Here is a 72,089-nt window from a genome sequence, read left to right on the forward strand (position 1 = left end):
TGAAGTCAGCAACCTAGAGGTGCCTTAAAAAAAGCAAAACAAAATTAAAAAGGAAATACCATAGAAGTTACAGCATGTAGCCTAAGATCTCTAAAACTCAGTCTAAAATTATCTTGGTTACTGTGGCTTACTGGTCACATAGACCCAGAGTTCCTCTTTTATTTTGTCCACCGTATTTTGGGTTTAAGACGGGACCAAGTCACCAAGACTCCAATGGAGACAAATTGGCAACACTGCTAACGCAGATAAAAATCTCTCTTCACTGCTGGAATCCAGGGAATCCTCCTGTAGATTTGAAGCAGAGTGTGTTTTGGAGTCAGACAAATCTGCTTTCAAATCCCCACTCTGCTGCTTATTAGCAGTCTGACTTGGGTCAGTTACTTAGGCCTCCCAGACAAAGTAGAGTGAATTTAGCTAGTAGCTGTAATTTAGCTAGTGGTCAGGTTCTGTCTTAAGACTTGTGTTGTAGTTCTGCCTCCGTCACTTACAAGCAGGAGAACTCCAAAGCTTCAGCCCCAAGAGCACAGGACCCTTTCTGGGCCCAATGGGACAGCATGGTCAGCACACACACTGCCCAGGGATGTGGTAGGAGCTCTGAAGGTGTTAGCTCTGATTATGCATCAATAACACAGCTTGCCTATAAGAAGTATTCATGAAACTTAGTACCTTCTTCTGTCTCCTGTGCATGCTCTACCCCAGTGTGACCAACACCGGTGGTTCTGGGTCAAACTGGAGTGCCTTTTTGTACTGAGTCGTCTTCCTATTTTCTCACTCCCCAACTCAGGCCTGGCCCAAGAATTATATACCTGAAAGAAAAGGACATCAGCCGTGATCTTCAAGGATGAAGGAACCCAAACTCTGAGAACAAACAATGCATCTAGAGCTGATACTGCTGCGTCGGGGGCTGCGTCCAGGTTTAGTCAGCAACTCCTTCCTTCTGGCTGGGAAATATGAAGGAATTGTGTCATGCTACTGTTGTTAAAACAAACTCCAAACCAAGGGGAGGGAAAAAAAAAAAAAAAGAAAGAAAAAGCTTGTTCTGGAGTCTAAGGAGAAATAGTTGGAATCATTTATTTATTATAAAATAACTAGCCCCACATGCTATGAATTACTTTTAAGATTCTGAAATTAGGCAAGACTTAGTAATAGATCTCCTTCATTATCAACATCAATGGAAGGTTTATTATTTTAAATTGAGTTTTGTTTTGCTTTGAAAGTACTGTCTAGCATGCTCAGAATATTTACACCAGGAAACCCTGTGTTTCTCTCCATGACGGAGAGAGTTTATGTTAACGTCTTTGGGAACCAGCATCTACACTGGTGGGTGAGACCAGAGTGAACAGGAACTGAATGACCTGCTCACCAGTTGTTTTGAAGGGCTTCTCGCCTGGATGGAACTCAGCTTTTTGGGTAATTCTCTGGACTGAAAAATATCGTGATCTTGATCTCAGAGGGTTGTCAGTGACCTCCAAGGCAGCCACCACCATTCCTAGAAATTGGGTCCTTCGTGTCCTGTCTGACACACTCTCAGAACATGCTCATGACATTTAACTACTCAGAACTGGATCGTTCTCTCTGGAGCTAGCTGCTTGGCAGAGCCAAGATGACTAAAATTCTGAGCCAGCGAGTTGCAGGCACAGTACTCTTGTCTCCTTCTCTCCTTAGGGATCTCAAGGAGGTGCCCTGTGTGGGATGTTGCAAAGTTCTGGTATCAAAGGTTAGTACTTAATTTTCCCAAATGAGAAGCATATATGCTCATGATAAAATATTCAGACAGAGGGAAAGCAATTTTTCAAAACTGTCTAATGTTTTACTTGAATCCTGTGATAAACTTTGAAGCACTGCCTGGAATGTCTTTGCTGTTGTTTTGACTGTTACCTCTTTCGGTTGTTTCTAGATTTTTTTAAAATAAATAATGATGTGATTGATGAACATCCTTGTAGATATATACATTCCTGTAATTTTTTCCAGGTCAAAGGGCAACACAATTAAGCTTTACATATATTCCAAATTACCCTCTGGAATGGCTCTAGAAATTGCTACTGTCACCAACAATTCGTGGGAATCACAATCATAGAATTTTTTCCACTAATTATGTTATAAAAGGGTGAAAGGAGCAGGCAATACCCACCAACAGAGAGATGAAGTTTACCTCCAGGCTTAATTCTTCATTTGAATCTTCCTTAAATCCTTCTTCCAACTTAGAAATCTGGCACGACATGGTGGAATCAAGATAAAAAGAATTATCATAACATGAACAATGAAAGCATAACTCCTCACCATAGATGGAAAGAAATTGGAAAACAGTATCAGGGTGTAAAAAACAAAAGAAAGAGAAATATGCCAACAGAAAGCAATGAGAGAGATTACATATAAGTAAAAAGCTCTTTTGCCTTGTTTTGTTTTAAAATTATTCTCTGAAGGCAGGAACTTCATTAAAGCACTAACACTGATAGGTTTAATTATCATTTTAAATGCCATATCTTGTAGGGTCTGGATGATACGATAATAATCAAGTTAGCTTTCCATCATACAATTATCTAATATATGATACATATTTAGCCTTGTGAACAATACCAGAAAATTCCTTTGGGAGTCTTAACAATGATCAGAAAAAAATAAGATTCTAGAAATAGAAGGGTTTAGTAGATGGACGAGAAGACTAATAATGAAGTAGTTGGTTCATTTTTTTAAATGTGCACAAGAAGTTTTTGATAAGAGTCATAAAAATGATACCTGAGATGTGGGTACTGTTTTAATTTTCCAAACCGTCTTCACATGATTCAAGAAAAATATGGAAGGACAGTACCCTTGGGTGTCTCCTGACATTTAGATAGGAAGAAAAATGCCATCTGTGTGATAAAGAGCTTGGGACCGCCTTTTAGGGACAAAGCTGCTGGACCTTGTGGGATCTTTCAGAGCCTAAGTGAATCCAGTGATAGCAGCGATGCCTTTGTGTCCTTTGAAAGTGTCACGAGGAGAGTGCAGAGGTGTTTTCCCACTGAGGAAAGCTTCTTCAGAGCTCGAGGGAGGACTCCAGCGTGAGGCACTCCTTACTCCTGGAATGTAGACACTCCTTGGGCTTAATTCCCTGGATACTAACACCTGTGTGATAAACCCCTGATGTATCCGGGTAGGTTCATGAAGATGATAATCTGTGCCCGCAAGATAGAAATTTCAGAGAAATTCCAACGTACATTCTGACCTTATCAGCATAGGCTAAGTGCAAGTTGGAGGCCATTTCAGAGTGTTCATAGACTCTTCCTCTGCGCCTCCACCTCTGCTTTCCTTTGCAATACTTGAGGCCGACCTATGAATCAGAGTCACCTCTATTTTTAGATTCAGGTCACCTGGTGCCAGACACCCACTATTCCATCACATATTCTCCTTGATCCCTTCACCTCAAAATCCATTTTTCGCCCTTTTGCTTCATATTCCTAGAAGCAAATTCCAGAGCAAGTTCATTTGCACGCCCATGTCAATAAATATTTATTAAATTCTCACTACTTGCTAGGCATGGTGCAGAGCTCTAGGGACAGTCTCTTCTCTAAAGACAATCTAGTCAGTGAAACAAGCACATATGCAAATAATTATAATTATAAGTAGACTTGAGCTGACTGGGCAGGTTTATATCATATGGGTGCCAGCATTCCCAGGGATCATTGGTTCCAACTTTTCCTGATTAGAAATTCTAGCTGTATCTCCCTATAGTACAACTAGCTGAAAAGTTTGAGCTTTATCTTGTAGTGATAGGCAGGTAAATGGCAGGTCAGATTTTAGTCATCCGTCTATCTGGCAATGTGTAATGGATGGGTTTGAGGAGGACCAAAGTGGGTGTAGGAAGGTGTGTTTGGAGTCTATTGTACAAATTCTCTTGGGATATGATATGCATCTAAGCTACGGTGGGTGTGGTCATCAAGAAGGGACCCAGACTTGAGATCTACTTAGGAGCTGAGTCAAAGCTGTTGGCGGCTGGTCAGCCATGTGGGGTGGAAGGAAGAGTAAAGTTTATCTGCAAACAGATACTGCAACCAGAGAATCCAGTGCCAGCTCTTGAGACAGAACATACGAAAGCAGCACAAATCAAGGGGAAGTTTTAGACATGCTGAATCCAGCATGTTAATCAATACTGAAGTAAAAATATCCAGGGCAGTTATATGGATGAGTCTCAAGTTGAGGGAGTAAGATGTGAAAGAAAACTATGAAATTACTCATGCTTTGTGTGATAGTGACCCTCAAAGCTATGAGACGAGATGAGCTTATCCAAGGAGAGTGAAGACCATCCCAGAGAGAGGGATTGGGGAAATAGGCACCCACGGAGGAGGAGGAGGAGGAGGAGGAGGAGGAGGAGGAAAACTGGAGTTCAGAGGTGTTGCACCCAGAAAGGGCCACAGAAAGCATTTTCAGCATCAGGGAGTGGTAGACAGTATCAAATGAGGCTCATTCAGTTGTTGAGAGCCACAGCAGAAGCAGCCCCAGCAAACTTCCAGCTGATTGACTCACCTGCAGTGACGCTCATTGGGCTGTTTCCCCACCCTTTCAGACCACGGAGCTGCTCATTGGGGGACTCTTTTGGCTCCGCCCACGCGACCCAGCCAATCGGCCTCAAGAGCGGGAGGAGTGCCAGTTGAGGTGCTGGCAGGTGGCAGTTGGAGAGCTCGGGTGGTGCTGAGTGCATTCAAAAAATAAAGTTTGTTCCTGTTTGACAAGTGGCTAGTGAATTGTGCCCAGCCAGACTGGGGCATTCAGTAATATGAAGACTCATTAGCATGAGGTTCACCAACGTCCTTAGGAAAAAGAGGAGCCTCTGGGACAGGAGACAGTGAGAAGGTGTGGCCTGAGGAGTGAGTGAAAAATGCACAGAGGGAGACAGACGTGCAGAACTGTGCTTTTGGGAAGTCATCAAGAAAGAACAAGAAGGGCTGGGATTGTGGCTCAGCGGTAGAGCACCCGTCTAGCACGGGCGAGACTCAGTTTCCATCCTCAGCACCACATAAGAGTAAAGGCATTGTGTTGTATCCATCTACACCTAAGAAAATATTTATTAAAAAAGAAAGTCGTGGAACTTATTATTTTCTAGAGAATCATATGGAAACTATTTGAACAAATATATGGACCATGGAGAAACTCAGGGAGGTTGAAAAATGGGAGAGAGAAGGAGAAATGAAGAGGGTTAAACCCATCCAGGAGAGCTGGGTCTAAGATCTGGGGGTTATTCACCTTCGATCAGGAGGAAGCAAACCTCATTTTCTGTTGCTGGAAGTAGGCCATGTGTGGATATGGGTGGCCAGAAGCCAAGGGAGTTCATACCCATAGGCCTCAGTTTCCCCTATGGGGGGCGATGGTCAGGTTGAAAGAAGGCACCAAGAGTGTGTCCTCAGAGTGTGGCACACACATAGGATCTTGACTCAAAGGAAGAGAATTTCAACTCCAGAGAATCTGAGAAGAGTAGATGATTGGGAGTAATTCCTCTGAGCATTGAGGACAGAGCTGAACAGGCACAAATCATGTCCTGGGCCTAGCATGCATTCTGGAAGCTGGAGACCCAGGGTCTTGCTCCAGGCTACTGCCCAGAGCCTCCTCCACAAGTACCACAGGGAGACAGTGGATGTTTCTGCTGCTCCAAGGTTCGGGGCTTGTGGATAGGCATAGAGGGCAAGGAAATTCAGATTCCTTGTGAAGACTGATGTGTAGAGAGAGGGGGGGAACAAAACATGACACTGAGCATCCTTGCCACTAAGGCTCTTGCTTATCATACTGTGGGGTAGAGCAGAAATAATCAGCAAGTCAATGTTTGTTTCTGTTTTGTTCATGCTAGTCAGGGTGAGTTAGAATTCATTCTCATAGAATGTTAAAATCAGAAAAAAAAAAAGAGAGAACCTGCAAATCTTGTCCTCTACCCCTTAAAGATCTGCATTACAGGACATTCCTGGCCCTCCTTTGTAATACATTCCATGGTCTCACAATCCTCCAGGAATTTTCATCCTAATGTCAGGCTTCAAAAGAACAACGTTAAGAAATTATAGAGTTCAAAAAGAAAAAGAGAAAGAGAAGGATTCATTTCTTTCTTTTTTTTTCCCCCGCTGCTTCAAAATTTTCCCTGGGCTTCCAATTGGACATGCTGTTCCCCACTGCCTCGAGGCACGTCAGAAATCCATTAAGCAGTTTTGATGTACCCCGTTTAATGTCGATTATGTTTCTCCCCAGACCCAATTCCTTTCTAGAGGCCAACATACTCAGCCTTCGTGGTATGCATGTCTTTGCACACAAATCCATGTAAATATGTGGTGCGATATGTATATATTCCACATGCTGGCTAACTTTTATCTTTATGAAATTATTTGAAAACTCTTAGAAGATGAATGTCATTAAAATTGAGTTTCCATAAGCAAAGTCAGCGCTGCTAATGATGAGAACAGATATATGAGTCAATGCTAGTGACCACATTTCTGTAATGATAATTGAATTTTGTGATTTCATGGCAGTTACTGTTATTCTCTGCTTAAATCTAGGAAGATGCTGAGAATCGTTTAATCTTCACAGCACTTTCAGTCCCTCTCAACAATGTCATTCTACCCAAGTCAAAATAGTGTGTTTCAGATTTAGGGGGAAAATACAAAGATTTGAGGAGGAGCTTTTTCTTTGGGTGCCTCTGGTGAATCATGTGTTTTGCTTCTGTTTGTTCTGATCAACATGTGAAAAAATATGCATCTTTCCAGAGCTGTGTTATTGGTTATAGTCATTGAACCTCGGCTTCCCTTTTATCCCTGTGATATTAAAACTAAGAATGTGCTTTACTCTGGATAAACATAGAACAAGAGAATAGTTACCTCTATGCACCAGGGATGTGAAAACTGCAGAGAAAGTCGCATCTCCTGCCAATTTGTCCAGGGTCAGGGCATATACCAGTGATTCATACAGTTCCAAAGCCATCTGATGTGTTTAAAGTAGAAATTTCCTACAGTTCACTGTGATTTCTTTAGGCATCTATATTCTGATTTCCATTCCTTATTATTAAAAGAACCAAGTAGGAATCTAGCTAATTGCATTTGAACTCCATCAAACTGGGTAGAATTTTTGGACCTTCAAATAGATAAAATTATTTAATATGAATTTTTTTTTGTACCAGGGATCAAATTCAGGGGCACTCAATCACTGAGCTACATCCCCAGCCCTATTTTGTATTTTTTTTAGAGACAGGGTCTCACTGAAGTTGCTTAGTACCTCACTTTTGCTGAGGCTAGATTTCAACCTGTGATCCTCCTGCCTTAGCCTCCTGTGCTGCTGAGGTTGCAGGCATGCACACACAGCCTGAAATTGTTATTTGCTTGCTTCCCAAAGGTACCAAGGAAGGAGGGCCCAGGATCTTGCTTGTTTGGTCATGTAGAATTCAGTGAGTATAGTTTCTCCTTGTGGCCTCAAGATTGCATAGAAACTTAATCCAGCAACTCAGCCGGGGCACCAGGTCAGCTTCAGCATCAGCCATTTATTCATTTACTCCACAGATCTTGAGCACCTGCTATGCTTGCAAATGAACAAACTCTTCTCCCTTGGCTTCATCTTACCTTTCAACTCTCGAGTTGTTAAGGTTGAAGTTCACATCCCCTTAAATCTACCAAGATGATGGGATTCATTTATCTTCACAACACTCATTTACCAAGAACCAACTTAGTTGATCCCCTTGGGGGCTGCTGTAAGACACTCTAGGCATGCAAAACCCCACCGTGTCGTTAACCCTCAAGGAGCTTACACCGGATGAAGAGCGCCCTCTTTTTCCAGTCATTTTTTTATTTCTTTTCTCTTTAAAAGGGAAATAATTCATCCTCGTCTACTTGGTGGCCAATGTAATTTTTTTCTTTTCGTCTTGACACCTTCTCACCCATCTCTAAAAGTGGAGAAAGTTCTTAAAGGAATTCAATGACTTAGTTTTTTTGATTTGGACTAGCAAGAATACATATTTGATGACTAAAGTTTGGATCTGGGACTAAAACGCTCATTTTGAAGACTGCACTAACATGACTCATTATTAGATTAAGCTGATTCTAATTAGATCAGCCATCTCTTGACATAAAGAAGAAAAATCTATTTTCTTTATAATGTGGCAATTTCTAGGAAACTGGCCCCACCATCCTAAATTAAAAACAGGTTTCCACAAGTTGGATTCATGCCTTCTTGAGCCTTTGGTATTATATTTGGTCTGTTTAGTTAGTTAAATAATGGTAACAAAAGAAGGCAGAATAGATTATATTAAATAAAGGGAAATTTAAGGGAATAATTATGGTATTAGGCTGGGCCAGAGGTGAGGGTTGTAAGTAATAAGAGATCTGATTTTTAAACAAAGTGCTACGTCTTCATTTGGCATGATCCTTCCTGGGTAAGTGGAATATTTTATCCCATTCCCAAAAGCAAGAGAGAGTGAATTCTGCAGAGTGTTGGGTGAGACATTTATAGGTTCTAAAATATCTACTATGAATTTGCTTAACTTCTTGCTTTAAATGAAGGCATTAAAATTCCAATGAAATAGAAGATTACAATAAGGAACCAGGTGTAGGTACATACAAGTTTGGAAATTCACTTCTATGAGCCCAATGCATGACTAGTCCACCTGATTATTCAGTGGACATCTTATATGGAAAAAAAAAAAAAACAATCATGAAAAAGAATCTTCAGGCAAATAAATCCTAGGAAGTTTTTATTTTACTTGAGAGACATGGAAAAAAAATGGAACTCCTTTGGCAATGCTGGCAGGAGCTGCTTCCAATGATGAGTGAAATGATTGCTCATTAGAGAGCTGGTTTCTGCTGGGTGCCGTGGCACATGCCTATAATCCCAGCAATGCAGGAGGCCAAGGCAAGAGGATTGATCCCAAGTTCAAGGCCAGCCTCAGAAACTTAGTGAGACCCTGTCTCAAAATTTTAAAAAAAGACTGAGTGTGTAGCTCAGTGGTAAACTGCTCCTGGATTCAAGCCCAGTACTATATAAACGAACAAACAAAAAACCTAGAGAGCTAGTTTATGACCTAAACTTCTACTCAATGTTTTCTAATTAAGTGGACTTTGATAGCCCATCCCTGCATTTTATCTTTCCTAACCCTTTTCTCCAACTCAAAGACTCAGGCTAATAAGACAGTGATTAGTTTTGTGCTAACTTATTCTATGACCCCCTTGACATCGGATCTCTTCGATCAGCTAAGGAGACATTTGTCAACAGTGATGTATAACCTATCACTGGTTTCCTGATTAGGTGCCAAGATTTATTTATATATAATGTAACTAACTTATTATGAGCTCAAATTGCGTTAGCCTTTATACAAATGTTCTTATTTAATAATTTAAACATGATTCCCATGAAGAATATACTGTTATAATCCCTATTCTTTGGAGATGAGCAAATGGGATTAAAAAGGTTAAATCATGTATCCAAGCTGACACAACAGGTAGGGGGAGAGATTAAGATCAAAGTAGGAATAAACTGATTCCAACAGCCCATACTCACAGCCACTACGAGTGGCTCTAATATCTTCAGGATGTGCCAAATTGGAATTTCAAATGATCTCATTCATCCTTCAGGAGAAAACGGTAACCAAGGGACTAAATGGTCAAATATCCATGAGCCTACACCTAGTTTGAACCAACACTGAGTCTGTCATGCAGACCTCTGAGGGTATCTGATGGTTTGTTTCCTTGGACTATATTTGGCTGGACTGAACTTGTGTACATTCTTGGTTCATACATTGTGATAACACCACTGATTATGAATCAAAGAAGTGTGTTTTTGCCTATAACTTCCTTTGGGCTTCTTTCAGAGCAAATCAAGCCAGTTTTCTTATCCTCTCCTGATTTCTCAGACTGATGAGTTTGTGGACATCTCCATCTGAAATGAATTCTTCTTTCATCTCAAATCCTGTTTTAGTCAGATTTTCACCACTGTGACCCAAACACCTGCCATGAATAATTTAGAGGAGGAAAAGTTTATTTAGATTCACGGTTTCAGAGGTTCAGTAAGAATGGAGTCGGCTGCCTCCCTAACTCTGGAACTGAGGTGGTGCCGAGCGTCATGGCTCAGGACACGGTAAGCAGGAAGTCGAGAGAGGTCTGCTCAACAGGGACAAAATATAAACCCCAAAGTCACATCCCCAATGACCTACTTCCTCCAGCTACACCTCACTTGCCTAAGTTATAACTGAGCTCCTCTACATCAGTGGATTAATGCACTGATTAGGTTACAGCTCTCACAATCTAGTCATTTCACCTCTGAATATTCTTGCCCTATCTCACCCAGGGGCTTTTGGTGGTCAACTGACATCTAAACCAGAAGAATATCCTTGTAGCTAAACTCCTCCCATCCTGCAAGTTCCCTCGCAGGTATCATCTCTTCTATAAAGACGTTCTTGATCTACCTGCCCTCCTCTTTCCGACATTTCCTACCTCAACCAGGTAAAAGAATTTCTATCTTTTCTGGCCTTTTATTATGTCTTTCCTTGTCTTCTTTGTGGGATCTTAGAATTGTTGAAACACATTTTTCTCCCTGGTACTTGGATGGTAAGTTCCCTGAAGGCAGGATCTACATGGCAATCATCATGGAATCCTGGTTCATTCCCTTCTCTCTCTCTCACTAGGGGCAGTCAGTGGTTGATAGGTGAAGCAATGGGTGCCCAGAGTGAAGGAAGATGCACACTCTGAATCTCAATCTCTGTGTTCCGGTGACCATTTCTTCATGACCTTGTACATTAGATGACCTCGATGACTTAAAAAAAAAATAGCTTCCTATAGTCAATAGATGTGCTAGAGGAATCTAACATGTTAGGTTACACATGTGCTATGACTCCTTTGGAACAGAAAATGTTTTTCACTGAGACTTTTCATAGGCTTCACCTGAAGAAATTCATGCTCATTAGTGGAAAGAACATTTTTGTTTACGTAGTCTTATCCTTCAGAAATTAGATATTACCTCAGTGTCCAAAAACTTTCAGCTCTGCTTTTATCAGGATGGTATAGTAATGTTTTGTTTTTGTTTTTTGGTGGGGGAGAGCTTTGTTTCTCACTTAGAATAGAAAATATAATTTCACTTCTTTTACTTGAAAGAAGAAGCTTTGCATTCTTTTCTTATTGGTCAAAAAAACCTTTTTTTTTTTTCCTATAAAACATGAATTCCTTTTGCTTTTTGGGCCCATATACCAAATATCAACCATGCACCTCCCATTTCTATCAATAGATTAGTACATAAATTTCTTGCAGAAGCAGGAAACACTCAATCCAATTGAGCTGACTGGTTTTACCAAAGGGATGTTAGAGCCAACTCCAGTGCTGCACCTCAGGTGAACTTGAACTTGCATTGATCTGGAGTAGTTCCTTCACTTCATGGGCATGGAACTTGCCTCTCTTTGCCATGTGTTTCCCACTGGCATGTGGCTTAGGAGTTTACAAGTGGCTGATTACCATACATACAAAGAAATCGAATAAGGCAACAGAGAGAGAGCAGCCAGGGGATCTTTCCTCTCGGGGAAGTTCAGGTGAAAGCCAACATTCTAACCACTATGGCTGCACAAGGTCCAACAGCATTTTCCACAGCATTGAGGTTTTGAACTCAGTATGTTGGATGAATTATAAATCACCATCAGCATCCTGCCAGTCCACATAACCCCAACTGCTCTAGCAGTTCTCACTTTTCTCCTGGAATTTTTTTTTTTTTTTTTTAGCAACTGCATAGTGTAGTAAGAACAGATTTTTTTTTTTTCCTTTCTCCATTTTGGGGGCAAGTTTTCCAGCCATGTAAATGTTCATTTTTTTTCATTCACCTATTCAGTCAATAAATATCTGCTGAGAGCATAGACTGTGGGAAGTGTTGTAGGTGCTAGGGACACCACAATCTTATCTTTTTGAGGTTTTTATATAAGGAAGAAATTAAATAAATATACAATAAATTATGAATGAATAATAGAAATATTATTAATTTATCATCATAATATATATGACTTAGGAGTGACCTGTGGTGGGGAGATGATTAGTTTGTCATAAAATGTCTCTTAAGGAGATATGTTCAGGATTAAGATCATGTTAAGGTGGGAGGAGCCTTGAGCTCTTGTTGGGAATGGATTTGGAAGGCTGAGAATGGAAGCCACTGGAAGCCATAGGAACAATTAGAAGACTTCTTAATGTGATCAGATGGGAGGGTTTGGTGAAAGAAGAAAAAGTGGAGATGGTGGACAAAGACAAATGTAGAAAGGGTGATTTTTCTTTCTAAAAAAATTTCCAGAAGATATTTCCACAAGGAATTGAGAGGTGCCAAATTTTTAAAATTCCATAATGGATCTTGATCTCCAACACAATATCGAATCTATTACTAATTTTTCAAGTGTGGTACACCACTTTACCGATGTGTAGAAATTTCTCAATTTTATCTTTTAGAAATTCCATTCACAACTTACCAATCTCATGTTTAACTGCAGATCACCTTCTCAGAAGACATTGGAAGGATGAAGAAAAGTAGAGTCTGACTGAACAGATCCAATCTCAAAAGGTCTGGTACTGTTTGACTTTGTTTGTGGAATATTCTCTAAGTGAAACGATTGCAGAAATAGAGATCAGGGGTAGCCAGGGATTAGACAACAAGAGGGGAAGGCATAACTGCAAGGTGACCCTGTGAGTATTCTTTTGCACGATGAAGTGGTTATGTACCTTGACTGTGGTGATAAAATCTGATGTAATCACACACACACACACACGCAGACAGCATGTAAAAATTGGTGGAATCCAAATAAAGTTTTGATGATGAACTATGGTTACAAAAGATAGCATTAGGTGGAAGTATCAGGGAAAAGGACATGGGAACTCTAAGTGTATTTTGTAACTTTGCATGAGCCTAGAATTATCTCCAAAATATTTCAAAATGCAAAAATATAAAATCAAAATGAATAAAAAATAACATAAATGTCTATAAAATGAGTTTGTCTATCATCTTTATTGTCAAAGTTTAGCATAATCATGCTCAATGAATGATGAGCATGCATTCTGAGGAATGCGGTAGTGTGTTAACATCACAGAATGTACTTATGCAAACTAAGGTGACTTTGGTGCAGTAGACAATGCCATCTGAAGGAGCCACCATCAGTCATAGGTGTGCCCAACACTTACTGAACTGCCTTTATGCAGTGCATGAGTATATACAAAAGAGCCATTAATTTAAAAACACTTTGGGGCTACAGTTTTCTTATTTCACAAGAATGCCTAGGTAGACTTTTGGATGGCTGTAAAATGAGAGTCAATTTAAAACTAAAATGATTTATCCAGATAGTTTCAAAAGCAAAGTTATAAAATTCTGCCTTTAACAAAACACAGCAAAACAAGCATTCTTAATCTAGACCAGACAAATTTGTAAAGACAGAAAGTAGATTAGAGAGATTAGAGGTTATCAAGGGCTCAGGGAGGGGAGACCAGAGGAAGTTTTCTTAGTGGAAACAGAATTCCTGTTTGTGGTGATGAAAAATATTTGTAAATAGGGGTGAAGGTTGCCCAACTCTGAATGATATGAAATGCTGCTGACCTGGAGACTTAAAAATGGCTAAAATAGCAAAATTTATATTATATGTATTTTACAAAATAAAAAGAATGACCCCTCCCATTTTAAAAAAAAAAGAACATTTACTTTGATCCATGGATGCTTGTGAATATGATTATCTAGACCTACACAGCTCTAAAAATGGTTTTGGATGTTAAAAAAATGATATTTCAATTTCTGAAAATGGATGAGCTACCTAGGGAGGGACAGAAAGGAGAGAAAGAAAGAAAGCAGATTGAATCCTTTACATCAATGCTTAATTAGAATTTAATAGGGAGAAACCAGCAAAGGAGGGTGGGAAGGAACATCCAGTGAGACAGGAGAAAGACGTGGAGGGCAAGTGGTCCTGGAATCCAGGAGCGTTGCTACGTCTGAGGGCTGAAGGTGGGAAGAACTGAGCACAGAGAGGGATGTGGCAGCACAGAGATCCTCAGTGATGGGACTGGAGTGTCCCACTATGCCCTGTCCCACCTATTTGTGGTGGGACAAACCCAGAGAGCTGTGAGTTGAGGGGGGCACAGAATCAAGGTGGCAAGGCTGGCCATTCTTGGCACACTTTTAGAAATGGGGAGGCAAAGTTGATAAGGAGAAATATAAGGTCAGAGAAGTAGTTGTTTAAGCTGAAAGATAGCAGAGCATGCTTGTGATCCATGGGAATAGTCTAGAAGAGAGGAAAGGGTAGAGAAGTGGATGAGCCACAGTACTTGATATTCACTCAGAGGCACCCATGAATCATCCTGTCATCTGCTCCTCTCCTCCTGGATGCACATCAGCAAGGTTCTGGGCTTCAGATCCTCACAAAAACTCACAACCTTATTGCCGGGTTTCTGTTCTCACGACTAAAAGGCTCAGGGGTCACTCTAGTTAAACTGGGCTAACTGGGCTGCATGAAATAACCACACAAGAGACACAAATACCTTTTTCTTTGGGGTCGCTGTGACGGCTCCTCTGACCTTAAGGGTCTGCAGAAAGAGAGAGAGAGCGAGCACACACGCGCTGACCCCTTTTATTGAGGAGAAACTATTCAAATGAGGCAAGGGGTCAGGTTTCAGGGGGCTGAGTCTATCTTCATGATGTCTACTGTCAGCAGGTTGACTGACACCTGGGTAGGCCACACCCTAGGGCACAGTAACAGGAGGGGACATACACAAAGCACTTCCATGGAAGATTCTATCCTAAACAGGGCAAGGGGTTATATTACAAAGGAACAGGTGAGCATAGCTTCACCCATGGGGCTGTAGCAAGACACACCCATTTCTGTGACTGAGCGCCTCAGCACCCAGCTGGGGAGTGTAACTCAGTCACCCATAAGGTTGGCCTCCCACACCTTATGTCCCCTCCCTGTCCTGGGGATACCAGCTCCTCCAGGAGGGTCAACATTCTTTCCTCTTCAGGCTGTGGCCTCCACTGCCCTCCTTCCAAAGGTCTGGAATCTTTAAAAATAATTTTGTTAACTGACCTCTGCACATGGAAGTCCCCCAACCCTCTTGATCCAAAGCTCTGCCGACTTCCTTGGGATGTGGAGAGAAATGTTCTCTTTCATTCTGTAGCAAAGATCCTGTGGGGGGGGGGCAATAGAAGTCAACAGAATAAATATTCCATCAATTTATTCTCTCCCCTTAATTTTTTAATACCTCTGAAGTCACTTTTTTTGTAACTAATTTTATAACTTACACATTATTAATTAACTACACTATAAACATTTTCCTATGTCACTAAATATTCTTTTGCTCAATGGCCATTCACGGCTGCAGAGTCTTTTATGTTTTGGACATACCATAATTTGTCTCACCATCATATTGCCGGAGAGTTTCCAATAAACTTTCAAATTTTCCACCATGCTAAATGAAATGAAACTGCTCATTAATCTCTTTGTGTATCTCTGACCATACTGTTAAGACCATTTCCTAGAAGCTGAATTTGGAGGATTAGAGGATAAGAACATTTTAAGTATTCATAAAAACATTGTCAATAGAATGTAAATTGTATGCTGGTTAATTTACTTGGGTAACTTCTGTTTTGTCCATCCTGTTATTAAAATCGTTTTCTCTTCCCTGGGGTTTTCAGCCGGGACTTTTGGATTAGGAAAAGGAGCAAAGAATTGGCAAAGTTAAAAACCTGTGGCTTTGACATTCCAGCCAGACTTGAACGTGGTTTAGACTGTGACCATCCTTTCCTCCTGTGGAAGGAAAAGAAAGATTATGAGATTTCTTGCACATATGGATACCATTTCCCTTGAAATACTCAGGGGCTAACAAAACAAAAATAAGGGTACTTGGGAAGGTGTCTGGAGGTTTTGTGGGGATTAAAATGACTGAAGATGATCTTAGAAAGTATCTGCACAGCGGTAAGTAACACATGAAGAACCATCAACACGGATGCATCTCCAGGTCTGGAATCGTAAGTAATATAATGGTGACAGACTGTTGACAAATTCTCAGGACCCTCTTGTGACACATGCTGGGCTACAGCAGGGTGGGTCTATGGGGACAGAGTCACTGGCAGAGAGCTAGATTGAATCACATGGACTTGTTAAAGGGAGGCCAGAGAGCATGTGATGCAAATGATTCAGAATTCAGGCTCAGAGCAGTGCACTTCCTTCAAATGCCGTTGCTTTCTCTTTCCAGTCAATATAATCATGGTGACATTGACCAGAAGGGGTGAAATCTGGTAGAAATCCTAAGCCTTATAATCCAAGCTTTTGTCTATACGAAAGGAAGTTGCATTATGCTTTGTTCCACTTTCCCATTAATCTCTTCTGCCTCCAGCCTTCCCCAGGGAATATCATTTGCCTGAACCTGGTGAATGCACTTCATCAATTATTTCTGTTGGACCTTTACTACTGCATCAACCAGAAAATGTTTCCCGTTGTTAAATACTCTCATAGAGTTGTAAAAGCAAAGCAAAATAGAGCAAAACCAGCTCCTCTTATGCTTCATACATCTATCAATGTTAACTCCAGTGTTCTTCAGAAGCCCCAGGACATTCCAGGCAGCAAGTTTGAAGTGAGATTTCTTGAGTCAGAGTTGTTTTGGGAATTAAACAAGTTAATATATAAGAGGCTTAAAATTATCTTGGTTTATGGCAAGTGTTGGCTTCGATGCAAGCTCCACTAGGGCAGGGGTTGCATTTTGCTGTTGTTCATTGAACAATAGCAGTGACTGGCACATAGTATGTGCTTAATAAGTGAATGTTATCGATTGGATCTAGAATGTCCTCCAAAAAGCTCATGTGTTAGGCAAAGCAGCACTGTTCAGAGATGAAAGGATTGGATCCACTCAACAGTGGATTAATCCATTTGATTGATTAATAATTTGAATTGGCTACTGACTGGTAACTATATACAGGTGGGACATGGCTGGAGAAATAGCCCCTTTTTCTCAGTTTCCTGGCTGGAATGAGCTGAGCAGCTTCTCTCTGCCATGCCCTTCCACCATGGTGTTTCTGAAATGGAGTGTGCAGACCATGGACCGAGACCTCTGAAACTGTGAGTCAAAGTAAATCATCCCTCCTCTAAGTTGTTCTTGTCAAATATTCTTGTCAGATACTTTGGTCACAGTGAGAAAAAGCTGACTAACAGTATTTGTGGCTTAGTTGTACATTACAGCTGTTATTGGTGGGGTTGGAGGAGCATGAATGGTAGTGATATTAACAATGACAAATGTTTATTGAATGCTCCCTATACACAAAGCACCGTGCCTTGAGCTTTGTTTTTTTTTTTTTAACCTTCTTTATTTCTCATAACAACTCTATGAGTTAGTTATTACTGTCAGACCCCTTGAATAAATGTGCAAAATGAGGGCAGGAGAGACTAATTAAGCAACTTGCCCCAATCCACACAACTAGTAAGTTAACCACCTGGATTAAAACTTGGGCAGTCCAGTTTGAGGTCCATATCAGGAAATAAGGTAATATTATTTTCTGTTCTGAAAATCAGTCTGTAAAAGATTAAGATTTTGCAAAAGTCTTATTTTACAGTATCTTAAAGGACTAGCATATAAGCTAGAAAGATATTGGCTAGCTCTTTCTAGGTGGTTGTAGGGATGTGAACCACTTGAACTTTGTAAGGAATGAGGCCACTGTCCTTCCTCATGCATTTGTGAGGGGACTATGTCTGCTGAGATGAGCTCTGTACTTGCATTTAAAAAACACCACAGCATATCTGCTTTTACACCCTCTGACTACATCTCTTTCTCCATAACGTGTGTGTATCTATAGAATTATGTGCACTTTTAGGTATGTGTGTATGTAAGTTTAACCGTTTGAAACTAAGTTGCAGATGTTATGATCTTTCACCCCTAAATACTTCAACACATGTCTCCTAAGAGTAAGGACATTTTTTAATTGACTTTAAAAAATAAATATTTGACAGCGGAATGCATTACAATTTTTATTACACATATACAGCACAATTTTTCATATCTCTGGTTATATATAAAGAATGTTGGTACCAATTTGTGTCTTCATACACGTACTTTGGATAATGATGTCCATCACATTTCACCATCCTTGCTAACCCCCTGCCTCCTCCCTTCCCCTCCCACCCCTCTGCCCTATCTGGTGTTGATCTAATCCTCCCATGTCCCCACTCCCTACTCCACTATTAATCAGCCTCCTTATATCAGAGAAAACATTTGGCATTTGGTTTTGGGGATTGACTAGGACATTTGTATATACAATCACAGTACCGTTATTGCCTCAAGAAATTTAACACTGGATCAATAATATGATCTATCTATAATATACACTTGATATCTTTTCTAAAATTCAAGGCCCAAAGACCACAGATTGTATTTATTTGCCTTGTCTCTTTATTTTCCTTTAATCTAGAAAATTCTCTTGAAATTCTTTTACTTTCGTGACACGAACAAATTTGAAGAATCCAGGTCAGCTGGTTTGTGGAATGACATGTAATTTGGATGTGTCTGACTCTTTCTTCTTTAGTGGAATAGGCTCATGTATGTTGTGAAAAGACATGGGTAATGTTAAATCCCTCTCAGTGTATCAAAACAGAAAGTGAATGAAATGTGTTCCTTTATTAGATTTAAATTTAACCACTTTTCCAACAGACTTATCCATGGCGAAGACCCCTTTCTCCTCTTAAATAATTATTTGGGGATAGCTTTTTGAGACCCTGTGGTTTATATTCTCCCCAACGATTTTCATCAAGTGGTTTTTCTATCCATGGGTCATACTCTCCTGGATTGTTTATTACATTTGTAATTGCATAATACTTCACTTAAGTTTTACTTTTTGAGGAAGGGTCATTTGGGAGTAAAGCTCACATGTGTTCTAGACTAGACCTCTTCTCTCCCTGCCTGAACATCCTTAAATATTGATGGAAAATGGGGCTGAGATCTTTAAAAAAAAAGTCCACTGGAATCTCAAACCATTTTCACAGCAGTTCTGTAAACAAGTGGATAAACTCCATTCAGAAATTCATGTATTTTCAATACAGAAACATATTCTTAGGTACCTATGTTTTAAAAAAAATTAATTGATACAAGAAGGTGCTGGTGGTCAACCACAGAAGACACCTGCTCTAGTGTAAACATACTATTCAAACTTATCTTTGCATTTCATTGAGAATTAAATGTTAGCACCCACAGATAAGGTAAAACCAGGCACAGAATTATATCAGATCATTTGGTAAAATACACTCTCTGTCTTAATTGTGTCATGTTTTAATAAAAACTTGTGATTTCAGATGCAGAATTGCTCTTTAACACTGTTGAATGAGAAAAAAGAAGGTGAAAAATCTACTTATTTATAAGGATATATATATATATATATATATATATATATATATATATATATATATGAGAGAGAGAGAGGAGGAATGTTGGATAATGTAAAACTTTTTGGTTAAAAGAAAAATATAGAAAATATCAATCTTCAGAGAAATTCATTGTTATCCTGCAAGATTAGATTTATCTCAGGGCAGCAGGCATCAATCATTCGGTAAGTTTGAAGTCTGGGGATTTGATTTTCAATTGAGTTCTTTTCAGAATTTTTCTCTTAGCCAAATGATTTTCTTCTGCATCATTCAAAGAAAAATAGTTCAGGTCTAATATTTTAAGAAGAAAATTTCCATTTGGATGTCATTTTCCTCTCCCCAGAGTTCTCAAATTCAGCAATTCCATTCATTTAATTTAATTCAACGTTTTTAATGTGCCTATCTCTCGGTTTGATGTTGTGCATACAAATAGAGTAAGAAAGAAGAGAAAGAATATTCAAGTAAACTTCGTGGCAATGATTTGTGCCTTCTGGGGAATTAGCCTAATCCAAATCTGGAACAGATGGTTCTTGGATTTAGGGCAACTTCTTGAGAAGGCTTGATGAGCTCTCTCGGGTAAGAAGGATAAGCTTCCACACTGGTGACCCACTGATTCTCTGTGTCTGAGTCTAGAGCTGCCTCCAGCCAAAGCAGCTGCCACTGGGAGATGTGTTTGGAACAATAGCAGCTACGGCCCTGTGAGTCTTATTGCTCATAGATTTCCAGCTTTCTCTGTCATCCCCATGAGAAGCCACTTGAATGTCAAGGATTAGCAGAGATTATTGGTTTCTCCATATTCTTCTTAATGAGAAGATAAAATCGTAGCAGGTCTTACACTGGGCTGAAGGTTGAGAAGCCCTAGATAACTTAATGGTTTCAATCATACCACAGAGCCGCTGGGTACTGGAAAGAAGAAATTGTCCCAGGCTTTTCTGACTCAGAGTGACTTTGCCACTGTAGCTGTCAGAGAAAGTGACAATAAGACTCAAGACTTTTTGGAATAGGGACTTTCTCAAACATCAGAATCTACAGCTATTAATTTCAGAGAAACTGATAAATATATACATCATAAGAAATTAATCAATGTATACATAGAAACATACATAAAACATACATATATGCATATATTATGCAAATGTTACATACTACACTTAAATACACATCTACATGTGTAATGCTATGAACAAAATGTTTAAAAATTCTCAGTGAAGGGAAATTGCATGTAAATGGAAGGAAACCCTCAGGGGTATACAAAATTACATACAAGAGGAAGTGAGGGGAAAGGAGGGAAAATATAAGGGGGAGAAATGAATTACAGTAGAGGGGGTAGAGAGAGAAGAGGGGAGGGGAGGGGGGAGGGGGGATAGTAGAGGATAGGAAAGGCACAGAATACAACAGACTCCAGAATGGCAATATGTAAATCAATGGTTGTGCAACTGAAGTGATTCTGCAATCTGTATATGGGGTAAAAATGGGAGCTCATATCCCACTTGAATCAAAGTGTGAAATATGATATATCAAAAACTATGTAATGTTTTGAACAACCTACAATAAAAATTAAAAAAAAAATAAAAATAAAGTTAATAGATGACAAAAAAAATAAAAAATAAATAAAATAAAAATTCTCAGTGAATATTATTTTAAATTCAATGTATATTCATTTCTTTATACATTTTTTACTCCTTAGGAGCAATAGTCATAATATTGCACATAGAAGCTAGACAAGTTTGCAACTAACATGAGCTCTAAGCTAGAACTCCACAATAGGATCTTGGGAAAGGGAATAAAGAAGCAGGATGGAAATTGAAGTAGTTCAAATATGCTACTCAAAGGGAACTGTCAGCAATTAGTGGAAGCAAGAATATGGTCTGACAATTAAATGCATCATTCACTTAAAAATCACTTTTGGAATACTCTGTCTGCACAAAGTGCTCTATTAGGAGTGGATTACAAAGCTAAGACATAATTGTTGCCTTCAAAGGTCTCCCAGTGTAGTTGAGGAAGAGATATAGGAACACACTATTTAGCACTGTGTAACGAGGGGCAAGGCAAAAGCTGGGTGAGGAATTATGACAATACCAAAAGGAAGACTCTAACCCAAGCAGAGTAGAGAGAGAGCAGGGCAGAGAAGACTCTGTGGAAGCCCAAAGAAGAAGTTATGGGTCAGAGTTCTTCAGAGAAATAGAACCCATAGAATAGATAGATGGATCAAAAGAGAGATAAATATACATTAGAAATAGATTAATCTAGATACAGGTGCACATATATCTTTGTATCTAGATAAAGATAAGAAATTGGCTGAAGCAATTATGGAGGCCAACAAGTTCCAAGTTCTACAGTTGGTAGATTGGAGATGAGGAGAGCCAATGGTGTAGTTCTACTTCAAGTCCAAAGAGAATCATGAGAGCTAATGACGTAATCGCAGCCCAAATGCTAGCTTCCTTGAGGTCCAGGAGGACGCACTGTTTCAGATCAGGTCCAAAGGCAAGACAAAGGTCCCAGTTCAGAGGCGCCAGGCAGGAGGAGTTTCCACCTATTGGAGGGAGGGTGAACCTTTTGTTCTATTTTTTTAGAGTGAGGTGGAATTAGTGAGGATGCTGAATGAGGAAAGTCCTCTAGGACAGGTGAGAAGAAGGAACACAGCCCAATGGAAACAGGGACTCACTAGCAATTCTGGCTGAGAATCGTCAAAGCCACTGAGAGATTTTTGAAGATAAGAACAAACCGCCATGGGTACATTCTTCATTAGCATAAGAGGAGGGGTAGGGAGAGTATCAAACAAACATGCAAATACTATCTTGTCTCATTGCTTAGAACCTACATAGTAATTTCAGTGGAGAAGGCCCACCTCCTAGTGATGCTGTGTTTTGCTTGCATTATGATAGTTATTATCATACTCTATCCCTTGGAGGGAGTCTAAGTTTGGGTTGATTCTTTCTTAACCCTTAAATCTCCTCTGTCACAAATGTGTCTCGAGTGACAATGTCGTCTTTGAATTCACATTTTTAAGTGCTTCTAATACACAAATCTTTGCATACATAGATTATTTTCCTAATCTTAACTAAAATTCTATGATATTTGTAATATTATCACACCTCTTCCACATGTGTAAAAAGATGATGTTCAGAGATGTCAGATTCCTTATCCAAGTTCATTTAGCTAATTCATAGTAAAGCCAAGATTCAAAATAAAATGGGTCTGAGTTCTCTTCAGCCATGTCTCTTCACTATTTAGTACAATATGGAGAGACAGCTCATATGCTATGAAAAGATCCCAGGACTTGGAATCAGAAAACCTGGGTCTGAACCTAGTGGGCACTTACTAAGTAGGGGACCTTGAGTGTACCCCTTCTACCATGTGCTTGCTTTGTAAAACAGCAGTAGTCACAACATCAGGTCTGTCTATGTAGATAGTTGAGGGATTCTATGACAAGATGCATACAAGTGTTTCATAAACTAAGAGCCGGGAGACAACTGTCAAGCTGTATTATTTATAAGGTGGAGGTTGTTGTACCAACAGGTGATAGTAGAGGAAAAATTACAGCGAAGGGCTTGGCAAGCGAGAAGTGTCCCGCATCTCATGGCAATCACACTTCTTTTCTATAGACAAGCAGAGGGGCTGTCTCCAAGCCTCCAGCATTTCTGAAGAAGCAGTTTCAAACGCATAATTTTTTCTAGTAGGTTTGGTATTCTCTAGGTTTTCTGTTACACTTATAATCATATAAAATCACTTCTAACAACTTGTAGGAAAGCTACGTTCATAAAAACAGTAATTGTTATAATCTAATGTTATGAATAATTGTACTAAAATATAAATATATATTAAGTACTTGTCCCTACAGGAAAGAACAAGAACTATTTTTCCATTCTGAAATCACATTCGGCCTCATTCTAGGTGACTCACTCAGCTGATTTCCAACATACACAGAGGAATGAGTCAATTTTGCTTATGACATGACTCTTCTCAGGATAATGGGCTTCCAAATGGGGGTGGGGAGGGTCTAACCATGTCCAAATGATGCTCGTTCTCATGGAGTTTGAATGGTTTAAAATTCCCTCGCAAAAGAGTAAGTTCTTATAAGGTTAAATCCTTGTCATTCACCAAAATACTTGTCCATGTGCCAAAAGACCCCCATCACATTGACACCATTAGCATTAATAGATATATATATTAATTGGCTCATCACTACTGCTGATATGAATACTTGAGATCTGAAATACAGGTCATGATCTACCCTTTAAACCAACATTTGAGACTTTTTCTTTTCCCAAATAGGAGAAGATGTGAGGTTTTCTTCAAAAGTTTAATGATATGATGATGAAGAAGACAAGAACAAGAAGAAAAACAAGAAGAAGAGCAGCTAGATTTATCTAGTGCTAGGAACAGTTATATTTTTAATATATTAATTTCTTTAAACTTCTCAATAAGTCCACATGAGATGGTGTGTCAATTAGCATTGACTGCATAATAAATCAGCTCAAAAATTAATGACAAAAAACACGTAGCTTCCTTCTTTTCAACCCACAATACTACTGCTCAGTAAGCTGGTGGCTCTGGGGTCTGAGTAGTGTTTCTGGTCTTGACTGGGTTCATTTACACAGATGTGGTCAGATGCTGTTTGACTGGGGACTGACTGGTCTATGTCCTCAATGAAGATGGCTTATCTCTACCCTATGTGTTCTCTCACTTCTGAGCCTGGCAGGTGGGCAGGGTTCTGAGAAAGTAGGAGCATTTAAGTTGTCTTAGGACCTTGGCTCAGAATGGACACACTGTCACTTCTGCCATTGTTATTAGCCAAAGCAACTCACAAGGTCAGAGCAGAAAAAGACACTTTAGCAATAAAGCTTATGGAACCAATGGACTTCATTTCTTGAAGAAAGAGTCTGCGAAGCCACATTGAAAGAATGAGAATAGGAGGAGTAATGATGCAGACATTTTTAAAATCTACCGTAAGTAGCTACTCTTAATAGCATTTTTTTTTCTTCCAGGGAGGAAGCTGAGGCTCATAGAGGTTTTAAAACTTATTAATAGTCGCATAGCTCTCTGATTTTCATTTCCCTCTTTGGTCATAGTTATATCCTTGCCCCTATAGAAAAGGATTCACACTGAGTTAAATCTGAGTGATAAAAAAAATTAAACAAGCTTAAAACTAACTTAAGGTGAATCTGCAAGTTTTATTCAAACTTTGATCAACCACAAAGAATCCAGTAGTACTCCCTGCACAGGAATATGGTATTACCCTTTTGAGAAGAGAGTTCGTACAACAATTTATCACACTTTGAAAGGAGTTCATAAAGATGGTTTTCTTTTAGTTTTTAGGAAAAAAATAAAAAAGTTTGCCATCTGGCTTCTCTTGTATAGCACAGGAAACCTCATGGCTCATTTGGAATGAAAAACAGAGTGCTCTTTTTCTAGATCTTTCTAGGAGTTAGAACCTTTGAAGTATTTAAACTAGGGTTGAAAGTCATGGCCCTCCCATAGCTCAGTCTGGAGTCACTGGTCACCTTGCCACATGTCTCTCCATCCTGGGGTTTCATCTACCAGCCAGCCAGCTGAACGTGACTTGGACAAAGAAGCTCCTGGTTAGTTTAGGGCAACTTTTTGACACTGAGTCCTGAAAGTACAGAATGGGGCCATTGGGTCCTTGAAAAAAATCCTCCGACGGTTACTTTTTATGAACATCCTCATGCTTTGATACAATGTTTGACTTAATCAGAGACAATCAGAGAGGCAAATACCCAAGATGTTTAATTGGTTATTTGGAGCAATGCTATAGATGATTTTTATCTTCTCTTCAAACTAAAATTTCTAATACAAAGGTGACATTTTTATCAGTAAGTGTGCACACAGACACACAATTAAAAAAAAAACCAAAAGATTTAGAAAATCTGTTAGTAATGGAAGCAGAGGGTGAAGATAGAATCTGAAAACTGCAAAATACCATCATCTCTAATTCAGATAAAGAAAGATAAAACAATGTTCCTCAAACTCATCTTGAACTGCATATGTACTATACTGGTAATGGAAACTCATGTTTTCCCAAACACCAATCCTCAAGCTGCAATGGTGTCCTCAGGATGGGAAGTCAGTGCCTGCTCTTTGGCTGGATTTGGCGCGGGGAGCTGGTCTTCAGTTGCTGAAACAACTCTGAGGCTGAGGATTAAAGCAGATGTTTCTTAAAGATAAAAAAGAAAAAGAAAAATTGGACTGGGTATAACGGTCATAAAACTTAGATACCCTAACATCCCTTATTGCAAGCATCCATGCTAGGTCTTAATCAGCTGAATATTTTCATATTCTTCCTTCCTTTTCTTTTCACCTTCCTTCTCTGCCTAGAAAATAATGTAGTTGGTTGGTGTGAGGGACACTCAAAAGCAGATGAGAACTGTCATCCCTTGGGTCTCAGGTGACTTCCTTTCTGGACTTCTTCAAAAGATTCCCCTAACTCTCTCTTTTCCATTCTAGTTGGACTTGGGCATTCTTCCTTAATTCCATGATACACTGCATTTTATCAGTTCCAAACTAACCACCCTTTTGATAATGGTCTATCTCTGCAATTATCTTCTCTGATAGAATGTAAATTTTTCAAAAGTAAGGACCAGGGTTGGGGATATAGGTAGCTCAGTGGTAGAGCACATGCTTAGCATGTGTGAAGCCCTGGGTTCCACTCCCAGCACTGCAAACAGTCAAAAAGAAGAACTGAGCATTGTGCATATTTAGAAGCCCAACACTGGGACAATGTGTAGCACATAGTACACGCTCAATTAACAATTTTTGAACAAGAAGTGAGTGAATGAACTTGCTGAATTTTCAATTGAGTTAGACTATCTATAGAGGCAAAACCCAAAGAGTCATGTAAAGAGATGGGGCTGGCCCTCTTGCTACCTTGCATGATCACAATTGGCCTGCAAGTGTTGGGCAGGGAGCTGTTCACAAGGTTGTTCTCATAGTTCTCAAGCTGCAAGTACAGAATGTCACCATTTGGGCTCCTAGGGCTCTTAAGTACTACAAGCATAGTTTTGTGATGCAAAGAGGGAAAGTGCTTCAGAGACTCATCAAGTATTTTAAACGTCAAAACCTCCTACAAATAACGTTTTGATGAGTGAAAGGTAAATTGGTAGGAAATAGATGGATTAAAAGCACAAATGGGTTGAGAAAACCAAGGGGCCGAGTGTCTGCCTTCGCGGGACTGGAGCTTCTCACAGCAACACATTGGAGTCTCCCTGGAAGAAATCCCAGGGCTTCCTCTCCCACAGGCGGGCCAGTTAGGTCCTGAGTGAACTCCACACCTGACCTGGGCACATCGGTGAGCCAGTGCCCACACATGTGAAAGGGACAGGCCTTCTGGGGAGTTCCTTTAATGTGAGGCTTCGCCAGGGACCCTGGTAGTATCTGTTCCTTCCAGATTGGAGCATAGACTCCCCTTTAGTGGGAGCCTCTTGAAGAAGACAGTTCAGGTTCCTCCAGGGGACATATTTCTGAAGCAACAAGTTCATAGGAGTGGCCAGAAGACTGAAGGGTGGGGAAATCAAGCCAGGGACAGTGGGGAGTGAAATTGGGCTCATAGAGGAGCTTGGGGTTTGGAGAAGTGGCACCCACCATGAAAGGCCCTCTGGGCTGATTTCTGGTCTCCAGCATCTGACCCATGTGTTCACCATTCTTTTCTCTGTTCATCCCCTTCCCAGAGACCCAGGCTCCTCACCTGCATCCTCTCTGCCCTCTTGACATTTACTATTACATGACAGTCCCCTTCCCAGTCCTCCCGACAGGTCATCTAGTTTCTGCTTGAATTTTCTCATGAAAGAGGACTTCATTCCCTTCCAAAGAAGCCCATTGTTTTCTTTTTTCTTTTTTTGAGAGGGGGACACACCGGGGATTGAACTCAGGGGCACTCAACCACCAAGCCACATCCCCAGACTTATTTTGTATTTTATTTAGAGACAGGGTCTCACTGAGTTGCTCAGTGCCTTACTTTTGCTAAGACTGGCTTTGAACTCCCTTTCCTCTTGCCTCAGCCTCCTGAGCCACTGGGATTTGAACAACTCTAATTACTAGGAAATTCTTACTTATGTAGAGGAGCTAAGATCTAATTCCCTGTAACAGTGACCCCGTGGCCTGGCTTCTGTGTTCTGCAGGAATACACACTGTGAACCTAAGAGTGTGACTCCCTTCTGTCCCCCCAGTTGATTTCCAGACCCTTCTCCCCTCTGTTCTCATCTTAGAGAACATTAGATTGACAAAATCTCATAAAACTGCAACACCCCAAGCCAACCACTACTCTAATGGGAAAACTATGTTCCCCAAACGCTTCATATTATTATTTTGAAAGTACATTTGCTCTGGGTTGTTTCCATGGGGAAAAGTTGGTGGTAAGAGTGGAAATGGTTAGAAGTTGCGTCTCAGGATCTCAAGGACCAAATTATTTACTTTTAGCTGGAATTCAACAACAAAGATGTCTTGGTAAGCTTAATTTTTATTTTTGCAAGCTACAAATAATAAACGAATTTGTCAAAATGGCCTAATGCGAAAGGGACTGAACACTGAGCAGATCTTGAATTGCATAAAAGCCTGGATAAAAATCAAAAAACATCCTAGTTCGAAAAGTAAACAGCAGCTGACACTGACAACAACAGTAGAAATCAAAGGAAAACAGTGGCTCCTGGGTGTCACTGTGTGGCCTGGCCTGTCCTGTCCGCTGTACTGGGAGCTACTTCCTACAGGCCCTCACACCGTTAGCTGAGACCGTATTTGTAAGTCACATAAAAATGCTCCACAGTGAACTGATTCCTTCTATCTATTTCACATGATGGAAACTTCCGAAGTAGGGAAGCTGTGATTTGAATATTGAAGATACAGAAATCATCATGTCCCCCATTCTAAACCCTTTTCTGCCAGTGAAGCATGCTTGCCAGGTCATTGTGCAAAGGCAAAACTTCCTGTGCTTCCCACACTTGACCTTCACTCAAGGTCCTCCCCTTCAGCCTTGACCATGCTTTAGCACACTGGTGGGAGCCAGGAAGAGACTGAAATTTCCAATGAGGCTCATTAGTGCAGTCAGTTATTTCTCTGTACAAATGGATTCCATGAAACTTGGTCAAGTGAAGTGGGGGCACTCATCTATTATTTGTAGGTTGCAAAATAAAAATTAAGCTTACCAAGACATCTCATAAGAGTAGAGAGAAGGGGAGGAGTTTTCCCATCCTCCCTGCCAGGGAGTAGCTGTTTTAGAACCACACCATTTCTGGTTCCAGTCTTAGCACCTCCCAGATCAGATTATTCCAGAAATCAGGAGCTGCAAAGGCAGATCATGACTTGGGGAAGTGACACCAGGCTGTGAAAGGACACCTCCCTCCTCTTTGCTGGAGAGAGTCCTGCCCACATTCTGCAGCTTGATCCTCGGGGTCCTCATTTTTCCCTTGGGGAGTGATCCTTCCTGGGGCTGAAAAGACATAGCCCTAAAGATGAAAATGCTGTCGAATGAAGTGTTGCTTACATCTCTCCAGACGGCCCACGGCTCCCCCTCCCTGCCCCAGCAGCCCCTCCTTGTGTTTGGATGTGAAAAAGCAGTCTCCCCCCTCCCCCTCCCACATTCCTCTCCCGGGACAAACAGCAGGGATGGGAGGAGGATTCATTTCAAAGACAGAGTGAAAGATGTGGCCCTTAACGGGTGTCACTTAATCTGTGGTGGTATAAAGCAGACCCTTCAATGTTTACTGCATACTGATCAGAGATAGGATGACAGCCAGGGAATAGGAAATGGGAATCGTGAGAACCAAGCCAGGGGGGCTTCTCTCCCAGACTAATATTATTATTGCGTTCCCCTCTTATTGGTCCTGGGAGTGATGAAAGCTGCACTCACAGCTTCAAAGCATCCTTGGCAATATTTTACAGGAGACAAGGAGCACAGAGAGAGAGAGAAATGAAGAACCCTGGTTCTAGCCCATCGGGGATCTCTTCCCTGGGCTCAAGCAGGCCTGACATCCTTGGTTGGGACCATTTACCAGAGTGGCCTTTCCTCTTTTCTCTGTCATTGACTGTGACTACTTGGGAAGGTTTCAGCCCAAACTATAAATCTTTCTTCCAGAACACAAGAGTTTGGGTGTTATGATTTAAATATGTGGTGTCCCCCCAAAGCATATGTGAGGGACAGAGCAAGATTGGTTGGAAGTGAAATGATTTGATTATGAGAAATTTAATCAGTGGATTGATCCACTGATATGGCTTAACTGAATGGCAGGTAGGGTGCGGCAGGAGGAGGTGGGTCACTGGGGACACATCTTTGAGGTTTATATTTTGACCCCTGTAAGCAGAGTATTATCTCGCTCTCTCTTTCTCTTTCTCTGCCATGTCCTGAGCTATTCTCCTTTGCCATACCCTTCCACCATGATGTTGTGCCTCACTTTGGGCCCAGGGCTATGGAGTCAGTTGTCTATGGACTAAAACTCTGAAACATGAGCCAAAATAAACTTTCCTTTTGAAAGTTGTTCTTGTCAGGTCTTTTGGTCACAGTGACAAAAAACAAACAAACAAACAAACAAAAAACTGACTAAAACAGTTTGCCTAAAACCCTAGACAATTTCTGGTAGCAGCTGCAATTTTTCAGCTTCATTCATTCATTCATGACGTCATGTATTCATTCACTGTTCACCAGACGTGGTCCTGGTCATTGAAGAATCAGGATTAGCTTCTACTCTAGGCTCCATGGTTCTCATTATTTTCTTTTCTAGGTGTCAGGTGCTCAAATGCAAATGCCTGGGAAGGCAGGCCCAAAGGCCTGAATTTGAACTGACTTTTGGGGCCAAATTATTTGTTAAAAGTAAAACTGTTTCTAGGGAGGAGTGCACCCCACAAAATCATCAGCCTCATTCTTGGTGGGAGTTATCTTGGAATTTTAGTTCCAGTATTAGGATGGGAACAACCAGGCAAATTTAATGTGGGTGCAGAGAAGAAAACAAAAGATCAGCAGGTACAGGATCCCTGGGTGCAGGAAAGACAGTGCTTAGGGTAATCGTGGTGGTCTGCAGGCCAGGGGTCCTGGGCAAAGCTGGAGGCCATAGAGCTCCCCACTATTCTGAGGGAGTCAGTGGCCCTCTGACTTAGCTAATGGCAGAGGTTCTTTTTGCACTTCTTTTGGAGTCTGAAAGAATAATATCATCTGCACAGACCCATGTGCCTCATTTCTAGACAGGAAAAATCCCTCTTATTATCTTCTTAAATTATTTCCTGTAGGTTCTCCTCAAGTAAAACCACTAAGCTCCCGCTGAGCCAGTTCCCACTGACACATGGAGTGGTGCCCTCAGTAAGGGAAACTCAAGCCCCCCAAATTTGGCACAAAGTGGTAAGTGTTTTGGTTTAGGCTGATTGCACAGAAAATGGAAGCATTTGCCTGCAAAATTCTGAGAGGAAGAGGGTGTGGCCAGTTTACAGCACCCCAGGACACTGGAAAAAAGGCTGCTTCCCTGCCCTTCTGGGTGGGCCCCACGGTGAAGTTTGTCTCTCTCTCAGGAACAGCCAAGTCCAAATCCCCACCCAACCCATCTTCAACCCACAGTGTGGAGGTACATCTCAGGACCACTCAGCCTTTCAGCATTTCATGTTAAATGGCATCTACACTTTCTAGAACAGCTTGATACGTAAATGAGCTCATTTATCAGATGAGGGATCAGTAGGCTCATTTAACAGATGAGGAGACCAAGGCTCACAGCAAAGTGACCCAAGTAGGTTCACATGGCCCCAAACAACAAGAACAGCCAGGTGGAAGTCCAGGATTGCTCAGTTCTGTGGAGATCTGCATGGTGCTCTGAGTTCCTCACTCATCACCACGCTCCTCCTGGAAAGGGCAGCTCCACTTGTGCAGGGAATTTCACCTGCTCAAGGACAAAGCATCTTCCTGCCAGAGACCAGAATTCCACACTCTGCTTGCCTCGTGCTCCCTTGGTTGTCTTGGAAAACTTATAATCTCTAGGGAAGGAAGAAGCAGAAATGCTGTCAGGACAGGAAGGGACAATGTCAAGCTCTGGGAGGGGTAGGATAGGGGCAAACTCAAGGATACATGCCCAGAAGGGCCCCAGACTGCTCCAATATTTAGCAAGAGCTGTTTTTGTCATCTGCTCCTTAATCCACCCTTAACCTCTCTCCCTTTCATGATGCAGAGGCCGTGAAAGCACCATGATAGGTCCTCAGATACATGGGGGTTCCCTGGCGAGGCTGAAACCACCCAAGGGAAGACCCAGGAGATGATCTGCATTCATTGATTGATCTAGAAAGTCAAAACCAGGTACTGCAGAGAAAACTTGCTGTACCCCAGCTGCTGTGGCTCCTGGGTGGATTTGAAGAGGAAGCTTCTCCCCCACTCTACCCCTCTTTCAGGAAGCCTGCTTCTCCTGAGACTGCTCTTTTTCTCCCCAGGTTGCTTTTGCTATCCACCTTTGTTCTGCAGTATGCATGTGTCTGGATCTCAAGAAGGGCTGGGGCCTCTGTGCTCAGCTCTGAACCACCTACATGTTTTTGTTTTAGAGGAAAAGAGGTCTGTGATTTCACCATTGTCTCTGTCTCGCTGTTGCCCTGAGCAAGGTTGCAGAGCATTCAGGGGTTCACGTTGGTCTCACAATTCAAAATTCACCCTGGTGAACATTCTGCTTGTGGGACACAAAGATCCCTGTAGGACAGAACAAACCCCAGAGAAATGAATCCAGCTCGTCCAATGTTTTTATTTTGTTTTTTTTTTTAAGGCTTCGAGAAGCCCAAAGTTTGTTTTTACAAGCTTCTCTACCATCATCTGTGTACTAAAGCTCTTTGAAATATGTTTCTGTGATAAAAATCTAAAAAGCTAAAACTATAATCAAAGTTAGATATCTGCAAATAATCTGTAATGTAAAACCAGACACCACCACATTGTTTATCGTTTCGTTTCCCAAATAAGAGCTGAGGGGTGGCTTTTTGCCAGAGTTGGGGAGAAATTTCCATTTGTTGTCCCCCCTTCGCTTAATATATTGGTGCAAATTAGATATTGTATATTATGGTATACATACATGCATATGTTTTGAAACTGTATTTTTCCTTTCAAAATGTTGTTCTTAGACCTCAAAGTATTAGAAATCATTTCTAACGTAATGCCTTATACTTTATGTGAGTTTTAACCTTAATGTACTCTCTGGGTTACTTTCCTAGGTTTATTTATTCTGCTTTCTTTCCAAGCAAAGAAGGCAGAATCTCAACACTGGGGCATTTGGCACAGCAAAAGAAGTACTGGTCACACTTTAGCAGTAGCTTATCTGAACTAATTAGAGCAAAGTAGAGCTATTGAAGATTCCAGACAGCTAGTAGGTGGAAAAACAGGCAAGTCCATGAGGCTTTGGGGAGTGTTTCTGAGGTTGTCTTCCAGATGAAATGGTGAGGTCAGTCCGGTGGAACCGATCCTGGAGCCCAGCACTGGCCTGCTTCCCTACTGGGAACTCTGAGCGGAGAGGTCCCCTCTTAGCTGCTGGACAGAGGGTCAGTGCAGCCACTGCTCTGCTCTCCTTCCAGGACATGGTTTCTCCTCAGCAGTCTCAGGATGGGGCTCTAGTCACGGGGCCTATGACAAAGGGCCTTCTCAACGTGCACAGAGTAAACAGAGACTGTGGTGTCGGCAAACTTGGGATGAGGTGAAGCAGGGAGAGCTGGTGAGGAGAGTGCTAAAACAGAATCCCAGCCTTAGTCATCCGGGGCTGCTGTAACAAATACCACAGACGGGGTGGCTTCAACAACAGAAACTTGTTTTTCACAGTGCGGAATCTGGACGTCTGAGGTCACAGTGGCAGCACCATGGGGTTCTTGCTGAGGACCTTTTTCCAGCTTTTGTCCTCACATGGCCTTTTTCTTGGAGTGGAGACAGGGAGGGAGAGAGAGAGACAGAGAAAGAGAGACACATCTCGTGTCTCTTCCTCTTTTTACAAAGGCATTAACCCAAACTTGGGAAGGGGCTCCACCCTCATGGTCTAATGTAATCTTAATTACCCCGCAGATGCCTGCCTCCATGAAAGACCATGCGGTTGGGAATTCGAATTTCAACATGTGAATCTGAGGGGCAGAGACATGGACACGGATCCCATAGCAACCCTCGTGGTAAAGTACCTATGGTGAAGTATATTAAGTTCTATAGACTTTAAAGTACTCTGACAGAATTTTATAGTACTGAGGTCAACAGGACCAAGGCAAGCAAGACATGAAGCAAAGAAGCCCCTCTGGAGAGGCCACCTGGACTCAAGAGGGCTGTGCACATTTCAATGGTCCTGGGTATTGAAGGATTCCTCTGAGGTACTCCTGTCCGTTTTGCAGATTGACATCTGAGTAAGGAAATCTCACCTGCTTCCCTTCCACTAAATAAGGTGTTATACGGGGCTAGGTATTTTCTTCCCTTCTGCCTCTGTGTCTTGCGTACATGATTTTTGCCTTGCCTACATATCTTTTATGTGATTTATTTTTAATATTTTTTTAAATTATGTGACAAGTATAGATACAAGTGTGCCAAAATAAAGTTGGTTAGTCTGTGGAATTAGGAAGTAGGGCAATGAGATACTTCTGTATTTCATTCTTGTTTCCTTTATAAATGGATTTTTTTTTTAATAAGTTGGTTTCCTTCCTAAGATAAATTTTAAGAATAATTCACCAATAGCCAACCAGCCCTTACTCTTTCTTGTTTCATTAACTAAAGTTTATGTTTTAATTAGAAAGTTTATTTTGCACTCAGGGACCTCCTAAATCCAAGGTGGTCACCGTGTGACTCTATCACACCTGAGAGAGGTGCTCATGTAGTTTTGGGAAACCTTTTCAAATGCAGAGGGAGTCCACTTCCTGAATTTGGAGGGTTTTACCTTGAGTCCTGCATTAATAACAACTATGTCTCTTATAGAGCTCTCTGGTTTGTTTGGCAACCTACATAGTCTTGTTGGATTTCATTCTCACGATACCTTGGAGTATAAATATTGATTTTATTCTATGACTTGAATCTTGAATAGCCTCCAAAGGCTCATGTGCTGAAGGACTGGTTCCCCGTCGAGGTGGCAGAACCTTTAGGAGGCGGGGCCTAGTGGGAGGCAGTTAGGTGCTGGGAACATGCCCTTGAAGGGGATATTGGGATTCCCACTCCTCCTCCTCCTTCTCCTCTGCTGCTTTCCTCCTGCTGCTCTTCCTCTTCTTCCTCCTTCTCCTTTGCCACCGTGCTGCCACCGCCTACTCCTCCTTCCTCTCCTCCCCGTCTCCTTCCCTCCCCCTTCCTTTTCCTCTTCCCATTCTTCCTCCTTCTCCTCCTCTTCCTTCTCCTCCTTCTCCTCCTCCTCCTCCTCCTCCTTTCTCTTTCCCTCCACTCCCCACTCCCCACCATCTCTCTCTCTTTTTTTCTCTCCCTCTCTTCCTTGCTTTCTGGCCACCACGAGGTGAGCAACTCTGATGCAGCATGTATTCCCTGTCATGTGGTTCTGCCCTACTATGAGCTCAAAGTGATAGGGATGGTCAACCATGGACTGCACCTCTGAAACCATGAGCCAAAATAATCCTTCCCTCCCTTGGAGTTGATCATCTCAGGTATTATTCACAGTGACAGAACACTGATTGACCCATTTGATGATCTTTCCTTTAGAAGAATGTAGCGATTTTCTTAGGGCAGAGAGTGAGGAAGAGAACTCTGAATGGACGTTCTTCATTCGCATGCCCTGACCCTCAGGACTGCTGAGAAGCTTCACATGGAGATACCCCTCCACAGAGTATCAAGTCTGAGGACACAGTTGTCCTTGGTCAGCTTGGAATGTCATAGCCTCAAGGCAGCCTGGGATGACCAACAGAGAAACAAGGAAGAGCCCCTTTCTGTGTGGAAAAGAACTGACCCTCGGTGCAAGCTCATCACTTCAAACGTTAGTATTTTATTTTTACATCATCCAGTCGTTTAATTAACAGTTGTTTGATTAACAGGTTTCAATGAAAAGATGGTTTCATTGCTATTCCAGCATTATACTAAGTGCTGTGAAAATTTCAAAAAAGTCACAGCGTGTCCTTACTAAAAAAAGAACTTCCTATTCTGTTATCAATTCTGAGCTGCAAAGATATTGATTTAGAATTTAATTATTAAATGCTCAACATCAATAAAAAGGGGGAAATGTGATAAATCATATGGGGATCTACAAGTACCTGTATAACGCTATTAGATATTTTTTCATGGCTTTACTCTCTTCTAGGAACAAAAGGACTGGGTTACAATTTATGATTCCTCATACAAAGTCAGACTTTCTCAGTGACCAGGATCTTACTTTCTAGGGTGGGAGCCAAGAAAACTCAGCCTCAGGACAGGAGGGATAGAAAAGGACACATTCAGGCATTAATCAAAGAACCCCTTCCAAGGTGCTGTGATCTTGGACCCACAGCTCTTGTAGAAAGTGGCTGAGAAGGAAACAGCAGGCTGTAGGCACAGTGGTGTAGGGACACAGAACAAGCTTATTTGCCTGAGGTAGAGGTAGGGGGCTGCGGGTGGGTCCAAGTCCTGAGCTTTTCCACCAATTGGTTGTAGAATTTTGTTGATTTGCCACCTAACCTCTCTAGATTGCAATTTCTTCACTAATAAAATGAGGTGAAACAAAATGATCTTTTAGTTTCCCTTGGGCCTCAGTGCTCTGTTATTCTACATAATCAATTAGTCAGGCAGTTAACCAATCAGGGTATGAGGTTGCAGAGGGTCTACACTTCCCTGACCTTGGTTTCCATCAAGTCCATATGAGAATCCGTGCATACACCCATATGTAAGCATGGAGAGAACTTGTTATCATACCTATTCTTATTTTGTTCTGCCCAATGACAGCGGTCTCACCTCCAGCCTTTAAATGCACCAGGGATCTCATATATATATATATATGATGTGAAGATGACTGATCCCACACTTTAAGAATGATTGCTCTGTAGGGCTACGAGGAGACTCCTTTTACTGTTCCCCAAAGGCCACAGGGAGACTCCACCTGATGCTGAACACAGCCAAAGTGAGAGGCCTAGCCACAGAGAGGTGCTTGTCTGCAAGCTCTGCTCAGCTGGACACCCGGGGCCAGTGCCTGCAATGAATGCTTCATGTTCGGGCTGGAACATGGTTACTTGGAACTGACTTTTATTTCTGCCCTCCCAGACCCAGTGAGAAACGTCGGGAGCATTTATTACTCATAGGCACAAGGGCTCCGGCAGGTCAGCCAGAAGTCGAAACCTGAGGGAGAGGGTGCAGGTAGGGCTTGCATGGAATACTGGACCCAAGCATTAATTAGAAACACTGGTTCCCTTGACAGAGCCAGCTTGTATAAGCTGTTGGGGCCTGTGTTCACTTCATAAAGATGTTTTATATGGTATTCCTGGCAACAGCTGGACACTTTAAAAGAAAAATAAAAGAAACATTATTGGTAGCTCAGAGGGGAGAAGAAGTTGCCTTCTCTGCCATTCAGCTTTCTAGCCACCCTCCTTTCCCCTCTAAAAATGTGAGGATGAAGATGGTCAGAAGAATAGTTTCTGCCTTGTTAGAGTTTCTGGGGAAGTGGGTTAACATTTCTGGATTCTGGTTTGCTCGTCTGTAAGGAGGAAACTATAGTATAGTCCCATCTTGCCTGCTCAGCTGGGGCTGTTTAAATAAAGCAGAGAGAGAATTGCTTTCCAGTATATTTGAGTCATAGAGGGAAAACGCTATTACTATACTAATTCTCAGGTCAGAAATTCAGGGCAACAATGTCAAGGAGTGAGCAGAGATTCTCACCTTCCCCGGATATACTAGTACTATAGGGAGATATTTTTGATTGTCAGTTTGGATTGACTATAGGTGGGGTGGGGACGGTATATGACTGGAATCCATCAGGATACTAATCAACATCTCACAATGCCCTGGAAAGCTTCCCATAACAAAGAATTATCCAGTACTAAATGTCAGTAGTGCTGAGGTTGGAAATCCTGGGGTAGGAGCATGCTGGTGTCTTTCAGATAATGTTCCCCGCAATCCACTTTCCGCCTAAGCTTAGTCATTTTAAGGCAACAAGGGATGAGGGATGTTCCACAGCTTGAGATGATGGTCCAGGGAAAGGAACAAAGCAGGCCAATAGCAATGAAGGTATAGAGAACTTATTCAAGCATGTAGTTATTAAACAGTTGTCCCTCAGCTTCAGTTCTTTGCTCTCCATGCTGGAGCTGGGTGACGCAAATTACGGTCCCTCCTTGCCAGTTGCTCCCTGCTACATGCTGCCAATAGGGGGCGCTGAAGAGAGGCTTGAGGAGGAAGAAGGCATATACTTTTATTCATCCAGTGCTTCCTGTCTCCTCAAAGTGACCCAATCAACACTCCTTCCCCCTGACGGCTTCAGTCTGTCCCAACAGCAGCATTCCAGTCTAGTTTTTATTTTCCTGAGCACCTACAAAAACAGGCTCTTATCCCTGGAGGAACATTTCACTAGCTGGATGGCATCCTCTGACATCAGTTTCAGCCCACGGATCCCCCTTTCAAATTCTGAGTCTTAATCATTCCAACCTCCCCATTTTTGCCCTCAGCCTTTGGGTGACAGCTGCTTCTTCCAGTTCCTATCTCCTTGAGACCCTGATGTTTTGTTTCTGCCTTTTCAATTTTTTTATAGGCCTAATTATTCTTTAATTTCTCTCTTAAGCTAACTGGTATAGTTCCTGGCTCCTAAGTGGACCTTGGCTAACACAGATACAAAGCACAATCTCCTTAAAAATAGTGAGAGGGCCTCAGAAAAATCTGTGGATGGCATCTTGCATGGCAGTTTTCTCTGCAGGGGTAGGCGTGTCAGATATTCTCATTTCTTCCTAGGTTTGTATAGAACATCACGATGCGGAGTCACCGTGGACGCTGATAGTGTATTTCACCTCTTAAACACACTTTGTAGGGTTGAGGTGCTGTAAATAAGGAAACAGAAAGCTTGTACGATCTTGGGTTGAAAAGTGCTTCTCAGTGATTTCCTCCTGGCCAGGGTCTCATCTGGATTTTGCCGAATCAGCAAGACAGGGAGACTCAGAGGTAACTTCCATGATAACACCCATCTCCCACTGTGCTCATCAACAGCTGTTTGTGTTCTGTGTTTTCCCTCGATGACTCAAATATACTGGAAAGCAATTCTGTGCAGAACATGAAGGCTTCCCTCCAAAAAAAAACAAAATGTTTAAAAAAGTAAAATAAAAAGAATCAGTAATAGAAAAGTGTCCATCTGTCAGAACTATAAAGACAGTAAGAAATGACCCAGTTTAGAAACACAAGTCACTTGGTTTATGGGAAGAAACCATGAGATACCTATCTTTATTTTTGATGAAGTAAATATTTTTTAAAAATATATTGCTTGTGTATATTCCTCTGTCCCAGCTGGAAACAGTAGTTGTAAAATAGTCTCCGCCGAGCAGCAACCAAAGAATGGCAGGGAAAACCACGTTGCTCTGCTGTTGTATAATAAACAGCCACTAGTTATTCCTTCCTGAGAGGATAAAAGAAGGATACATGTAGTTGAGGATGTGGAAGTGCCAAGTGTGTCCCATTTCTTACAGCCTAGAGTGGCTGTGGATGAGCTGGCTCCAAAGGCTATCACGGGCTTGTCTTTTTGCTTCTGATTGTGGCAGGCAGACAGCTCCCAGAGTCATCTCCACTGACAGTCCTAGAGCCAGAAAAGACCAGAGTGGTACCTTGAGGTGTAGAACTTGGAGTCTAGTATTTTTCTTCCCTGAGCAACTGTCTTTGCATCCTGCAGGGACTTCTCTGATTTCCAGAAAACCTTCTGCTGAGTGATCTGGCAGCTCCCAGACAACACAGGTTTAGTCAGTATCAGAATGTGGTCATGTGTGCACACCAGATACAAACACAAAACACCCCCAAAGTAGCTCTCTAACTGAGCTGTAGTTAGTCCATGGGGTTGGGGGCTGAGTGCGACTGCACTGTGTCACAAACAGAGCTCTGTCAAGGTGCTAGGCTAGTTTTCTCTCCTCATTCTTCCTCTTCCCCAGAGTGCCATTCCTCAGGCTTTCTGAGAATCCTGAGAGTTGCCCTGTATGCACCCGCATCCCAACTTCTGGGTAGAGTCTCTTGTTGGCTCAGATGTTGTTCAGGGGGAAAATCGCTCTTGGAGCTTTGAAAGTCACTTTCTCCCCTCCCTGAGCCAAACTCTAGTGACCAACTGGGAAACTTCCACCTTCTTCTCACCTCACCCACACTTCCATATGGTTTCGCTAGAAGCTAGAGAAGGACAGGCTGGGAAGGAATGGCAGCAGGGAGGACTCTCCCTCCTTCTGCCCAGGTCTAATGGTTGAAAAATCCTGCCTAGTCCCAGTGACACGGTAAATCTGGAGTCCCTAAAAGCCCCTGCACCCACTCTCCTGAAGCAGCTACTCCTGTCAGGTTAGAAGATGCTACAGACTGAATGGTGGGGTCTCCCCAAAATTCATCAGTTGAAACCTCCAAGGTGATGATGTTGGGGGTGGTCTTTGAAGAGGTCATTAGGTTATGAAGGTGGAGTTCTCATGAATAGGAGTAGTATCCTTATGAAAAGATCCCAAGTTGTTCCTCATCCCTTTCACAATGTGAGGACACAGCCAGAAGTGTGCCATCTGTGAACTAGACCTGAGCCCCCACCAGACACTGCCTTTGCTGGCCCTTTGGTCTAAGACTTCCAGTCTCCAGAACTGTGAGAAATGTATGTTGTTTCAGCCAGTGGTCTATGGTGCTTTGTCACCACAGCCTTAATGGATTAGAACACTATTGTGGCCTAGTGTACCAGGAGGCTGGGAACAGAGGTTCTCCTGGGAAGCTGTGCTCAGGGGCCAAGCAATGATCCTGCTCACTCCAAACCACTTGGCACTCACCAGTTGGTGATTTCTGCCAACCTTGTGGCCAATTTGGCAGTTACTGTGAAGTCTGGAGATTGCTTCTTAGATTTTGGTTCCAGTTTCAGCCTTTCCCCACTGAGAATGGGTACTGGTGCAAGATGGCTTTATGGGCTCTTCACTTGTCCCCTCCAAGGTCAGATACTGAGTCATACTCCAAATGGAAGGTGATTGCACTGTCTCCCATCACCCGAGCCTCCAAGACACTTACATACTGTTATCTCCATAGCCTGTTGGTCAACAAAGGCACTCAAAATAAATTAAATAAATGAACAAAATCACACTTTGGTTCTAGGATCCCAAAGACAGTTTATACAAGTTATGTGTGAAGAATGTACCCATTCTTTAAAAGAGGAGAAGGTAAAGCAGAAATATGTTCATATGATTGTGTGTACCCCAGGGCCACACAACTACCCCTACCCCCTTCCACTTCTCAAAAACAAAATAAATGTTTATTGATTTATCAAAGCAACTTTATATTCATAATTTCACATTATTTCCCATATATGTTAGATTGGTAGGATAGATACTATAATACCTTCTTAACTGGACATATACAGGGATTCAGTGACTCCCAAATGTGGATTGGTTCAAAATGGTGGTTTAGAACTAATTCTCAACTCTGTTTCCCCCCCCCCCCCCGACTACATTGCAATTTTTGCTTTTTAGTTTATATATTTTTGCCTTTTAAATTATGGTCAAATGGATTAGAATTGTCCTGGTATCAGGGGTTAAGAGATCCACAGAAATTGTATGCCCAATATCATGTGCATGTCACGGAAGCAGATAGAAACTGCCGGAGCAGCCCCTTCCAGAGCAGCTGGCATGCATGCTTAGCCCCACAAGGGCAGGTGCACAGAGGCTTAGGACCTTGGATCCAGGAAGATCCTTATAGACCACCTAACCTGGAGATCCACAAAACTTGTCACATGATAAAATTAACTGGGGAGCTCTGAAAGCAAACCATGTCTGGGACCAGTACCCAGAGATTTCTGTTGTTCTAGGATGGGACTCTGGCTCTGTCATTTTTTAAGCCTCTTAGTTAATTCTCTTGGATAGCAAGAGTCCAGAACCAAACTAGTAGTTCTTGATCTTGGACTTGCATTGAAATAACCTGGGAAACTTTAAGAATTCATTTTTGCATAAGCCCCATTCCCAGATTTTCTGAATTAATCAATCAATGACGTATCAACCTCAGGAATTTAAACACCAACCTCACATGATTATCTCATGGGCAACCGAGTAAGAGAGCCACTGTTGGAGTCTAACCCAATGCTTCCTGCTACAAAGAAAATCAAGCCAAAGAGAAGTGGCTCAAGGCCATAGAACTATAGTAGAGATAGGATTAAACCCTGGACTCTTTCTAGAGTCAAATGATGTTACCTTAGGTAATTACTTAAAGAAGGGGACTCCCAAGGGCCACTTTCTCTCTTTCTCTCCCTCTCTCTTTCTTCCTCTCTTTCTCTGTTTAGAGAAGAAATCCATTTTTGTAATTCTGATACTTCTGGGGCTGCTTTGTTAGCTTAAAACACAATTGCTTTATTAGCTAATAACAATAGTCCGTGTTTACTGAGCACTGATTACCTGCCAGGCACTATCTTACATGTTATTAGTTCCAGCTCTCTTAGATTATGTTTGGGGAAAGAGAGGCCCCCAACCAAATCACATGCCCAGCCTTGCAAAACAGCCATGGTTTCAACCTGGAACCCACGTTCAAGACATAATATCATAGTCTGTGAGGCCATTCTATATTGGAGATAGAAAATGGACCCAAAAAATCATGTTTAAATAAAGCTTTTGTTTTTAAACAATCCTGGGAAGGGAAGTTTGCTGGGGGACTCCTTTTTATGAACGTGAACCGACAGGGGTTAAGAGGCATGCGTATTGCAAAGAAGGGACATCACCCTGTGTTCTGAATCAGAACTCGAAACTTGTATAGAGTTCCTTATTTTTCTCGGCTTCCCAGAACTTCATCCTGTCCTCAGGACAAGGGGACTAGATTACCAGCTTCAAAGCTCTGAGAACCCAAGTTAAAGTGTGCATGAGGTCTTTGGGGCTCCCAGTTTTCTTTCTGTCCATTCTCTGGGCCTCTGTGCTCTCTCTGGGTTACCTCTGCAGAGGCCTCTTCTTCCAGAGAGGGAAAGAAAATCAGGGGCTTGCAGACACTCCAGATGCCCCTCCTGGAGTCAGGACCCCACATGCAAAGCTGAGAGCTGGAATGGATAATTCTGATAGGGACAGTCACCACTGGTCCACTGCTGGAACACAAGTCCCACCCCAAACTAACTGGATCTACATCATGACTCTAAGTGCCGTGTCACGGAGATGGTCACAGACATCAGGACTAATCCTCAGGGGTGCAGGGAACTTTGTACCTCTTCACACTACCCCTCTGTATGATGTTTCTACATTCATCATGATTCATTCAGCAAATATCGAGGTAAATTAGAATAAAGGCTTATGGTGACATTTAACATACTGAGCTCTATAGTTTATAAAGCCCCTTTCAAGTTTTATCTTTGTTCCATACTTAGGAATACTCCACAATCAACATTAACATCCCAACATTCAGTGGGTAGGCACTGACCCCAGTGGACGCCAGAGGACACCTGCGGGCAACTAGCTAGAACCCTGACTCCATATCCAGGGGAACTGTTTGGCCTGTGCGGCCTTGCACTTGAAAGTCAGTGTCCCTCTGATTCTGTTCAGCTTCAGGGACATGAACCATCTCAGTCCAGGGACAGGGGTGGGACAATGTCCATGAGGGAGATTATTAAAAGGTCTGACATTCAAATAGAGGGGCTGAGTTCAGACTGGTTTTTTTTTTTTCCCTTGCCTCTAAGACTAAAAAAAGTTCATTTCCAGTCTCTGATGTTTGATCTTTGATCCTTTAGTAAAATGCTCTGAAATGGTTTTTCTTAAAAGAACACTTGTCATTGTGGAATCCATTTAAAACACTGGAGCTGTATTTGTTGTTTTACCACTTATAGGCCAATGTTCAAACACATTTTGGACAAACCTGTATTAGAATGTGATCCAAGAAACTTCCCAGAGCTTATAACAACTGCATAGGAACTGTGATTGCTCCCAATTTCCTTCACTTTCTTCTCCCTTCCTCCTTCCTTCCCTCCCTTCCTTCTGTCTTGGAAACAGAATTGTGAAAATATTATATAGTAGGTGGTGGATAATTTGGATAGCCTAATTTTCATTTTCTAAATGATACTACTTTTCTAGTCTTTCCACTGGGGCACCAGAAAAGTGACAACAAATGTTGAATGACTTTACTCCTTAGCGGTCCCCTCCCCTTCTTTTGACTTGGGACTTTAGGGAAAACACTAGGAAGTTCTTGGGGAAAATTGCATGCACTTTGTAAAATTAATTGTATGATATGTTAACTATTGTGAAAAATGACAATAGATAAATCAGTTCTAGTAGAAGTGTCAACTCCCATTTTCTGTGTATTGGTGAATTAATTCCTTATCTGGTTTACTTCCTGTTGGGCTGAGTCTAAACCTACTCCCTTCATTATCCTTGATCCAGGGCCTTGATCAACTTTGGCTTTTTATTTTGATACAATCTTTTGCCTGATTTTCTAGCTTGAGGGTCTAAATGACCTAAAAGGTACTGAAAATTAAATCTCTATGCTATCCAGAGCATTCTTTCTAACAACACAAACTTCAATTCTTTTCTTGCTGATGTTTTTCTGTTTCTAATTGTTTGGCACAAATCACTACAAACTCTGGAAATCCCAAGTGGGTCAATCTGCCCACTCATGTTATTGGTCTGAGAAGACCATTTACTAAACATGTTGGGGACACTTTAAAGTCACCTGCATCCTTCTAGCCTCTCCAAATTTAAGCCTGAAAATAAGGGTCCTTCTGATGACCTATATCTGGGACAAACACACACACACACACAGACATACAAACACATGAAATTCAGAAATCACTGAAATTATCCACCATTGTTTACAATGTCACACTATCAATCCTTGATTGCAGTAAATGGTGTCAAATTTGCATATATTCATCAAAAGGGTGCATCACTAAATTTTTCTTTTTCTTTCTGGCACTTGGGATGGAACCTGGGATTTCACGCATGCTCCATTGAGCGATACCTCCAGCCAGTGCTGGAATTTTATTTCATCTCCATTCACTTGTGAGTTACTTTCTAGTAATTGTTTTTATTCAGTTTGCATATATTAATTTAAAATATACATAATTAAATGTTATACTACGCAAACATATACTCCATCTCCATTTCAAGTCCCAGATTTTTGTTTATTTCCGTCAATCTCATTTTAAACTAGCGTGTGTAGTGGATCCTCTCCAGGACTGGCTAATCCTTCCCTCAGCTGCTGGGAGTGTGAGCTGCCCTGGGCTCCCAGCCAAGTTCCTTGCAATGTTCCTTGCAGGGAATTACCCTCAGCTTAAAAGGAATTGTGTTGTCCAAGATTTCTCCCTTTCTCCCTGCCATTAAGGCATCCCAGGAACAGAGAAATGGGAAAGGAAAGGAAGGGATTATAATACCTGGTCCTCATGTCACAACTTGTGACAACTCTTATGGGCCATCCTTGCCTTGGTGTTCCCTGTCTGCTGTCAGATCAACTGAGGCCTCTGTCACTACTGTATTGTGGCTCAGCCGCTCCTCTGCCCTGTCCTTCCTCAATCTCTTACAGGTTCCCTGAAGCACTCCCCCAAATACACTATTTGCACACAAATCTCCATCTTGGGATTTGTTTCCAGGAAACCCAACTGATGTCGGAGTATAACTTGATCCTCCATCTGTGTTATATATGTGTCTCTGCTTTAATTTTACTTAATACGTTCATTTAAGTTATTTGGTGGTTACTTTCCAATTTTCAGTGAATGCTCTCAGCTTTAAAACCTATGCAGTTGGAATCTATGTCAAAAACTCTTCCTTTGACATCACGAGTTGACACTCCCAAAATATGGTAAGATGCTGAAAAAGAATCCTTCTTGGCTTGGCTGCATAGATGTGTAAATCCATGGGGAGCCCAGTTTTCCAGGACTATCACCTTCCCCTGGATCACTGTCTGGACTGAGGGACTGCAGGAGAAACGCTCATGTCCCTTTCGTCACTCTAGACCTAACAAGTCCCACTAAAAGAATGTTCTGTCTTTACCAGAACTTTTATTATTATTTTTTCTATTTAGGTGGCTCTAATATGTTTTTAAAGTATTGAGGCACAAGTGCGAGGGAGGGGATGGCTTTATTCGTGCAATCTCTGAGCCTGCTCACATTCCATAGTTTATGTTCCTGTAACCAGGACATGTTTTTTTGAAGAAAGTAATACTTGACTAAATTGTCCTCCTGACGTAAACCTATAATTTAAAAATTACATATATTTAGAGAACAAGTCAAAACAGGAAGCACATTCCCAAAGTGGATAAAGATATTTATGTGCTAAAATACCTACTGCTACCATGGCAGACCTGTGTCTCTAGGCTTAAATAGAAAAACTCTGAAAAGAACGGAAAGAAAGAGCAAAGGAGCCAGGCTACACCATGTTTCTGGACAGTGCTGAGGATGATCTCTGTGGTTGGTCATGCTGTCCTTTGTGGGGTAGGCTGTGTGTCCCTTGTTCTGTATGTCAGGCTGTTGCAAGAGCAGAGTCCAGAGTTAGGTGGAGCCCAATGGAAAGGAATATATAAGTTCATGGAGAAAAAAAAGGAAAGGGGCAAGAAAAATGAATCAAGATTCAAAGAGAAACTGAGGGGAAGGAAGAAATTTTAAAGATGAGGCAAATGCAAATAAGATTAAACCTCTAACAGCCTCTCAGCTAATGATCTTTAAAATGGATCTTCCTAAACGGGTTTTGTCTATAAATTAGGCCTTTCTGAAAGAAGCATCTGAGCATAAATCACTTATTGCATTTATTCTGTTATTGAAATGTGACCATATGCAAAGAAGGGTAAGAAGTGACTTCTGTTCTTAGAGAATGCACCTAGTTGGGGGATCGGGACATATGGAAAAGTCAGGTAAGATGCCTAGATCTAAAGAACAATAGAATAAGATTTTTTAAATGGCAGATTTTGCCAGGAGAGATCATTGTCTCCACTTTTCAATTCCCAGGAATTATAGCCCACTGCTATTTCCTGGGGGGGGGGGGGAAGAATCCATAAATATTGGCACCTAGCAATAGGAGAACATTGAGAACTTCAGATAAGTTTCCCCCAAAGTGGCAACAGGCAGGCCAACCATCTCTTTGCCATTATAGAGCCTTTTCCAATGTTTCAACTGAGAGGAAAGTAGCTGGGGCTGTGCAGGCTGAATATAGCCCTGTTCTACCTCTGCCCTGGTACAAATCTGGTTGTCATTGCACCTCTGCCCTCACACAGATCTGGCTGTCACTGCATAGTGTGTTACATTTCAATGAAGGCAAAGACTCTATTTTCAAAGGATCTTTTGTACTGTTTAAATTATCAACCCATTTAACTTTGTCCTTTTTAAAGCACTTCTCACAGTATCTTGTAAATAGCAGGTAAACAGTAAATATCTTGAAATAAGTAAACAAATGGATTGTTTAAATGAGCTTAGAAATTAAGGAAATGAGTGCCGGTTGTGCTGAGGGGAAAGGGTGAGCCCTCGGTTGTCCTCTGGCCTAGGTGCATGGTTCCCCATAATTTTTCAAATGGGCAGCTAAGTTCATGGGAGGAAGCTTCTGAGGTGAACCTGCATAATTCCTGTCTTCTGTATCATACACTTATGGTATCTCTGCCCTGGAATGTAACTGGGCCCAGAGATTTGCTTCTAATGAACAGAAGCTGGTAAAAGAGATTGGATTCGATTCTGAATGTAGGTAATAAAGAGATAGTAGCTTCTTTCTGCTAATCCTGTCTCACTACCTCACTGGCTCACTGTGAAGGAAGCCAGCTGCCAGGCTGTGAGCTGCCCAGGATGGTCACTGGCCCAAACCAGCAGAGAACTGAGCCTGGGAAAAAAGAAAACTTAGAAGTAGATCCTTTTTCATTTGGGTCTTCAGATAAAATGGCAGCCCCAACTGATATCTTTATTGCAGCCTGTTACAAGACTGTATGGAGCTTACCCCATAAGTCACATCTGGATTCCTGATTCCAGAAATTCTGAGATAGTATATTTTGTTTGTTTGTTTTTAAGTCTCTTTTTTTTGAATCAATTTATTATGTAGTAATAGACAACTATTACGGAGTCCATATATTAAAATACAAGATTTTCAGTTATTTTATAAGTTGTTGAAACTAAGGTATTAATAGGCTACTTGTATTTTCCATGGCCGTCCAGGGAGACAGTGACAAAATAAGAAATGAAGTTTAGATACCAGGTGATTTGAGACTTATTTTCTCCTAGACAAAAGAAAGTGACAATATTTTGCATGAAGAAATGCTAATAGAATCCATGAGGTTGGTAGTCATATATTGCCTCCCTTATTTCCCAATTTTCTTCTTTCTTCATAGAGTGATCATTCAGTGCTTGTCTTTTCCAAAAGAAAGAGACTACCATAGGCATTCAATGTACATTTGAATAAAAATAAATGTTGAAACATGGGAGGAAAGTAACTGACAAATAACCACACAATTGTCAATAAAGCTTCTCTCTTCCTGTCTTGATGAGAATCATGTCACAAATCTTTTACTCCTGAGAATCGTGTCCCCAAGTTGATAATTCTTCAAAAAGAATGTTCTTGATCACACATTACTCTTGTTTAATCAAGTGGAAAGAAAAGCTGTTATAAAAGTAAGAGGAGTATTTTCACTTCTAGTGATGTGTTTAGCTAGGACACCCAGAATTCTTTCCACGGAGAAATAATACAGTTCTGAATTATCACTCATGGGCTTTGTGTACAGCACTTGGATATAAGAATGCTTCACATCAACCAGGCTAATAAAAAAATTCCTTGAAAAAATTTAACATACACTTAAAAAAAGAAAAAGAAGCATCTCACATTGTAAAATTCTAAACTTCTGGTCTGCATAGATTAAGTGTGCCTTTCTGAAAATCCCTTAAGTATACAATAAAAGAAAAGCATTAGAGTCAGGATTGGACCTTTGTATTTGGTGACCATTGTTGGTAAGTTAGCTTTAGAGAGGGCTGCAAAACAAAGGGGTTGTACAAGAAAGACTATGATAGCAAGACTTTCATATACTGAATGTTCAAGAATGAGGAACAACCAAGTCTGGCAGAAAAAGAACCTCACTGTTTTAGTCGGCTTTTCTGGCTTATTTGACTAAAAGATGCAACTACAACAATTGTAGAGGAGGAAAAGTTTATCTGAGGGCTCATGGAGTCAGAGGTCTCCATCCATAGGCAGCAGGCTCTATTCCTCGGGGATCAAAATGAGGCTGAACATCATGGTGGAAAAGTATGCTACAAGGAAATTGGTCACGTGGGGATCAGGAAGCAGAGAGAGATTAAGATCAGCTCACCAAATGTATAACCTAAAGGCACACCCCAATGACCACCTCTTTCAACCATACCCTACCCACGTTTAGTTACCACTCAGTTAATTTCTATCAGGGGATTCACTCCCTGATTGTGTTAAGACTCTCATAACCCAAACATTTCTTCTTTAAACCTTCCTGTATTGTTTCACACTGAGCTTTGGGAGACAGCACACATCTAAACCATAACACTCATCTTTTGGGAGAAAATGCCAACTCTAGTCCAATACTGTCATATCCTATTATTTAAGGTCAGCTGAATGTGTGAGTTTGGTTGATATGACAACCACCATACCAACACTAAGCAAATGCCTTATGTGAACTTTTTATGGTAGATACTTGCCTTTATCCATCATGACAACCCTACTATGTAAATATCACTTTCTCTATAGTAGAGGGGGAACTGGAGATCAGAGAAACTGAATAACGTGGCCAAATCCATTTAACTAGTGAAAAATGGAAGCAAGATTCAAACTTGGATCATTTTGATTCACTAGAGGGTGAATTTCAGATCTCTTAAGTCCATAGCTTTGACCAGTGTTGGTGACATACAACTGCCCTTGGTAAGAGACTGTGCACCCAACTACAGTGATGTAATAGTGGAGATGACTTTCTGGGGGAGATGAATATGAAAGTAAGACTTGAGTATATTGTTTTCTGAATAATGATAACTCGGAGGAAAGTCAAAGAGCTATTTGTGGAGGTGCTTTAACTGGAGTATTTCTAAGAGAGAAGCCTCGCCCATTTTTCAGTCTTTCCAAAGAAATGCACATGAAGGTTTAGAAAAACACAATAAATCCATATTTTACTGAAAGGCCTTAGATGTACCAAATGTATATTCCTTTTTATTCCAAATGCTGAAAATTTTAACATTTTCTAGTCTAATTAAAAAATATTGGTTTTTTCCTCCCAATAAGGACACTTACCATGAAGAATTATAAATAGCAATCTGATATCTTATGTGTCATTTTCCCATCCAGACTAACTTGTTTTCCCCCAAAATTGTTAAGATATTCTTTTTAGGGCAGATAACACTCCTTGGACACTAAGAAGTGGGCGGGGGGAGAAAAGAAAAAGGTAATACGCACTTGAACGTGTTTCAATTTTCTGCAGCCATCTCAGCTCCACTTGCTCATGTCCTCAGAGTGTTTTATTATCATTGGACAGAAAGCTAATCTACATACAGGTATTTATTTACTGTCTACTAAAAATCACATTATGGGCATTTTACCCTGTCAGCCTGTTCTATTTATGGTGAATGTCTAATATTTCCTGTCATTCTTCTGATGATTTTCTCCCTGTAGCTTCTATTTTCCCTCATTAATCCTTTAAAACCCCCTGGGAGGTAAGACTGTGCATATAATTTCCTTCTTATTCTAAAATACTGTTTGGAGTTTTGCTTTGAAATTGCTTTTAAGGCTGAATGTTTGGCTCTCCTAAGTGAACCTGCAATAAACACTGTTGAATTCTCTCCAAATTACCTCGAAGAATTACCTGCTTATCTGGAGGAACCATCAGTGTAATTTTAAGGGATTTTGTTTTTATTCGGCGGCTCTGAGTCTTTGAACTTCTCTGCCCGAGTTTTCAGTCTTTCCACAGGAAGGGCTCTGCTGAGAATGGGAGAGCACTGTGCAGCACTTTTCCTCATAAATGCTGAAGAGAGAGTGTTTTTGTTTCTACTTTGGTACATGTGATTCTAGCTCCAAAGGAAGCAAGATTTCCAAGATTAGGACAGTTTAGTCTGGAAAGGAGACTAGTTAAAGGGGGTGTGATTAAAAGCTACTTAGGGTTTGGAGAATGCTTGTGAAAACTAAATGATCCATTTTTGACCTTTCAAAAACACTCAACAAGGAAATGCTCCATAAACTAAAGGAACTACAGCCTTAAATCCAACGATAAATTTCTTTTATGATTTTTAGAGGTATGCACCATCAGCCTTATTCCACAGAGAAGGAAACTGAGATGCAGAAAATTGCAGTAACTTACTTATAGGTTCACAGAGTCATAAGCAGTGGATTATGGAATCAAATGCACTTGGTTGGATTCCAGAGCCCAAGCTGTAATTTTTGTGTTATATTTCTATGGTATCTCAAACCTTGAAAGTGAGCTAGTAGCTACCATAAAGGCTTTTTTTAAGTTACCAGTTGCATGAGAAGAACTTAGCAAAACCTCCTGCTGATCCAGTAGCTTAATACGGTGAAGCAGAGTCAATGTACCACCCAGGACAGCATTTGGTGCTGCCCTCATGAATGTCATTTCACCTGGAAGTAGCTTAGGGCAGAGAAGAAGTCTCAGCACACTGATTTTAAATCCTACCTCTCACAGCCTTGTAGATTCAAACAGCAATTCTTTATTCCCGAACTCACACCGGCACTCTACAAACACGTTCTGGGCAAAATCCACACCTCCACTGGGCTCTGTATCCCAAAATACTCTCTGAATCCCACGAGAACTCAAAGGGAACTCAAGGAGTGGGCGCGCCTGAGGCAGCAGGATACGCCCTATTCCCAGCAGGATACACCCTAAACCTGGATCCGCCCTGGTCCTTGAACTAGGTCACCTTTCATGCAATGTCACTGAAAATGACCTGGGTCATGTCATGCGTCATACCTTCTTGGCAATGGCTCTCAGCATATCTGATCTCTCTAAAACCCAGCTTCTTTTTGTGTTAAATGAAGATATTAAGAATCACTATTAGAGGATTCTATGGGGAGTTGAATAAAGGATGAGTGACATGTTCTCTAAATATTAACTATTAAAATTATTTTCCCAGAAAAGGGAAATAAAATAATAAGAAAGCATTCTGATGCTAGCAACTGGGTAGTTGAGACAATAGAGTTGGGGATATTGGATTGACTCTTGTCAATATGGAATTGGTGGGGAGAAAGCAAAGATTTTTAGGAGTTTTTCCTACTTGATGGGTTTGAAAATAGTAGTGAGAAAATTATGATACCACTTTAGAAACTTTTTGCCAGACATTGATGACCAATGATATGAAATCATTATACACTGGTTCTTCAAGCGATAAGGGTAACTCTAAAATCAAAGTCAGGTGGGTCAGACTGGAATCAACAGCACAGGATTCAGGTGCATGTAGAAGCAGATGTAGCAAAGGGGATGTGAGCTCAAAAACAGAGATTAGATCTGCATCCCACCCAATAATGTACAGGAAAAGCTCATAGAGCTCTGCTGGCCAAAGCTGGCAGAAATAAGAGGTATCAGGGTGCGAATCAGACTCATGGTTCTTAATGGAAAGTTAGCTGCCCTTAGCTTCCCTAGGCCAATGTTCCTTCATATACCTGATGAAGATCAGATAGCATTGACTGCTAAAGGTCATGCATAGTGTTTTGCTCACAGAACACACTAAAAAATATAAGGATGAGAAGTTAGGGACATTGTGTTTACTTTCGTCAATATGAAATTGGTAGGGTAGAAGGCAAAGACTTTTACAAAAATTTTTCCCTGCTTGATGAACATGCAAATAACAGTGAGAAAATCCTCATACCACCTTAGGAACATTTTTCCAAACATTTCCACCATATGAGTATCATAGTGACAATAAAGTAAAAACTGCCTCGATCACCACTGAATCCCAAAGCCTGACACCATGTAGTTACTTGGTGAATATTTTTTGAATGAATGATTAATCTTTAAAGAGATAGAAGAACTTAGTTAAAATGAACATCAAAGATGGTCGTGAGTGAGGAGAGATTTTGGTAAAGGAACTTATGTCACTAAGGAGGTTGGCCTGTGTATAAAAGAGGAGGTGGACCAGTGTTGCCAGCAATCTTCACGTGCCAGCTGCTAATGCTGAGAATTGGCCCCACGGAGAATACCAGAATTTCTCTTCTCCAACTGGCCTTCTCTCAAAACCCCTAAAATCCTAGTTCCCAAAGCAAGAAGTGATCATTAGAGTTGGGAATAGTGGTTGCCCAACTTTTCTGCTTCTCCAGAGACTAGAAGGGGGTCCCCTGCTGGACTGTTATAATTTGTTTGTTTTCTGGTCTGGAGAGCTGACCATTCTGACTCGAATGGCATTTGCACAGCAAACATGTCTAGATTGGCCTCAGATAATGTGTTGACTAATGAAGAGTGTTAGCAAAACCACCGTGAACTGTTACAAATGTAATGTATTTTTCACTGAAAATAAGTTTTCCAGTGAGAAAAGTTTCTTTTAGGAAATGGATTTTGGCTGTCTTTTAAAAATCAGGTGGAAGTTAAAAGTATAATTCATACTTTCCATTTTTTTTTATATTTTAGGAAGAGATTTTTTAAACTAAGCTTTCTATTTCACAATAATTGTAAATTCACATATACTTGTAAGAAATAACATAAAGAGATTCAAAGCAATTTTTTCCCCAGTTTCCTTCCATAGTAACATCTTGCAAAACTCTAGTACAATATCACAACCAGGATATTGACATTGGTATAGTCAATGTTGTTGTCTCAAGAATCCCTTTTAGAGTCATGCTCCCTTCACTTCTGCTAGCACCCACTCCTAAGCCCCCTGGCAACCTCTAATCTGACCTCCGTTTCTATAATTTTGTCATTTTTAAGAATGTTAGATAAAGGGAATCATACTAGATGTACTCTTTTGGGTATTGCTAATTTTTTTTTCACTCAATGTAATTCTCTAGAGATTCACCCAGGTGGTTGTGTGTACCAATAGCTCATTCCTTTTTATTTCTGAATATAATAAAATAGATTACTAGGTAAGCCACAGTTTCTTCAATTCTTTACCCATGGAAAGATATGTGGGCCATTTCCAATTTGAGGCCATTATGAAGAAAGCTTCTATAAGTTACATGTACAGATTTTTGAGTGCACAAATGTTTTCATCCCTCTGGACTACAACATGAGTGAAAAATAAACTTATTTACACCTTTGAATATTTGGGTCTCTTTGTTACAGATATCCGTATTCCGTACCTACTTGTTCTACATGACACATATCTTTTCTATATTGGACACTGCAGTGGTGATAATAATAGGAAAACTCCACTGAGGAAGCCAAGATGAGAAAGAGCAGCCGATCCACTTGAACAAGCTGCCTGATAGGAGAGTCACACACAGTAAGCAAATCTCAGAAAAGCTTTCAAAACCAAGGCAGATCTACTATGAGATGAAGGAATTCTCAATCTTTTTGATTAATTTCAACCAGAATTGAAACAGGAAAAATATATGTAGAACATCTATTTTATAACATTGAAATGGAGGTGTAACTGACTCTCTGTAATCTCCTTCCTTCTTTCCTCCCTTCCTTTCTTTAACAGAAGTTTGCATGTGCATGCACGTTTATATGATAAGAAACATCTATTTTACAAAAATTAAATCTATTCTTCCAAGGAGGTAGTTAGCTGCAGCAAGTCTTTTGGTTGTCCCTATTCTCCTAATTGGGACACCGATTGTCACCTACAGGTAATGGAGCCATCACTCCTAGAAGGGAAATACCCATTTGTGGTTATGTGTTATAAATCTGAATTGATGTTAGACATCAGAACAAATGTTGAAAAAAAATGTAGCCTTGAGAAAGTAGTTTAATGTGGAACCTGAAAAACTTCTGGAAATGTCCCTGAAGGAATAGGAGTATTGAAATTCAGTAAGATATGGGGCAGAGTAGGCGATCCAGTGCTCAGGCCAGGAGACAGGAAGAGTAAGGAGGCTCTACATACCTCAAGTTCATCTTATAGCCACCACTTTTTTTTTTCTGAGATACTGTCATTTCATAATTATTACTTGGGTATTTACAAAGAAATTCTCAGAAGAAAGGAGGGAGAAGATCTCACAGTAGGAGGAAAGATCAAAGTTGCATTTACATATATGCTATTCTTAACTACATACATTCTGACTTTGACTACATCTTCATCACAGGTAACATGCAGAATCAACTGCTTCAAATGTAGTAGAAACACAGTGGCCAGTTGAAGCTTGTTCTTTCCTGATGTAGACAAGTCATATAAGTTGACTCAGACTACTCTGCAAGAAGAATCCTAGATCTGTATTTCCAGATCTGATGCACACAGCTTGCTTAGCCATAATTTTGATAAGGGATGCTAAGAAAGAAAGGAGCTTGTGAGGGAGAAATTTAAAAAAAATGAAAGCAAGCAAGAAAATAGAGAAAAAGAGGAGGAGAAAGGGAAGTATTAGGAAAGGAAGGGGAAAATGAAGGAAGAAAATCACTAATTTGATTATTGATATATTGGGTTTAAACTTACCATTTTGAATTGAAAATACATTTATCTCATGTGTTTCTTTTGTTTGGTTTTTGTTTCTGATTCTTCTTTCCATTTCTTTCTTTCTTCAATGAGTTGACTTTTTTTAGTATTCTGTTTTGTATTCTTTTTTTTTAAAATTTTATTTATTTATTTGAATTCTCTATTGACTTTTTAACCCTGTGTATTTTTAGTTGCTCTAGAAATTTTGATATGCATATTTAAGTTCACTGTCAATTTTCACATATTTTAGTACTTTATGGACAATTTAAGAAACTTACAACATTATATTTCAATTTAACTTCATGCCACAGCTCTTGTATTATGTTTTACTTTCACATATGCTGTAATTATAAAATTAATTATGTATGCATATAAACATTGCTATGGTTTGGTTATGAGGTGTCCCCCAAAAGCTCATGTGTGAGACAATGCAATTTCAGAGGAGAAATAATTGGACTGTGGGAGTCTTCACCGGCTCAGTGAATTAATCCCTGATGGGATTAACTGGGTGGTGAGTAGAGGCAGGCGAGGTGTGGCTGGAGGAATTGGTTAATTGGGGGCGTGGCTATGAAATATACATATTTTGTATCTGGAGCTGGAGTCTCTCTCTCTCTCATGATCACCATGATATATGGGCTGCTTTCCTCTGCCACCCTCTCCCACCTTACCTTGAGCTCCAAAGAAATGAAACCAGCCTTCTTTGGACTAAGACCTCTGAAACCGTGAGCCCTCAAATAAACTTTTCTTCCCCTACAGTTGTGCTGGTCAGATCCTTTGGTCACAGGAGTGAAACAGCTAACCAAAACAAATACCAGTCATTGATATTTATCCAGGTATTTATCCATTGTGGTGGTCTGCAATACTTCCGAGACAGAGTTTCATTTGAAGTTATGTTCCTTCAGCATAAAAAACTTATTTAACATATTTTGTGGTGTAGGTCTATTTAATGTGAATTGTCTCAGCTTTGTTTGGTGTGAAATTGTCTTCCTTTCTTTGAATAAAAGGTCTTTTCCCTGGATATGACTTTGACACTTTAAAGATGTAATTCTAGTTTCTTCCTGTTCCCAGTGTTTCTTGAAAAAAGTCCCAATTGTTTGCATTACAGTTCCATTGTCTATAATACATCTTTTTTTCTCTGGTTGTTTTTAAATTTGTTATCCTTTACCTTTGAGAATTTGACTACTATATGCCTTTGCATCTATTTATCTATACTTATCCTGCACTGAACTAACTAATCTTAAATATGTGGCTTATGTCTTTCGTTAATTTGTTAAATGTATCTACTGTATCTCAAATATTTATTCTGTCATATTCTCCCTTCTTTTTTCATGGATTCCAATTACATGAATATAAGATAGCTTGATATCATCTCACAGATCTCAGAGGCACCCTTCTGTTTCTGTTTTTTTTTTTTTTTCCCTCTCTCTCCCTTGCCTTATCCTAGAGGGAAATCATTCATTCCACCATTAAGTGTACTGTTAGCTGGAGGCTGAACTTTATCAAATAGAAGAAAATTTATTATTTTATGGTTAAGCATTTTTATTAGAAGTGGATGTTGCATTTTATAAATATATATATATTTTGGAGATAATTCTATGATTTTTCTTTTATTGTTAATATGGCAAATCACATTGGGTGATTGCTGAATGCCAAACCAACCTTGAATTCTGGGGATAAACCCTACTTGATCACTGTGACAGACAGATATTAGTGTGATTGCTAGGATTCCTGCCTCTTGGAATTCACTTGCTTGTGTCATCTGCTCCTTTGACTGTAGGCATAAACTGTTAATTGCTTATAATTAAAGAAATACAGCAAAGGTGATGAGCTATATATGATTATGTTTACATGATTATGTGAAAAATATCACATACACTCATAACACTTGTCTTTCCAGAGTCTCTTGGCCATACTTTTGATAAGGGTTGTTAATAAAGGAACATCCTTGGAAACATGCAACATCCATGGGAAAACAGAATGGCCCTTTCAGGAAGCAACGGGCTGTCCTGATTTTCTATGTGCCTGTGGGCCTCTAGGAGCAGAGATGACTTCCAGGCAATGGCCATCAAGAAACAGAATTTTTCAGTCTGGCAGCCACAAAGGATTGAATATTGCCAACAAATCTACAGATTTGGAGCTTTATTCTTTCTCAGATGAGAACCTAGCCATGACTGACCCTTTAATTGCACCAAGCCCCATTAAACCATGCCCAGATTTCCAATGTACAGGAATCTTCAGCTCGTAAATATGTGTTGTGTTTTAAGTTGCTAAGGTTGTTATGATATTGTTATGATGCACAAGATAACTAGTACAGGTTTGGGTACTGGAAGTAGAGGGCTATTATAACAAATGCCCCCAAATATAGGACTGACTTTAGACCTGAGCAGTAGACAGAAGCCAAAAGAATTTTGAGGAGAACTGTTGCAAAAGCTTAAATTGCCTTGGACAGTTTGCTAGCAGAAACCCAAACATTAAGGATGCTACCAGTGAATACAAAAGGAAATCAGGGAATATGTTACTGGAAACGGAAGGAGGAAGAATCTGATGAAATAGTAACACAAAGCAAAACTATCTCTTGAAACTGTATGAAAAGCAACACTTTTAAGTGATGAATTTGTTTATCTAAAAATAGTTGCATGCAAAATGTTGAGGGTGCCATTTGATTTCTTCTTCCTGCTTAGAATAAATTGTGTGAAAAGAGGAAAAAAATAGGGAAAAACTGTTGAACTAAAATGAACCAAGATGTGATGATTTTTTAAGAAATTCTCAGCCTTCTCCAAATGGCAAAACATGTCAAAATTGAAAGACAGCTTCCAAGCACATTCAGAAAAGTGCGTAAATGGGAGAAATACAAGAGTGTGACAACACAGGTCTTTTACTAAAATCTCATGAAGATCAAAAGGCCAGCATATTCAACCACACAAAGGGACTTTTTAAGAGATTAAGGGTATGCTTCCCAGATCTTCTCAAACCACAGGAAACTTAAGAAAATTAAATGCATCATTCCTCAGCTATCTCAACAAAAGCCCAAAGCAGAGAATTACTTCTTTAAAAACATCTGGGGATGAAGATTTTTAAAGTGAAGAGAACATCAGGGGACGGCTCATTAAGTTCTTGACAAAATTATTTCACAAAAAAAAAAATTAATTGCCAGCTTGGACTAAAAGGGACCAATAAAGGGCAAAATGAGAAGAGACCATTATAACCTCAGTTCTACTGGTAAGAAGCAGGTTAATAAAACTACTTAGCTTCAAACGTGTGTTAAATTTCATTTTTAAAAAAAAGAATCACTCAGATGGCAGAAGTAACAAACCAGAAGACTGATGCTGGAGTCACAGAAAATTATTTCCAAAGTTTGAGATCAAATCAAGGAACTCTCCATGTTTTCCTAGCTGGATTTCAGAATTATGGTGGACAAAAGATCCCTTTATACCTTCTATGTTATGGTTTGGATGTGAGGTGTTCCCCAAAAGCTCACATGTGAGACAATGCAAGAAGGTTCAGAGGAGAGATGACTGGGTTGTGAGAATCTTAACCCAATCAGTGAATTAATCCCCTGAAAGGGACTAATTAAGTGGTGAGTGAAGGCTGGTAGGGTGTGACTGAAGGAGGTGGGCATTGGGGGCATGACTTTGGAGTATATATATATTTTTTTTATCTGGTGAGTGGAGACTCTCTGCTTTCTGATCATAATGTGAGCAGCTTCCCTTGACCACACTCTTCAGCCATGCTGTTCCTGCCTCACCTGAAGCCCAGAGGAATGGAGCCACTGTCTATGGACAGAAATCACTGAAACCATAAACCCTGAAATAAATTGTTCCTCCTCTGTAATTGTTCTGATCAAGTCTTTTAGTCACAGCAGTGAAAAACTTGACTAAAACACTTATACTTTCCCCTGTTTTGAACAAGAATGTCAATAGCTGTTTCCCTATGCCTCTCCCATGATTTTATGTAAGAAGAAGGTAACCTGTCTCTTTTGTTTTGCAGATTAACTAATTAAGAAGAACTATGCTTAAGGACAGAGTTTTTCTTTTCTATAAATTTTCCATAAATTTCTTTTCCATCAACTCTCTTTTCTTCGCCCTATTTTCACCTCACTTGCATTGTTTCTGGTGAGAAATCTGCTGTCATCCTTACCATTGCTCTCTGCATAAAATTTGTCTTAAACTAGTTTTGTTTTGTTTGTTTGTTTTTCCTGGCTGCTTTTAAAATTTCCTCTTCCTCATTGTTTTCTGCAATTCAATTATGATGTGTCTTGGAGTTCTCTTTAAATAATTTTGCAATTAGAGCTTATTGAGCTTTTTGGATCTGTGAATTCCGATTTGGAATTATTTTGCTGTTAGTTTTTCAGATATATTGTCTGTTCCTCATTCTCTCTTCCTCCCCATGGATTGAAATTACAAGTACTATATATTAATGAACTTTCAGTCTTCCCATCACTCATTTATTATTATTATCTCTTTTTATTTCATTTTCTATAATTTCTAGTGGTGTGTCCTCAAGTCTACTAACCTTTCTTCTGATAGGTCTAGTCTGTTGTTCATACAACCCTCTGTATTATCATTTAAAACACTGTAGTTTTCATCTCTAAGAGTTTAAGACATTTTTTATATCTTTCATATCTCTACATTATTTTTCAAGCTATATAATGTATTTTTAATGTTCTTGCCTGCTAATTTTCTGTATTTTTTCTGGGTCACCTTTAAAAGATTGATTTATCTCTTCACTTTGATTCATATTTTCCTACTTTTGTACAAGCAATTGTGATTTTTATGGCATGGATTATGAATTTTATCTTGTTGGGTTCTGAAAATTTTTGAATTCCTTTATTTTGGGCCTTAATTTTGGACTACAATTATGTTGCTTTGAATTATTTTGAACTTTTCAGGTCTTCTAAAATTTATTACACGTGACCATACTTAGTTATTTCTCACTACTAAGATGCAATTCTTCCAAGGTGCTATGGACTGACTTATGTTTTGCCCCCCTGCCCAGATTCATATGTTGAAGCCCTATGTGACTGTATTGGAGAAAAGATATTTAAGGTGGAAATTCAGGTTTAATGAGGTCAAAAGAGTGTTCTTATAAAACAAAAAGAGACACCAAAGATCAGCCTTTGTTATGTGAGAACACATTGAGAAGATTGTTGTCTGCAAACCAGAAAGAGAGTCCTCACTAGAAACCATGCCCTAACAGAGCGTTGACTTTGGTATTTGGCCTCCAGAACTGTGAGAAAACAGTTTGTTTAATCTATTCAATATGTGGTGCTCTGTTATGGGAGCCTGAGCCCATGAGTAGACACTTTGATTTATAAGGTTTTCTTCTCTAGATAGTTGGGGAAAGCATAATTTTCATCCCTGTGTAGATACCATCTGTTTCCTCTAATATTTTGGAGAGACATTTTATCCAAGCCTTAAGAGGATGCCTGGAATGCACCAATTATTACTCTGTTGAATACTTACTGGGGAAGATATGCAGGTCTCCACAGTTGTTATTGCTTTTTTAAATTTATTTATTTATTTATTTATTTTTTTGGTGCAGTTTCCTCTTTGATACTCTGTCCTACAAACTCTAACCAATGTGGTTTCCTTAAACTTTCTGCTTCATCTCCCCAACTGAGGAGTCATTTTGGCTGCAGCTGGACCCTTTCCCAGTGTCAGAGCCTGAAATCTCTTACAAGGCAACATGCTGCAGAATTCATAGGATTCACTTTTTTCCTGTATCTGAGAAATGACTGCTCTTTATTGTCTAGTGTCCAGTGTCTTGAAAACCATTGAATAACTGGTTTTTATTGTTGTTCATGTTTTACACAAAAAGATCAATCTACTCATCATTTATTCTGTCTTAGAAATGAGAACTCATTAGCATTGATTTTACTTTTTTGTAATTTTCAACCCTCCATTGAAACTTTTATTGCTTTCACTATATTGTTTACCTTTTGTACTACAACCTTTGGCATACTTACCACTATTATTTTTAACACTCCAATCTGTACTATCTCTAGGTGTGTTTCTTTTGGCTCTCTTCTTTTTACTATCGGTCACTGCTATAATTTGGTTCTGAAACATCCTGCAAAGGTTTATGTGTTAAAGGCTTGGTCCTCAGTCTGGTGCTATTAGGAGGTGATGGAACCTTTATGATGTAGGTCCTAGTGGAAGGTCTTCCCATTATTGGAATATGCTCTCTAAGCAGATAGTTGGACCCTGTCTCTTCCCATTGCTCTCTTTCTTTCACATCCCAACCGTGAGATGAACAGGGTTCCTCTGCCATCTGCTTCCATTATAACGTGCTGCCTCACCACAAACCCAAAGCCCCAAGATCAATTGATAATGCACTGAAACCTCCAAAATTATGAGCTCAAATAAACCTTCTCCTCCTCCCTTCTCTTCCTCCTTCTCTTCTTTCTTCCTCTTCTTTTCTTTTTTAACCAGTGCCTTTGCCCATTTTTACTTTATTCTTCTCATATTTTTGAAGCATTATCATTGTACATAATGTAGAATTTGCTCTTATGTATTTGCACATGCACACAATATAACAGAACAATTTAGCCAATATCACTCTCCAGCACTTACCCCTTCCTCCTTGCCTCTCACTCCCTGGTCCCTTTCCTCTATTGATCTCTCTTTGATTTTCATGAGACACCTCCAAACTACAAACTTTTCTTTTCCTTTTTTCTCTCTAGCTTCCCCATAGAGAAAAAACATATGACTCTTGACTTTCTGAGTTTGGTTTATTTCACTTAACATAATGGTTTCTAGTTCCCCGCAAATGACAATATTTCCTTTTTCTTTATAGCTGAATAAAACTTCATCGAGTAATATACCACCTTTACTTTTTCCATTCATCCATTGGTGGACACGTAGGCTGGTTCCATAGTTTGGTTATTGTGAATTATGCTACTGTAAACATGGATTGGCTTGTATCGCTGTAGTATGATGACTTTCATTCTTTAGGATAAATACCAAGGAGTGGTATAGCTGGGTCATGTGGTGGATCCGAGCCTAGTGTTTGGAGGAACCTCCATACTGATTTCCATAGTAATTGTGCTATGGATGTAATTCCTAAAGTGTTCCTTTTCTCCACATCTTCTCCAACATTTATTATTAGTTGTATCCTTAATGACTGCCATTATGACCCCTGTGAGATGAAATCTCAGTTTAATTTTTATTTGCACTTCCCTAATTGCTAATGAGGGCTGGGCATATAGCTCAGTGGCAGAGTACTTTCCTGGCATGCATGAGTCCCTGGGTTCCATCCCCAGCACCACAAACAAGCAAACAAGTATTTCCCCTACCTCCTCCTCTGTTTTCCCCTACCCCCTCCTCTACTTTCTCCTCCTCCTCCTCCTTGTCTCCCTTCTTTTTCTTCTTCAGGATCTAACCTAAGGTCTTTTACATGGCATGGTTAACAAGTGTTTTACCACCAAGTTACATCTTCAACCCCCTGCCCCCTTTGAAGCTAATTATCTCAGTCATCTTGTTACAATTTGGAAAGGAAATTAACATGGTAATGTTTATTCTTCATCTTCAAAAGTCCCTCTAATTTTATTGTGCAACAGACATTTTATATAAAAGATATAAGAAGATATAGATAAAGAAGTAAATAATAAAGAAAGAATAAACTAGATAAAGAAGTAAATAATACTTCTAGTAACGATCACATCCCTGCTTCTGTAGGCTTCAAGGATTGGAGGGCTGACTCCACCTGACATGTGTCAGCCTGGGTCTGAGCTTGTTTTCCATTTAGTTTGACTCAGTTTCTTATTGGCTTCAAATGTTTTGAGAGACAGGTCATTTATTTTTTCTTCAGTAGAATTTGAGCCCTAGAAAGGGTCCAGAGATTTCTTTATGCTTTACCTAAGGCTGACATTTTTCAAAATCAAGGATGATGTCTCTCTGCCTTAGAGTCGAGCTTCCAGGATCATTGATGAATTCTCATTCTTTTTGAACCTGCCCTTGAATTTCTGTGCTGATGACATCAGAGTGCTCCTGCTCTCTCCTCCCAGTTTGGGTCATTGAAAGTCCATATACCCTGGGTGATTTTCTCTCTGCTCTCCTGCTCTGTCTTGCACTTAGATGTCAACAGTCTTGTACTTGGTGCAACTGTCTTGCACCTCTCATACATCATGGGGAGTCTTTCAGGTCTTTCACCAATATACCTTCTGCATTTGGTCATGAATTTGGTATTGAAAAGCTAATAGCTGGGTACAGATTAGTCCCACGCTAGGGCTCCTTGACATTCTTTCACTTCATATTACACATATACCCATGATAATTTCTCTCAAACTGGGTGGGTTTCTCTTGACCATCTGTTGCTGATTTCTCTTCTTCCCACTGATTCATCTCATTTTAGGTTGTTAGGGAAAGAGTAACAGTATCTTTTGGCTTTCTCCATGATAGCCAGAAACAAGGGAACTCTACACCTTTCTCTTAACCCCTTTCTTTATGAAAGTCACCTCTTTCTGCCCCTCCCTTCCTTCCTTTCCTTCTTTCCTTTCTTCCTGAAGATTGACGCCAGGAGTGTTCTACTTCTGAGCTATATCTCTAGTCTTTTTTATTTTCTTTTGAGACAGGGTTTTGCTAAGTTGCACAGGCTGGCCTCAAACTTGTGATCCTCCAGCTGTAGCCTCCTGCGTCACGGGGATTATAAGCATGCACCACTGTGCCCAGCAAGTTCCTCTTTCTTCCAGATGATATTCTGTCTGTCATTATGTTTGCTTGGCTTTCATAAGGGTGGGGAGCGCCGGGTTGAAAAAATACTGAGAAATTGCAGATTTGGAAGGAAACTTAGTGGTCAGTCATCCTGTCCAGCTCTCTGGTTAATGCTTCTTGATTGGGAATATACTCACAAGGCTGGTTTTGCTTTTGTGTTTTAGGGTCTAAGTGTGCTCTTCACTTTGTCTGACTGTAGTTAACCTGCGTATTCCTACTGTACAGGGCTCCCCCACTTTAATTCATTCTAAAATTTGAAAAATCAGCTAAAGCAACATCTGGGAAATATTCCATTTCCCAACCAGCATTATTTGGTCAGGTTCACACTTTGGATTGGAATTTTGACAGTATCATTAGTTTTTCAAAATGAATCAATCCACCTGAATCCAGTATCCCTGGTCTTATTTGAACATTAAGTTTCTCACCTTAGATATAATACTTTTTGTTCTTGGTTTTGTTTTGTTTTGTTTTTGAACACTTATATCCATTAGTTTTTGTTTTGCTTTGTTTCTTACTTGGTAGCTAGTGTGATAATAAAAGTTCACGCAAAGCCCAGTTCAAAATAACAGAAAAACACTCTTTAATAAGGACTTTTTATATTCTTAAAAGCAGCACCTATTAATCCCTAAATAATTCATCATTTTATTGGCCAAATGGAAATGTACTGTGGTTAATTCAGTTATACAAAATTATGTTAGTTGTTTCTTCACAGTGGCAGGAAGTACTAATAGGAAACATGTGATTTTGCTTATTTGTAAGGCACACATTCGCACATCCTGTGACTGCTATGTAATTTGCTGTAGTATACAAGAGTCTCTGACATATTATTGCAAAGCAAGGGAGTGTCTTCTCTGATCTTGGTAGATCTGCTGACCATGTTGAGCTCTTTCCCAAAACAATTTAAAAGAAAAATATTTAGTAAGAATTATAATTATCTGGCAGCAATAATGAAGCTTGTATCTTGTAATAAACACCTATTATGTGTCAGGTACTATACTTGGTCTCTAATTACTCCAATGTTGGTAATAGGAACACTAGAAGCATCCTAAGATCACAGAGCTAGCAACTGTGGGTGAAATTTAGGTTTGTCTAGTCCCAGCATTTGTACTTTCTCTGAAGCTACTTCCTACCCAAGGGACAGTTTTTTTCTTCCTATCTTCCAGGGCCTCTTCACAAATCACTACTTAATCAAGTAAAATTTCTGTCTGCATTAATCAGCTTTTCATTACTATATTTAAATAAAAGAGGCAAGATACTTCATAAAGCAATGAAAATTAGCTTAAAATGGAGACTGGAAGTTTAAACAACATTGTATGGGTTCTGGTGAGGGCTTGCGTTGGCTGCATCACATCAGATTGGGAGTGTGGATATACCAAGAAAGGAAAGAAAGAAAGGAAAGGAGGGGCAGAAAGAGGTGACTTTCATGAAGAAAGGGGTTAAGAGAAAGGTGTAGAGTTCTTGGTGTCAATGTAATTTCTTTCTCTTTCCTTATAAAGTCATCATGAATCAATATTGGAACTTTATTGACTCATCAATGACCTAGTCTAATCTAATTCCACTTCTAAATGCAGTGGTCAGATTTAGTTTCTACCTTCTTAATATCTTAGTAATTCTGTTAACATAAGACTTGGAGAATTAATTCTTCCTTGAGTTGAGCAACGGGGCATATTCAAGCCATATTCTTGTTCCATCCTGGTGGTTGGTCACCTGGCTCAGTGCCTGCCTAGAGCAGATCACTGGCCCTTGAGTTCTTCTCGTTTCCTCTTCTGCTACTTGGTCATCTCAGCCTTATCCTTTTCTACAGCCTGGTGCCCAGACAGGTATATTCAAACAACTGCCCATCGGGCAGGGAAAGGAGAGAGGACCAGTTCTGGGATGGGATATGACAGTCTCACCGTCTGAGTCCCTGCCTGGGGAGGAAGAGACTGTCAGGACAGAAATCAGAGCAATGACACCTCTGGAATGTGACAGGGGGCCTGGCAAGGTGAGTGGAAACCTTCAGAGTGGCGGGAAAGTTCTAACTCTTCTTTGGGACCATGATTACATGGACACATATATTTGTCAAAATATAGAACTCTATGCCGAAGAGCTTTTTTACCCATAATATAATGGCTCAATGAAAAACTTAAAATGATAACATTCTCTTAGAAGAATGCAGGTTCCATGGCATCTACGTGGCCACCTTTTAAGTGGCATGGCTTTTGCCTCTGTTGGCCCCTGCATTCCCACTGGAGCCCACCAGGTGTGTTCTTCAGCTCTTAAACTAGCTCACTGGTTCCTGACCCCACTGGGAGGCTGACAGGATTTGGGAGCTGAGGTCCAAGGACTCCAAGCCACAGAGACCCTATAAGGTAGCACCTGAGTCTCCTGAGGAGAGGGAGGCCCCGCAGGGAGCCATGCACAGGGCATCCGCAGCAGGCCGAGTCAAGAGAGGAGAGGCCATCCCTACCTGTGCTCTTTCAGAAACCAGAAGAGTCTTAGGCCTGTGGTCCACAGCCTGCCCAGACAACTGGTCACAGGACTGGGCTCTGAGGACACAAAATCTCACGGCTCCTGTCTCCTCCCCTTCTTATGAAATTCTAAGTCTCGAACACTAGAAGTCCCACCTTGGAAGGAGGAAATGAACAGCATCTTCAGACTCCAGAAAAAAACCCATATCCCGGAGCCCTGGCAGGAGAGGCCCTGGGCAAGCTGATGCCCAGGCTACTGAACAAGGGCTGGCATCACTGTTCCACGGTGGGCCCAGCCCTGACGCCAAACAGTGGAAGTTCCAGGAACACCCTGTCCTGTGCCTGCTGGTCCCCCCTCTGTCTCCCCGTCACCACCCGCCATGGGCTTGCCTTTGATCTCCGCACAAAGAACTCAGGCCCATTATAAACCTGTTTATACTCTAATGACAAGAATACAGACAAAAGTAATTAGAGATGAACATTAAATGGCCTAGCCCAGCTCCCCAGCAGAACCCGGAAAGGCAGACAAAATGACTCAACCAGCTCCAGCAAGAGGAGTTTGCTTCGGGCTGTCTGGGATGTGGTTTTGTTGTGTCCAAGCTTCTTTCTTTGTAGCACAATACCTCCATGAAGCCACTGCAGGGCTGGGAAGCCTCCACCTGTCTCTAGTCTCCCCTTGCTTCCCATTTTTGGTACTCTACAAGGGAGGAAAGGATAGACAATCTCCACATAGACAAGTAGAAGTAGCTGCTTCTTTTTCTTCTTCTTCTTCTTCTTCTTTTTTTTTTTTTTGGTATTGAGGATTGAACCCAGGGCCACTTAACCACTGAACTCTATCCCCACCCCTTTTCATTTTTCACCTTGAGATAGGGTCTCACTAAGTTGTTTAGGGCCTCTCTAAGTTGCTGATGCCGGTTTTGAACTTGCAATCCTCCTGCCTCAGCCTCTCAAATTGCCACAGATACAGGTTTTAAGCAGACAATGAGTCCACAGGATGAGCCCCAGGCTGCTTCTACCTCCCTCTCCAATTTCAGGAACAAATTCTTCTATCAGACATTTTGCCTTAGTGAGAATTGCTTTCTACCAAATTTACTTGGTGTCTAACGTGTAACAACCATTCAGTCAGGCTCCAAGAACTGAATGAAGCAATCCCTCCCCAGAGCAGCACTGAGGAAGGAAGCACTCCACAGCCACACGATTCAAACTCTCTTGCTGGGTGAGAGCTGTAAAATTCATGTTCTAGAAAAGGCAAAACATCAATTTCCCTTACACACCAGGGCGGGTGTCATTGGTTTCTGTCTGCAGGCCTGCTATTGAGCTAATGTATTCTAACCTTTGTCTGATTCCTTCTTATATGACAGCCTGTTATTTTGTAATCTGAACCATATTTTCCTAGGGCTCCGAGAGCTTTTATGTTTAAACTGGAAGGAAATAGCGAAAGCAAGGAATTTCTTTCTTTTTTAAAAATAACCAAGCTCAACAACATTACCAATGATCCCCATCAGAGTTGCTTTCAGTTACCAGAAAAGAGATTAAGTAGCCCCTACCAACTTTGCAGTTCTTTGCTTAGAAGCATGAACCAAGACCAAGGTCGAGCACACAGGCGGCATCTTTCATTACCGTGGGGCAAGCCTCCAGTCAGAGCCATCAGAGTGGAGCCTTCTGGTCTCCAGCAAGTCATTATGTACTTAGGATTATCATTAATTTTCTCTCCCTGAAGTGCCTATGATGAATGTGAGGGCTGTGGGCTAAAGCCCTCTATGCATTCACTGATAAAAGTTTCTATGTTCAATTTTCTAAAAGTGCCCTTAGAGAATCCCCAATTTCCTGCCTCTTCCTAAGAAGGAACTGAATTTGTGCTGCTTTCAAAGGAGAAGAACTGAGCCCTCTTGGTGTAAAAGCTTCCTGAAGTTTGGAAGGAGAGGCTCGGGGGACATTTTGGAGACTTGGAAGCTTTGGGGGAATGAATCTGTAGATAGAGCTGGCATTATTTACTGCAAACTGAAGAACTATACAAGGCAACATCTGTGTGGCTTCTGTATCTCCATCCCATTTTCTAATAGCACAACTTTGGCTTCCCTCCTGGGAATTTTACACAAGCTCCTATAAGTCCTGCTGAACCCAATCCTTAATGCCCATATAGCTTTCTATGATGGAGTCCACACTGCTCAGGGGCCACTTGACTTAGCCCTTTCACTAGGTGATGTCCTCGGGTGTCACATTTGATTGAGGACATCAGCTGTCTCCACACACTGGACACGAATCTGGTGCATTATAACAAGAATCTGCCCAGTGGGATAGTAGTGTCTATGTGGGAGGGAAGGACACCCGGCCTCCTAGTAGAAGTGACTTTGAGCAGACAGTAATTCCACATAAAAAGCTCTGAAGCATCATCTTTTATTAATCCAAGGGGACTCTGGAGCATTTGTTGTCAAGCTTTTAAAGTTTTTATTGAGTTTTTGTCATGAGCTGGGGTAGGATGTAGATGTGTCCAGAGTGTTGAGACAATGGCTTCTCTATGAGGCCTTTGTGAAGGAGCACTGCAGGGCTCCACGCACAATGACTTCTTGTGTCCCACAGCTCTGCTGTTTCCTGTTTCTCCACCTCTATGTGGGCCACTCCCAGCTGGGTTGTGGTGTTTTCAGCCACTGCTCTGAACATTTGTTGGAAACGCTCTTCTCATGGAGCTAACAAAGGCCAACCATGTAGACGGCATTGTCCAACATGTGCCTAAATGCCAGGCTCTACAGCTTCAAATCACACTGCAGACGCCCAGCGTATCCAAACAGAAGAGTTCTGAACATACCCCATGAATCCCTGAGTCCCCAGACATTCCAACATTGTGCAAAGGTGTCCATCACCCCAGGGACCCAGCAGAGCCTTCTTTTTATTTCATGGTCCAAGTGAATAATTACCCCTGGGGCACCAGAGTGTAACAGCTAGTTCTCAGCCCAATATTCTGGGCATAAAGGACAAAAGGAGGCTCCAGAGATACTGCATGGTAACAGGAAGGTCTCAACCTCAAGGTTACTTCAATAGCATTCTCTGTTACTACTGTGTTGGGTAAGATTTGCTTAATAGTGAAAATGGGCAGCTCTGGGCTTGGACAGAAGTAAGGAGTTTCTTAAGGAGAGCTCATAGTTAAATAGGTAGATAACAGAATAGGCAAAGGAAAGACAGGCCCTGTTCAGTTGATGACAGCAGCACAGCACTCTAAGTCTTGGTGAGGTACACTCTGAGTTTGAAATTGGCATTTTGGAAAATTGTTCAATAGTGTCTGGTGAGTTGTTGGGGTTTTTTGGAAGAACACTAGGGATCTAGGAATCAAGAGAGAGGGTGGATGAGACTATTTCAACCAGAGCATCCATCAGAGCTTTCTTATAGATCATGGCTGAGAGGGTTCTTAGAGCTGAAAGATCAGCACCATAGCACAGCTCAAAAACGTCTCAAAGGTCATGGCCCACTTTAATATTCTAATATTTTGGGACTCTGTAGCTATAGTACTCAGGAATTTAAAGCCCATAGATTGAATTTTCACTGAGGGACAAATAAATACCTCCTGTGCCTGTGGCTAGGGGCAGGCAGAGGCGCCAGGGCAACAGCACAGGCTCAGTCCTCTGAAATGAACCCTTAGGCCAGGCAGGGTTGGAGGCAGAATAAGGCAGAGCTGAAAGAAGACTATTGCTAAGGAAGGGAGGCATTCAATTAGACCCCAGCACCTGGAAGAAACTTTAGTTTCCCAGAGGAGAAAAATAGAGGGCTTTTGAAAGTACAGCTAAAGAGTTTTTGTTATTCTTTAATCCCAGTTCCCTACCTCTGCTAAAAAAGCCGTCAAAATATTCTAGTAGGTTTGGAATACTCAAGGAGAGATGTGCTGGATGTTGGTCAAGGATTTGTGTTCTGTATTTGTCTAACAATCTCAGAAAAATCTCCATCATTTTTTTTTCCTGACTAGGTTTTCATCCCTTTAGTAACCTGGACAAAGCAGCACTTAGTCCAATGATCATAACTCTAGAATTTTTACCTCTTGAGGAACAGTTTGACTTTGCAGTAGTGTTTATGATTTGAAAAGCAGGTTTGTTTTATTAAAACATTAGCTTCAGGAATCTCTTTGTCATATACAATATTAAACAATGAATTCATTGCCTTGAAACAATTTTTTTTATCAATTCTTTTCAAGTTAGGTCAATACAACTTACGTAGGATAGCTTTCAAAAGTGCTGTGTCATTGAGGCATTGTGTATTCAGTACTGGGTTCCATATATAAAAATTGGGGGCACAATGGGAAATCTGATGTGCCTTTTAAAAAGGAACAGGTAGAATGAAACTGCTATGATTTACATGTTATTTCTATACTATCATATCTTTTTCATTATTGTAATTGTGGTCCGATTCAAGATACATCTCATGAGATGTCTAAACCTGCTTTAAAATAAGCTCATCTGATTTTAGCAGGGAAAGAATCATGACTCAGAGGATGGTAAGGTCTAGACCCAGATATCACTGTGTATCTGCAGAGAGAATTGCTCAGCTTCTGTTGGTTGGAAGCCTTTATTAAATATACTTGGGAGCACAAGTGTGAAAGCAAAGAAAGTTGGCTTTGCATTTCTTGTAAATTGAGTGATCATGAGCAAATTAGTTAACCCCTTCAAGTCTTAGTTTTATCTTGTACAAAATGGGCATAATAATTCCACCAGATGCATTTGACCCTGTATTATGATTTAGATATGAGGTGTCTTCCTAAAACTTTTGTATTGATATAGTAATATTCAGAGGTGAAATTATTAGACTGTGACAGCTGTAACCTAATCAGTTCATCCTAGTTTGAAAGGACTGACTAGGGGTAACTGTAGGCAGGTGGGGTATGGCTGGAGGAGGTGGGTCATGCCCTAGAAGGGTTTACCTTCCCTTCAGCCACTGCCCTTTTCAATCTACTTCCTGACTGCTATGAGCTGAACAGTTTTCTTTTACCACGCCCTTCCGCCCTGATGTTCTGCCTTACTTTGGGCCAAGAGCAATGGAGTCAGATGACCATGAACTAAACCTCTCAAAGTATGGAACCAAAATAAACTTTCCTTCTCTAAGTTGTTCTTTTTCACACACCTTGCTTTTCAACATTATGATGAATTCATATAAGACTACCTCTAAGATTCTTTTTGATTTTTTTTTTTCAATTTTAATGTTCTGTGCTCCTTGAGGTTGTGGAGTTCAGTCTTCTTCCTCTAGAGTTCAAAACATGTAGTGGGTCCCAGGAGCCATGTTGAGAACAGCCCAGTTCTCTTTCTTCTCACTGGGATGACCACAGCATATATTCATGAACCTACCTCCAGACTCTCAGATGGGCCAAAGGCACAAAAAGGGAGGCTGGAGGCTGGAATGGGGAGTTCTCAGTAAGATACCAATGGGGCCAAGCTGAAGGAGTGGTCCATAGGCTGCAACGGCCAGGAGAATCTCTACAAAATACTGAATAAGCCACAGGGAGGCCAGGAGTCAGAGAAGGGTAGGAATTGAAGAAGTAAGTTGGGTACTCTGATACTATTTTTGGTTAGTGGGAGAAGTGAATTTGGATGAGGGTCCCATATGGAGGAGGTTCAGAGTTATGACTTCCAATGTTTGCAATTTAGTCTGGCAAGAAAGACAAGGGTGCCCTGCTACTCAAAGTGATTTGACCTGTGGATCAAGAGCAGCAGCATCACCCAGGAATGGGTTGGAAATTTAGAATCTCAGACTGAAAGAGACTGCATTTAAACAAGGCTTGGGAGGGGTTGAATGTCTGTGTCCTCCCAAAATTCACATGTTGAAATCCTTCCACCCAATGTAATTGTATTGGGAGATGGAGGCTTTTGGTATGGAATAGGATAAGATGAGGCCCTTGGTGTGGAGGCCATGTGAACCGGCTTAGTCCCTTTATAAGGGTCACAAGAACCTTATTTCCCTCTCTGCTCTCTAACACATGAAACTCCATCAGGACATGAGCAGTTTGCAACCTGGAAGAAGGACCTCATCAGAGTGTGGACATGCTGGCATCCTGATCTCAGACTGACACTCTCCAGGACCATAGGAAATAAAT

The sequence above is a fragment of the Callospermophilus lateralis genome, chromosome 13, assembly GCF_048772815.1.
Source record: "Callospermophilus lateralis isolate mCalLat2 chromosome 13, mCalLat2.hap1, whole genome shotgun sequence".
NCBI lineage: Eukaryota > Metazoa > Chordata > Mammalia > Rodentia > Sciuridae > Callospermophilus > Callospermophilus lateralis.